General features: G+C 42.6%; 3 protein-coding genes and 1 pseudogene across 5 annotated transcripts; all 4 read right to left on the reverse strand.

Moving 5' to 3' along the window:
* Positions 1–2,478: 2,478 nt before the first annotated feature.
* SLC25A38 (solute carrier family 25 member 38) lies at positions 2,479–16,429 on the reverse strand. Of its 3 annotated transcripts, none has more exons than XM_024244323.3 (7): positions 15,955–16,429; positions 10,089–10,210; positions 9,183–9,267; positions 8,072–8,251; positions 7,671–7,839; positions 5,112–5,278; positions 2,479–3,278 (listed from the first exon to the last, which is right to left on the reverse strand). In XM_024244323.3, exons 1-7 carry the CDS (start codon positions 16,021–16,023, stop codon positions 3,156–3,158), a joined length of 915 nt encoding a protein of 304 aa, XP_024100091.1. In that variant the 5' UTR covers positions 16,024–16,429; the 3' UTR covers positions 2,479–3,155. The 3 variants fall into 3 exon arrangements, with proteins under 3 accessions (XP_024100091.1, XP_009237466.2, XP_024100092.1); XM_009239191.4 differs by having other exon boundaries at positions 2,479–3,304; positions 15,955–16,406; XM_024244324.3 differs by lacking the exon at positions 5,112–5,278 and having other exon boundaries at positions 3,190–3,278; positions 15,955–16,397.
* Positions 16,430–33,289: 16,860 nt separating this feature from the next.
* On the reverse strand, positions 33,290–34,221 carry LOC100451923 (elongation factor 1-alpha 1-like). The gene has a single exon (XM_054552265.2). The coding sequence runs from the start codon at positions 34,184–34,186 to the stop codon at positions 33,578–33,580; it is 609 nt and encodes a 202-aa protein (XP_054408240.1). The 5' UTR covers positions 34,187–34,221; the 3' UTR covers positions 33,290–33,577.
* A 22,391-nt stretch (positions 34,222–56,612) lies between these two features.
* Positions 56,613–57,740, reverse strand: LOC100452296 (heterogeneous nuclear ribonucleoprotein A1-like; annotated as a pseudogene).
* A 1,402-nt stretch (positions 57,741–59,142) lies between these two features.
* Positions 59,143–63,108, reverse strand: CCR8 (C-C motif chemokine receptor 8). Its single transcript, XM_002813912.3, has 2 exons — positions 62,986–63,108; positions 59,143–60,502 (listed from the first exon to the last, which is right to left on the reverse strand). The coding sequence occupies exon 2, from the start codon at positions 60,486–60,488 to the stop codon at positions 59,421–59,423; it is 1,068 nt and encodes a 355-aa protein (XP_002813958.3). The 5' UTR covers positions 60,489–60,502; positions 62,986–63,108; the 3' UTR covers positions 59,143–59,420.
* Between the last annotated feature and the right edge of the window lie 8,377 nt (positions 63,109–71,485).

The raw sequence follows: 71,485 nt of genomic DNA on the forward strand, positions 1-71,485 counted from the left end.
CTGCCAGTGTAAGGCCAGGAAATTCGCATTGGGAAGAAGCCCGACTCTCTCGGCCTTATCTCTGCCCCTCCTCCCTAAGAGGCCTCACTGGCATTAGGTTCCCTGCACTCAGGATGAGGGTCAAAGGAGGCTGAGGAGGCAAGGGACATGGAACACCTGCTCCAGAGTCTAAGTTCTTAAGAAGCAGCCACTCCATCCAACTGTCCCTCCCTTCCCTCCTTTCCCATCCTGACCTCTCCCCTGCTTCCTACAGCACGAGGCCTCACAACGCACAGGTCACAGCATTGGAGGCTTGGGTGCCACTGTAAGCTTAGGACCCTACTTCATCCTCTCCCACACCCCTACACAAATTACTGTTTTAAATATGGTGTTTTAACCTAAAACCTAAAGTATAAACTGATTTTAACTTATACATCAACTTAATCTGTGTTATGGGTTGAATTGTGTCCCCCCAAAAGATATATTGGCATTCTAACTCCTAATACCTGCGAATGTGACCCTATTTGGAAATAGGGTCTAACAGATGTAATCAAATTAAAATGAGGTCATACTGGATTAGGATGAGCCCTAAGCCAATACCTGGTGTCCTTAAGAGAGAAATTTGGACATAGAAACAGATACACAAGGGAAAAGGCATGTGAAGACAGGCAGAGATTAGAGTGATGTATTTACAAGCCAAGGAATGCCAGCCACCACTAGAAGGTGCAACAGACAAAGCATGACTCCCCTAGAGCCTTCAGAGGTGCAATGCTGCTGACACATTGATTTCAGACTTCTGGCCTCCAGATTGAGTTATAAACCATTCGGACTGTGGTAATTTGTTGTGGCTGTCCTATGAAGCTAATACCACATTTCAGAAACATTTATTCATTAACCCTCACCACCACCTGAAGAGGCAGGAAATATTACTAACCCTATTTACGGCTGGGGGCGCTGGCTTACACCCATAATCCCAGCACTCTGGGAGGCTGAGGCAGGTGGATCACTTGAGGTCAGGAGTTCAAGACCAGCCTGGCCAGCATGGTGAAACCCTGTCTCTACTAAAAATACAAAAAACTAGCCCAGCATGGTGGCGCACGCCTATAGTCCCAGCTACTTGGAAGGCTGAGGTGGGAGAATTGCTCGAACCCAGGAGTGGAGGTTGCAGTCAGCTGAGATTGCACGATTGCACTCCAGCCTGGGCAACAAGGCGACACTTTGTTCTCCGCCCCCTAAAAAACCCCCAAAACAAACTAACCCCATTTCCTAGGCATAATTTCAGTGCCATGCCTATGTAGTGGAGAGCAAGCAGCTTTTAACCTGGGCTGCCTGGATTAGAGGCCATGTTCTTAACCACAAGACTAAATATCCCCTCAACTTCTGCTTCTTGTATAAAGTAATGGCTGTTTCCTGATTTTTTTTTTTTCTGATATGGAGTCTCATTCTGTCATCCAGACTGGAGGGCAGTGGCATGATCTGCAACCTGCATCTCCTGGGTTCAGGTGATTCTCCTGCCTCAGCCTCCTGAGTAGGTAGGATTACAGGTGTGCCCCACAATGCCCAGCTAATTTTTGTATTTTTAGTAGAGATGGGGTTTCGCTGTTTTGGCCAGGCTGATCTTGAACTCCTGGCCTCAAGTAATCCGCCTGCCTCAGCCTCCCCAAATGCTGGAATTACAGGCAGGAGCCACCGTGCCTGGCCATCTTTCCTGAATTTTAAAGAAAAGATTTGAGTGCACAATAAGAATAGCCATAAAAGAGATAATAACAAGTGTTGACAAGGATGTGGAGAAATTGGAACTCTCATATACTGTGGCTGAGAATGGAAAATGGTATAGTCACTTTGTTTTTTTGTTTTTTGAGGCAGGGTCTCACTCTGTCACCCAGGCTGGAGTGCAGTGGCATGATTTCAGCTCACTTTAACCTCTGCCTTCTCAGTTCAAGTGATTCTCGTGCCTCAGCCTCCCAAGTAGCTGGGATTACAGGCACATGCCACCATGCCCAGCTAATTTTTGTATTTTTAGTAGAGACGGGGTTTCACCATGTTGGCCAGGCTGCTCTCGAAATCCTGACCTCATGTGATCCACCCGCTTCGGTCTCCCAAAGTGCTGGGGTTACAGGCTTGAGCCACCGCACCTGGCCTACAGACTGCATTTATATGAAGTATCCAGAAAAGGCAAATTTATGAGGACAGAAAGCCTATCAGTGGTGGCCTGGGGCTGAAAATGAGGATTAATTACAAAAGGCATGAGAGATCTGTTTGGGAAATAAAAATGTTCTTAAACTGATTTACAGTGATGGTTGCATCATTCAGTAAAGTTGCTTTTTTGAACAGAAATTAGGTTTTAGGGACCTACATAGGTCAATAACCAGCCACCCTAGAACTACTTTATTTTAGAAAAGGGTTCGGTCCATCTTTTTTTTTTTATAAGGCACAGGTAAAGAAAACAGAAGCGTGACAACACCTTTTAGGTTTTCCAAACAGCTTTCAATGATAAAGTTCAGTAAATAAAGTAAAGCACTTTAATTGCAGGAGAAAAAAATGCCAGAATTTAGAGGTAAAACAGTACAGGAGCCAAGACCAAAAAATTTTATTTGGAACATTCAGAGGCTAGAAAGCCACTGTCCTGTTCTCCAGAGCCTCTGAGAAGTTAAACTGAGAACCAATTAAAGAAGGGCATCTGTTCCTCCTCATCCTACCATCACCTCAGTCAGTCTGTGACCTGGTGACAGTGACTCCTCTCCTCACATCCAATCTTCCCTGGTTGGAGCTCCTCAGGCCTGGCAGGCAGCTTACAGCTTCTCTGGCTTTGCGATTCCTTGTCCAAGAACGTAACCAAGGAGACCCTGTGGTGTAGGTGTGGGGCTGAAGCGCAGCCACCTGACAGAGCTCTCCTGGGAAAATGCCTTTCCAAGTAGCCTCTCAGAGTATGCAGAGCTCTCTCCTAACACCCCAGTGTGCTCTATGTATTGGGGACTCCTCTTTTGGAGATTCTGAAGGCTCAAATCAGGTCCATATATTTTCTCCTTAAAGGGATTACCGAAGGCAAAGGCAATACAATTTCTGCCTGGTTTTCCAGGTAGGACTTCATCTCACTGCAGAATAGTAAGCAGCAGCAGCCCTTGGCAGAAACCAAGCAGGGCAATAGATTTCACCCTTTCCCAGTCCTCTCTTGGTCAGGACTTCAGGCCCATCTTGGCCATCATCTCTTCATACACCGTCCACGCCATTGCTGCCATTAGAGTTCTGCGGAGGGCTCGGGGGATGCCACCTTGGAAGAAGCCACGTAGTCCATAGTCCTATGGTGAAAATAAATGTCAGAACTCTGGAAGCAAAGTAACAATACAATTAATTATCCACTTGGTACCACAGTGAGGGTCTCTGTTACCCCATGTTTAAGACTTAGTTTCTAAACTTTATGCCCAAAGTAAGAATAATGGGTCCAAGGAGACAACCAAAGAACTTAAAAGTGTTTTCTTTTTTTTTTTTTGAGACGGAGTCTGGCTCTGTCGCCCAGGCTGTAGTGCAGTGGTGCAATCTCGGCTCACTGCAACCTCTGCCTCCTGGGTTCAAGCGATTCTCCTGCCTCAGCCTTCCGAGTAGCTGGGACTACAGTGGGACTACAGGCGCCCGCCACCACGCCCGGCTAATTTTCGTATTTTTAGTTGAGATGGGGTTTTCACCATATTAGCCAGGCTGGTCTCAAACTCCTGACCTTGTGATCTGCCCACCTCAACCTCCCAAAGTGCTGGGATTAGAGGCGTGAGCTACTGCGCCTGCCAAAAGCCTTTTTTTTTTTTTTTTGTAGTTGCTGGGCTTACCTTTTTAGGCCTGCTCTATCTAGGGGAATTTCTTAGCTGAAAGTCTTTATGCAGGGTTGCTGTGTACTTGTGCAGTTTGTATACTGTACAGAAGCACTAAGCCCCAAGTAGCAGATGAAATCCAGGCAGAAACCTGCTTGCCAAGCCCTGGATCCTGGATCCAGGCTGAAGCAAAAGGTGCCTTCTTGTCATTTGTCTCATCTTTTTGTAATTCACTGTATGCTCTTGGTGGCCCTCTCTTCACATGAATTAAAGACAAAATGCCCCTTCCTCCTCCCTCATAATCTGGGTTGATTTGCAATTTCACATAAAATATTATTTTAAAACTTTATGATTTTAGATATAGAGATAAGAACACAAATTCACATTTACCTTTAGCAAGAATATCTGCTTTGTGATAACAATACATGTTCTAAAAGAGCCAACCCAGTGGCTTATGGATAGTATACATCTGTTGAAATTTTTTTTTTTTTTTTTTAATTTAAATAGAGTCTCCTTACATTGCCCATGCTGGTCTTCAACTCCTGGGCTCGAGGGATCCTCCTGCTTCAGCCTCCCAAAATGCTGGGATTACCAGCATGAGCCACTGCACCCAGCTTCTACTATACTTTTTATCTTCAATAATACCATTTGTCCATTTATATTAGAGCAAGCATGTTCAACCCACAGCCTGCAGGCTGCATGTGGCCCAGGACAGCTTTGAATGCAGCCCAAAACAAATTTGTAAACTTTCTTAAAACATTATGAGATTTTTTTGGTGACATTTTTTCTTTAGCTCATCAGCTATCATTAGGGTTAGTGTATTTTATGTGTGGCCCAAGACAATTCTTCTTCCAGTGTGGCCCAGGGAAGCCAAAAGACTAGACACCTGTATATTAGAGCAAACTGCTAGAATAAAACAATGTGTTTGTGTGGGTTTTTTTTCCCTCTGACTAAACAGTACTTTACCCTAGTTCCTCAATTAGAGTACTAATTTCACCCCGATTTCCTGATTCAGTAAGTCTGGGGTAGAGTTCAGCAATCTGCAATGTTTAACAAATATCACAGGTTTTCCTAATGTAAGTGTCTCTGCCCCTCAAAGAAATATCAATTTTGTGGTTTTCAACCTTAAAACATATTAAAATCACTGGGGAACATTAAAAAAAAAATTCTGACTAGACATTCTGATATAGTTGGCCTAGATTTTAACCTGGGCATGGGCATTTTTAAAACCTCTCTAGGCAATTTTAATGTGAGTGAAGGGTAAGAACTACTGCTCTAGAAAGAGATCCTTAAACACCACAAGAACCAGTACTTATTTTGTAGTCTTACTTTGAAAATAAGTGTCACTGCTTGGCCAATCCATTGAAACTTCAGTGGGTAAAGCTGCATATGAGTTTTGATAACATCCGCAGGTTGAGTTACCAGTGAGGCCAGAATACCAGCAAATATGCCACAGCTGAAATTTGTAATAGGAATAAGGGTTGCATCCACCTGGTCTGAAATAGAACACAGGTAACATGTGGTTATAGATCTTACATTAATCAGATAAAGGTCAGTGCAAGTTGCCCACTAATTCTTCCCCAAACCAAGAAAGGTCTGGATTCAAATGAGGCTACGAATTCAAAACTTAAAGGTGCAACTAGTAAATTTATGTAGATGGAATGATAGAGTTAGAAAAGCACCTTTTTCAAACCACCATCATAATAACTGACTCAGGCAAGAATCATTGACTGATTTTAAAACGTGGGAAAAAGAAACAGGATGTTTATACAGATTCAAAGTTATCTTCCCACAAAGACACTTAGACATTACAATGGGAAAAATAGGTGAGTTTTCAGGGAAGATACCTGTCAGTATCTTATCCAAGTGATAAAGTGTTACTATCACTCATAATGGGTCAAATTGATGTCATGACCCTCCCGATATAAAGCAGTGAGGATACAACATCACTTATGTGGTCCTCTTGCTAAAAATCTAATCATTGAAGAAACTGCATATAAACCCACAATGAGGTATATAACTGGCCTATACTCTTGAAAATAAAACACAGGACTACTACGAAGTACATTATTGGGACAATTACAGAAACCAGAATATAGACTGTAGGTTAAAGAATTGGGCCACATGCCTGTAATCCCAACACTTTGGGAGGCCGAGGCGGGAGGATCACTTGAGCCTGGGAGTTCAAGACCAGCCTGGGCAACATGGTGCAACCCTGTCTCTACTAAAAATACAAAATTAGCCAGGCATGGTGGCATGCACCTGTAATCCCAGCTACTCCGGAGGCTGAGGCACAACAATCACTTGAACCAGGGAGGAGGAGATTGCAGTGAACCAAGATCACGTTGCTGCACTCCAGCCTGAGTGACAGGGCAAGACTGTCTCAAAAAAAAGAAAAAATTTTCTAGGTTAAACTTCCTGAATTTCATAAGACGGTTATATGACACGATGTCCTTATTCGTAGGAAATAGACACTGAGGTAAAGTTAAAAGGGCATCATGTTTCCAACTTACCCTCAAAGGGCAGGAAAAAAATATGTACATTGTACTATTCTTGTGGCTTTTTTGCAAGTTTATTTCCAAATACCAGATCGATTTTTTTTTTTTTTTTTTTTTTTGAGACAGAGTCTCGCTTTGTCACCCAGGCTGGAGTGCTGGAGTGCAGTGGCGTGATCTCAGCTCACCGCAACCTCCACCTCCCAGGCTCAAGTGATTCTCGTGCCTCAGCCTCCCAAGCAGCTGGGATTATAGGCATGTGCCACCCATGCCCAGCTAATTTTTGTATTTTTAGTAAAGACCAGGTTTCACCACGTTGGCCAGGCTGGTCTCAAACTCCTGGCCTCAACAGATCTGCCCACCTCGGCCTCCCAAAGTGCTGAGATTACAGGCATAAGCCATTGCACCAGGCCTCAGAAATTTCTACACTTGATCTTAGCCAAAAGGCCGAGAAGTGATGGGCCTCAGAAATTTTTAAAGATGGATTGAGAAGTTAAAAATTGCCCATCTATGCTTCCTTATCGCCTTAATTTTCTGTCACAAAATAAGGCTGTGACCTGCAGGGTTACACCTTCTGGTGCCTGGGTAGAAGCAGCGAATCTTCCAAGGCACTCCAGCTGTAGCTGGTCACCATGGTCATGACGGCGGGCATGCTGGCATTCCTAATTAAAGGACCTTGGTTGCAATTCCTTGCTCAAATTATCCATAGACACTTTATTACATGCAGGTTCATTCTATGGATGTGTTTCTAGCAATACCTTGTTCTGCTTGGGTCGTTGTTTACTGCCTACCAATTTTGTCCATGTCTAGCCCAACCTGAGCTAACTGGTGGGGTGGGGTGGGCCTCCCCAACTGACTGAAGTTTGACACCTTCATCTCCACCTAAATGGAGGGCTCAAAACCATGTTAACTGGGAACACAGCAAGGGAGATGAAAATATTATTTTTCTTCAAACTCCTAACTTACTACTGTTTCCCTGACTTTAACAAGAATCACATCAAGTGCGTCTTGAAAAATACAGACTCCTAGGTTGTACCCCAAGGTTTCTCATCTAAGAGGCCTTGGATGGGACCCAGCAATCTTAAGATCAAATTTGGGAAGTATTGTTGCAGAAACTCTGCAAAGCATGCTTTATTTCCCTCCCACCCACCCTATCCTCACCCCCCAAATTATAGTGGTGTAAATACTGTTTGCCTTAATAGGATGTAAACTCCAAAGGGCAGGTATCAAGTTTCCCATATCCACCTTTACATCCCAGTTCCTGACACAATCATGATATGGCTCAGTTCCTAACACTCTGCTAAGAGAAACACATAGTCTCGTATCCCAGAGAAAATGGTGAGGATCTGATATCTCAAGGATAGCTCTTCCCCACATCTTGCTTTATCCCTACCATGAGGCACTATGTTTTTGGTCTGGTTGTAAAACATCAGGTAGATTCCTGAAAAGGGCGCATCTCGAAGGAGAGTTGCTGTCAGGCCACTGAAGAGGCCCCGGTGCCCCTCACTGCGATAGATGCTCCTCAGGGCAGCGTAGATACTCTCATAGCCATATTTCCCACTCTGCAAAGAGAGCACAGAACCAGTGACTTGCATGGAGGTGCTGCATTTCAGCACTGAACAAGCAGACTGCAGGTTATGGGGCATTACCATGGGCTCTAGTTCACATATGGCTTGGCTGACCACATCAGACTCTATGTTAGATTACAAATCAGGAGTTGACGTCGGTGGTCACTCCCCAGGAGCCCAGTGGCTAAGCTGAACTATCCTGAGGCCCTAAAGCAGTTGAACTCACCTCATAGCGCGTCTTGATTACAGTGATAGGTGACATACAGACCCCTGCAACAGAGCGAGAGCCCACCCCCAGCATGATTGACTCCAGGGCGGTTGGGGGATGGCCTCGCAAGAAATACTGCTTCAAAGAGTAGAGAGTGCCAAAGTAGATTCCAACGCCAGGGACACATCTCACAATGGACTGCAGAGAAGGTCAGGGAGAAAAGAAAATCAAAGACCAAACACTTTTAAGTATTATTTTAGCTGGGTTTTCCCAAAAGACCCCAAGATGATTTGCATGCAAGTACTTTGTTTAAGGTGTGGAAGGAACACCAATAGGGAAGTGGGGGACATGAGATAGGAGAGAAGGCAGTCAATAAAGGATGTTATAAAACCAGTTTCTGCTGTGGGCAACTTAATCCCACTGGGGAACTCTGGGAATCAGTGTAGAACACACCTCAGAGTTATCCCTCCAACTGAGTGGGGAGGGACATGGGATTTTAAACACCAACTCTCATCTTTCAGTGGTTGAGGACTCTGTGGGTTTGGAAATACACACTGCTGTGGGTTAGGAAATCAACATCACTTCTGTGGTCTTGCTAGAAATGTAGAACTAAATCTAATCACAAAGAAACTGCAAATAGACCCACAGTGAGTTATATAACTGGCCTATACTCTTGAAAACAAAACACAAAATTACTCTGAAGTACATTACTGGGATAATAGAGAAATCAGTGTATGGATTTCTGATTTGGGTTTGGGCTGGGCACTAATTCCTTGGCATGAGTCCCTAAGGCCAGAAAAAGCCTTTGAGCAAAGAAATGCTGGTGTGGAGGTATCATCCCACTTTTACTGAAGTGATAAGGGCAAGGGCATTCTGACAGGTGGAACATTAGGTACCTCTGCTGTAGAGACTATGCTGCACTAATAAATCACATCTAAGCATAATGTGCAGATGCAACATATCCCTGAGCCTTCAAACAGAAGTTAGTGATAGTATGAGAGATAAGACCACATAGGTACTCCCACCACTTCTGACTCTCACATATCCTTAAGAGCTGGTAAGGTGGATGAGAAATGGCTGGTTACCAAGAAGTGGATGCTAGGAAACCTAGACCCAGATGGCAGCTTACAGGGGACATCCCTTTCCAAAGGCCCAAAAGACTCTCCGTGCGAACCACCTTCAAGAGTACAGCCAACATCCCAACACGTCTAGACCTGAAAGCAGACAAAATGGAGACAGGAAGGAAAAAAATCACTTAGATCACTTCCTCATAAAACAATTCCCCACTCAAACACTTCCTTTTATAGACTCATTTTTAGGACACTTAACAATCTCTACAATGTACCTTGGAGATACTCTATGTGTTCATAGGTTGGCACACACAAAACAGACAATACAGGCTGGGTGCAGTGGCTCATGCCTGTAATCTCAGCACTTTGGAAGGCTGAGGTGGGCAGATCACTCGAGGCCAGAAGTCTGAGACCAGCCTGGCCAACATGGCGAAACCCCATCTCTACCAAAAATACAAAAATTAGCTGGGTATGGTGGCAAGCACCTGCAATCCCAGCTACTTGGGAGGCTGAGGCAGGAGAATCCCTTGAACCTGGGAGGCAGAGGTTGCAGTGAGCCAAGATCGCACCACTGCACTCCAACCTGGGCAACAGAGCGAGCATCTGCCTCAAAAAACAAATAAAAACAAAAACAGATAATACTGATGTTATTTCCAGAAAATCCCCTGGTACTCTCATGCCAGGCAATACAGTTATAACATCACAAGCTAACACAATAAAGTGTAAATGTCACTGAGGCAGATTCCAGGAAGCTGCTCAGGAATGGACCCCATTTAATTAAAAAGAAATGTCAAATATAAAAACAATTCAAAAATAAAAACAATTCAGAAAACATATGAAAGTTGGGTACGGGCTGTGTTTCTCTCTGAACATCCAACAGAATGGAAGTTGACTTAACACAGTAAAGATGTTCCTGTGTCTGAGAAGTTGCTGAAATCAGTTCACCAATGAAAGACAGGGCCTACCCATGATCTGAGGGCTGGAGGGTTTGCAGGCGTGTTTTAAGGAGATCCAGAGGTTGGAAAAGGAGGGTAGAGCAGGTCCCACTGATGGAGCCACACAGGAAAGCCTTGATCACTGGATGTAACTGCAGAATAAGACAATATTGTGTCAGTAGCTCTGCCTGTGTGAGCCTCACCTTTCTCTACACCTGACCAGCGAATTCCTTTAGAATTTATAAGAGACCAGCGAAGTCTCTTAGACACTTACCTGGTGGTGCCTCATGTTTTCTTCATACCTCGGAGAAGGGAAAAGTATAGCCGGAAATTAAAAATACTGCAATGTTATTGAGGACATTGGATGCTGCAAGAGGTATCTCTGGTCTTCGTATTGCTGATAGACATATTGCTCAGTGGGAGCAAAACTATTTCCATGCCACTGACCACTCTTCCCTATGTTCTGACTCAAAAAGTTACTGGTCATCTCCCTATCTTTGCGAAAGCAAAGTCAATTGAATGTAGTGCTTTCACTTTGAACTGATGATGTGCAGGCTCCCTTCGCTCTAAGACCTATAGGTATTTATAGGACAAAGCCAAAGCAAATGAAACCTTAAACTCAACCACTGTGTAAAATGTAAGTGCCACTTCCTGTAGAACGTAGTATTTCCTTCATTTAAAACTTTCCCCTTCCCATCTCACTGGGCCCTAAGCAGATCACACAGTCCTACAGACCAGTAGCCTCTCCTGGCTTTGCTGCTTCTCCTTCAACGCATGAACCGTCATACACACTGGCTAATCTACAGACACCACCTGGAAGGGTGGAACTCCTTCAAAGACTAAATATACCTCCCTTAGTTCCAGGAGCTGCATGTTCCAGGAGCTGCAGCTTCCAGCACTGGTGCTACCATTACAGGACAGCATCCTCTCTCCAGACCCCTAGAACCCAGGAGTATCACAAATGACTGTGAAAAGGTACTTAAAATCCAAACAATGACCTTCTTCCCCTTCCTTCCCCTTCCCTAAAATAAATAAATAAATAAATAAATAGCTATCTTCTCCAAAAATGCTTGGCAAATTCATCCCCAAAGACCTCTTCCCTTATTAAGTGGCATTGGCACTATTATTTTTTAAATAGATGACACATTGTGGCCCTAAAACATTAAGATGAATATATATAAAGTTTCCATTACACATCACATAACTACTTACCTGGAACTGAAATATTTGTAATCTGCAGTATTTGCTTAACAGAGAGGAGAGTGTATCTCAAATTCCACCAAAGGAGCCAGTTATAACTGGAATTCCTCATAAGACTGTTGGAGGCAGCGGGTGGGGGGAACTAAGGTCATTAAAAACTGGAGTTTACAACCACAATCCAATAACTTCTGAAGTACCAAAGGGTGGTCTGATAAGACAACAGGTAAAACCAAGTAAGGTGTGCATATTTCAACAAGTCTGTATCTACATCAACTCCCTCTCCCCAAGAGGTGTCCTGCTCTTCTGCCAACCAATATTCTCATGAGCTCTGTGTTTCTAGTCTCTCCCCAAGACTTTGTGGCATTAATGAGCCCCCTTCTTCACACACTGGGTCTCTCGCTCCCACTGGCATCTCCTCTTCTGCCAGGCAACAGGCTCCAAAGCATCCATCTTTCCAGCCTGACGCTACACCATCTCCACCTGCTCTGTGCCAGTCCCTCCACAGGCCCCCCCAGTTTGCTATCCAGCTAAATCTCCTCCACTAACACAGCCTCTGAGGGCTCACCAAGCACCTGCTGCACCCCAGGACCCCGTTCCTGTCCCTGCCCTTATCTTACTTGGCCTCTCTGGTACATGCCATATGGCTGAGTGCCTCTCCTCACAGTTTCTGGTTTCTCTCTCCTTCTCTTCCTTGGCCTGCCCTTCACATAGGACTGCTCCTCTTATCTCCTTTCAGAGTAACCTCACCCATATCCAGGCTTCACACACATGCTGGTAATGCCCACATCTCCAGCCCAGGCTGGCCTCTCCCCGGACTCTGCTAATGTCTCCTTGTCTTCCCTCAAATGGCCCACAGGCATCTCAAATTCAACATGTCCAAAATGGAAACTTGGTCAACAGTTCTCCACGCACTTGCCTCTTCTCCAATCCACACTGGGATACTCCAGGAATCCAGGTTGGAAACCTCGGAGACACATAAAACTCACCATGCCTGCTGCTACATGACCAAGTCCCACTGACCAAGCCCTCAATCTTCCCAGTCTGGCCTCCACTGATCCATCCTAATGACCTCTGTGGCAGTCTCCAGCCTCAACTATGCCAACCCACCCTCCACTCTGCTCCGAGAGTAGCACTGGGCGAGGCATCTATAGACACCACCTCAAAATCTCATAGCATCTTATGAGCTAGGTATTTTAAACCCGTTTTACAGATTAAACTGGAGCTCACAGAGGTTACAAATGTGTCCTACATCACAGGGGTTGAAGCCACTGGCCAGGACTTAAAGTTCATACTCTATTCACCATACCACCCAGTCTAAAGTGAAAATCCAGGATACTTAGGCCACTCAGTGCATCCACTATTCACCATCACTCCCTCCTTGAAATGCTCTCTTCCTTTGGCTTCAGAGATTAATACTGTCCTGGGTTTCCTCCCACGTCTCTGGCCTCTCCTTAAATGAACCATAGTCCCATGGCTCTTCAACCACTTCCAGGGGTTCCATTTCCACCCTCCCCTCCACACTCTCAGCCTCCCGCTGGAGCTCAGTCTCACACAGCCACTTACTCAGATGGCCACCTCAGATGATGTTTCCACACCTGAACTTACCTTTCTCCCACACTTCCAACCAGCTCCTCCTCCAAGGTGCCCTGTCCCAGTGAATACCATGCCATTTCTCTAGCCACCCAGCCAGAAACCTGAGCACCATCCTTGGACTTGGCCTCTCCACACTTGTTCACTCTACCTCCAAAACAGCTCTCAAATCCACCAATCCATTCCAGCTGAGAACCGTGTTATCTCTTGCCTTGGTGACGGCCACCACTCTTTTACCCATTTGTCATCTATATGACCCCTCTAATCCACTCTTTACCCTGCAGCCAGAGTCATCTTCTGTTTTATTATTTATTTATTTATTTTGAGACAAGGTCTTGCTATGATGCCTAGGCTGGAGTATAGTGGCACAATCACGGCTCACTGCCAACCATGACCTCTCAGGCTCAGGTGATCCTCCCACCTCAGCCTCATGAGTAGCTGGGACCACAGGTGTGTGTCACCATGCCCAGCTAATTTTTTTGTAGAGATGGGGTTTCGCTATGTTGCACAGGCTGGTCTCAAACTCCTGGACTCAAGCAATCTGCCCACCTCTGCCTCCCAAAGTGTTAGCATTACAGGTGTGAGCCACCATGCCCCGCCTGAGTCATCTTTTAAAACTGCAAATTTGATCACGCTGCTTTCAGGAATAAAACCCTTCAATGAAAGATAATGTTTTGTGAAATTTGAAGTTACTAGCTTAAAAACAAGACCAACAAAAAAAGATGGAATAAAAATACAAGTAATGACAAATGTATTAGGAGCTACAGAGTATCCCACAAATTTGTCATTAATACTCATTGAATTATAATTTTTAAAAACCCAACCAAACCAATACCCTTTAATTGGTTCATATTCCTCTCAGGATAAAGTCCAAACTGCTGGTTGCAGGGCCTTTCATGTATCACAGGGCTCCTGCTTACCATTTTGGCCTATGTTCTCACCCTCCCACTAACACACTCTGCAGCCATACTGGAGGACTCCACCTTACTTTTGCCTCTGAAAACTCTGACATGTTGTTATGCCCTAGCACCTGTCTTGCTCCCTAACTCCCCCACGTCCAAGTTCAGTGCCTCTCCTTCAGGCTTCTGCAGCAGCACCTGTCCCCATCTCCCTTAAGACTGCGTGTCAAAGACAGAATGGTCACAACTCCTGCCTGTCTTGTTCATGGTGATATCTCAAGAAATGACCTCGGAGCCTGGTGCACACAGTGTTCAGCAGTGACAGTGGAATGAATGTTACCACCTAACAGGAAACCTTATGCTCTCCCTTTGAGCACAGTCCCATAGGATAGGGCTCGGTGGGCCCTGCATGACTCATCCCAGGATGGGTTAATCTCCCCCACCTCTCTCCAGGCCCCTTGCTCCAGCAAGGCTATAGGAATGACCTGCAGTTAGTTTCTGGGCAGTTATCTTAGGCGCTGCTTCCCCAGTGCTCACACAGGTGCTGTGTGGAATTTGTTTTAAAACAAATTTGCTGCTGTCCTTCACCTTCCCACCCTTGATTGCAGGAAATATCTTCTTAACGTCTTTTATTTCACAGCACAGTGATTAGACATGTTATTGGCTCAAGTTATTGAGCCAATAACTTTTTTAGCTTCGTACTTTTCCAAGTCCATTAGCACAGAGCAGATGTTATTTATACTAGCGGTATAGATCAACTTCTAATAGGCAAAAACAAGACAACAACAACAACAAAAACCATCCCAACAGGTAATATTAAATGGTCTTAAGATTTTTGTCAATGGTGAATGGCACACATCCTTTGCGAGTGAACTTAACTTTTAAAACGTAGCTCAAGGCCAAGCGCGGTGGCTCACACTTGTAATCCTAGCACTTTAGGAAGCCGAGGCAGGCGGATCACTTGAGGTCAGGAGTTCAAGACCAGCCTGGCCAACATGGTGAAACCCCCTCTCTACTAAAAATACAAAAATTAGCCGGGCGTGGTGGCGCACGCCTGTAATCCCAGCAACTTGGGAGACTGAGACAGGAAAAATACTTGAACCCGGGAGTCAGAGGTTGCAGTTGAACCGAGATCGTGCCACTGCACTCCAGCGTGGGCGACAGGGCGAGACTCTGTCTCAAAAAAAAAAAAAAAAAGAAAAGAAAGCTCAAAAATATATTCAAGGTAAATAAAAAAGTAGTTTCTTTTTAAGGGGAGAAAGAAGAGGGCATAAACAATAATACGCATACGAAATAAGTAGCACATAAGAGTGCAAACTGGATCCACAAGCAATTCCTACCCTGAAAAAACTATCCTAAGTCCAATTCACATCCGGAGGCGAGGGCTGGAGAGCCCTGAAAAAGGTAAGCAGGTTTTCAAAGACGTCAACGCAAAGTCGCCACCGCCGCCGTCTCCGCCTTTAAGGATTAAAAAAAAAAAAAAAAGCCGCCCCTACCTCGGGCGCAAGACCTCAGAGGGAGAGCTGAGGCTGCTGCCGTGGCCTCACGCCTTTAGCATCTAAGGACGGGCTGCACCCCGACTCCACCCACCAGGCAACCACGCCGCCAGCCCCGCCTCCGCCTCCACCAATAGCGGCCCGGCGGCCCGGCCACGGCAACCAATCGAACGCCGGAGGAGGCATGGTGTCGCCGGGGGACCACGCGCAGTCCCAACAGGCTGGAAAGGTGCCGCAACGCCTGGCCCGCAGGTATTAGACCGCCGCCCGCGGGCGCACAGCGCTACTGGGCCAGCTCGCTGCGGCATCAACGGCTTCTCAGCCTCAGCACTATTATCAGGCCTTGTGACCGTCCCAAATCTGCCCGGGTGCCCTCCCACCTCTGCCACTCCTGGCAGCCTACTCGCACCTTGTGGAGGCCGCGCGGGCACACTCCCCGGCACGCGCCCAGTCCAGGCCCCGGCAATTCCGCCCTTTACCGGGACATCGGCCCTACAGCGCCTGCCCCCAGGGCTGGCCTGCAGCTCCTGGCCTCTCCTCACTCCCCCCTCTTCTCAATTCCCTTAGTCAAACTCCTCTCTCGCCGCATCCCAAACCCTGAGCGCACCTTGGGGCGCGGAGAAGGGTCGCCGAGCCTTACCAACGCCCCGAATTCTCCGGCCCAAGCCCGCGGTTCGGACCCCCGCCCTTCCTTCCCCTCAGTGCCCTCACCATAAGCGTTTCCACCGTGTCTCCGACATCTTGGGGTTGCAGCAGCGACGGACGTGAGTTCTGAATCATTGGAGATGAGGCCCGCGAGTGCTCTGGGCCCAGGGTGCTGTCGACGGGCGCTTGGGCCCAGCCCTGGAGGCCTTGAAGAAGGCTAGGGGATGGCGCTAGCCAGGCGACGCGCTTTAAGCCGCGGGCTCTCTGACGTCTGCGCCTATAAGCACGCAGCCGCCGGGGTTCGGATCCTGCTAGTCCAGGGGCTGCGGGCGCGGAACAATCCCGCCGCGGGAATTACGCGCCGCTCTTCACCCGCGCCGCAGACTCCGCGGCTCTGCTCTCCTGCCCATCCTGCCCTGCTGCAGGCTTCAGCACCGTAGATGAGGTTCTGTGTATCCGGGGGTAGAAGAAGCGCCGGAGGAACTCTGTGGAAGGGGAGATTTCGCTTCCGGGTGGGACGCTCGTCACGTGAGGGTGTTCTGAGTGCCACCTGGTGAAAACGCCCAGAACTGCAGGATCCGCGCTTCCTTGCACCCAGAACTTAATGTGGCGTCTGCAGGGAACTTTGCTTTTGCGTGGAACGTCTGAACGTATTTACAATCCACACCTGGTCTGCCCAGTAAGGCAGCCACTAGCCAACGGGGGCTATTGATTTATTAATTGATACATTAATTTTAATTATATTAAAACAAGCAGTGTGCAATGCTTTCTCCTTAAACAGGCGTTTTTTTTTTTGTTTTGTTGTTTTTTTTTCAGGACCATATTTCCCTTTAAATGCTGAAAATTTAGTGTAGGAATTGATATGTACTGTATGCATAAACCACACGCTGGGTATCTAAGACTGTTAAGGTAAAATCTCAATAATTTTTATATGTTGAAATGATATTTTGGATATATTGAGTTAGGTGAAATATTAAAATTAACTTCAGGCCGGGGGCAGTGGCGCAGGCCTGTAATCTCAGCACTTTGTGAGGCCTAGTCTGGAGGATTGCTTGAGGGAGCCAAGGAGTTGGAGACCAGCGTGGACGACAAAGCAAGACCCCGTCTCTAAAACAAATAATAATAACTTCATGTGTTTCTTTTTAAATGTGGCTAGTAAAACATTTAAACTTTAACATGTGGCTCCCATTACATTTCTGTAGGACAGTACTGGTCTAGTTGGTTAAAATTCTGGTTTATTGCTCACATGGAATCTGTCAATGGCTTTTTTGGTCTCCCCACTTCCCCTTATGCCTGTCTGGCTGATCCATGGAAAAGCATTACTGCTGGGATCCTGACACTCCTGTTGAAAATGCAGTGGCCCTGGTAATCTGCAGAATAAAGTCCAAGCTTTTCATAGCAACCTTCACTACTTTCCACATTCATTCATCACCCAAGAACTAGATCAGAAAGGAAACTGACTTAGGGAGCAAGATAATATTTTTTGAGGCTTCATTCCTGTGCTTCTGAGGTACATAGAACAGGCAAGAAAGTGGTCCCAGAGGAGGTTATTCCCAGAAAGGATTAAGGAAAGTATAAACATTAAAAAAATATATATATTACAGGCCGGGTGCGGTGGCTCATGCCTGTAATCCCAGCACTTTGGGAGGCCGAGGGAAGCAGATCACGAGGTCAGGAGATCGAGACCATCCTGGCTAACACGGTGAAACCCCGTCTCTACTAAAAATATAGCCAGGTGTGGTGGCAGGTGCCTGTAGTCCCAGCTACTTGGGAGGCTGAAGCAGGAGAATGGCGTGAACCCAGGAGGTGGAGGTTGCAGTGGGCCGAGATCATGCCACTGCACTAACGCCTGGGCGACAGAGGGAGACTCCATCTCAAAAAACAAAACGAAACAAAATTACAAATCTGCCTGGTGATTGAATACTTTGCTACCCTTTGTTCTAAGCTGCAAGGTTCATTTTCTTTGTGCAGTATTGATGTTGATAACTATGCACTGAAACTTCTTTTTAAAGGAAGACCTAACTCCACCCTTGGATGGAATCAGTGCACCCGCGCTACACTGATTCCATAAGACAAGAATTCCTACTTTTGAGAAATCATGGGTTGGCGTATTTTAGAGACTGCTCTTGGCCACTCTGGGTGTGGGAACCCAGGTGGGATCTAGAATGAAAGCCGGCCCTCCACTCCCTCACCCTTCCAGGTATGCCTGCTTGGCTATGGGCTCAGAAAATATGGGCTGGCTTTCAAGGGTAGCAGCTGGCAGATTTCCCTCCTCTGTATCTGCTCCTGCCATGCTTACTCATAACTCTAAAGCCCACAGGCCCTTCTTTTCCCACATCTCCTCCCCTGAATGTTTGTGGGGATGCAGAGATATATAATGATCATGGGGAAAGAGCATCACCCATTGGCAGATGAGTGGGGTGGTTTGGAGCAGTACTTAATGGCAAGGTTGGAGGAGTGAATTTTTTTTTTTAAAAAAAGAAAACATTGTGACTAATTCAAAACAAGGTGATTAGCATAAGGCAAGCCTTAATGGATTTATCTGCAGTCAAGGGAAGGTGATTTGGCTCTTATGACCTAAGTTCCCCCAATTACACACTGGTCCCTCAAAGATCCAAAGTGGCCCTTGTTTTCTGGATTGTATGATCAAGTTACATGTTTTCCCATCCCAGGGATTGTAGACACCCCCTACCCAGGAAGAAATACACATGTATCAGTTTGGATACATGACCTCCTCTTAAAACTTTATTCACAGCAAGTCTTGACATCTGGAGGAGTTTCCACCATCCAAGAAGGAAAAGGCAAAGGTCCACATGGGAAGCTGGAGGTGAATGGGAGAGACAGAGGCTGCTCAGATAGGGCCTTTGGTTTCCTGTCTGCCTGTCAGAGCAGGAGGAGGTGGGCCTTGCAGCGCCTTGCATCTGCGTCGCTTCATTTGTGAGAAGATGGCGGGAATGGTGAAAAGCACACAGGTAAGTCACTGCCCCCACCTCCATGTTTCCAGCAGACCAGCTCAGCAAGATCTTTCTACCTGCCTGGAGCCAGAGCTGCTTCTGGAAATATCTAAATTTTCTCTTCTACTGATGTCAAAACAATGAGGCCAGCCTTTGCCTTTTGGAAACCAATAGGGGATTGAGAGGGGAGATACCATGCATTCTCTCTGCTACAACCTCCCTTACCGCCCGTCTTCATCAGTCTCTCTATGCCTACTGGCCTCTCAGGTCTAATGGGCATCTTATGATAGTCTTCGTCCTATAACTAATGGAGGCTCCTCTGCGTCTGAACATCTGCTCCCATCCTAAACACACAACCTGAAAGAGAAGCCTTAAGAGTCTCCAAGGGCACTGCCTTCACCAGTGGGGGAAGCCACTCTTTGCCTGATCACAAGAATGGGTGAATACTGCAGAAAAAAAGGGAATTCTAATGACTTTACCCAGAAGCTTCCACAAAGAGGATGGTCCTGTCACTGCTTTGGGCTTCACAAGAAGGAAACACCTTTCTTCCTTCTGTGCCAGTGACTATTGCCTGTAACCTCACCCCTGAGCCAAGGGTGACCAGGCTACAAGAGAACAATGAGTTAGAGTGGCTTACAAGCTGGTATCCGAGGGAGGGGCAGTTGGCTCTGTGGGGTGGACTGCATTCCTGCAGGAGTGGGATCTTCACATTCTACTCCAAGGACCAAATTGTTAGGGGCAGTGGAAGGGAGAGGAGCCATGGTACGTGCCCAGGCAGTGTGGTGTTTTGTGTTTTGTCATATGGAAGCCACAAGTCACTCCGTCAACATTTTGACAAAGCAGTTCCCCATCTTCTGGAAAAAATCAAACTCTTCTTGTTTTCCTGCTTTCTTCACAATGAGGAAACAGGCAACATTTTGGCTAAAAGTTTATAAACATAAGCACATATTTTCTGGTCACAAATCTTCTAGGTCCTGATTGATCTCAATTTCCCACAGGGGTGAGCAGGACCCACTTGTGGTTTGCTTATAGCTCTATTCACACGTGGAAGGTTTTTTTTTTTTTTTTTTTTTGGAGACGTAGTTTCACTCTCGTTGTCCAGGCTGGAGTGCAATGCTGCAATCCCGGCTCACCACAACCTCCGCCTCCCGGGTTCATGCAATTCTCCTGCCTCAGCCTCCTGAGTAGCTGGGATTATAGGCATGCGCCACCACGCCTGGCTAATTTTGCGTTTAGCAAAATTAGGAAAATGTTGGTCAGGCTGGTCTCAAACTCCCGACCTCAGGTGATCTGCCCACTTTGGCCTCCCAAAGTGCTGGGATTCCAGGCATGAGCCACCACGCCTGGCCAGGTTTTCTTTATCTTTGACAGAATGACTTCACTTATAAGCAAGCATCTTGTGTAACAGTCAGTTTTATGTGTCAACTTGGCTAGGCTATAATACCCAGTTTTCAATTAAACACTAATCCAGGTGTTGCTGTGAAGGTATTTTGTAGATGTGGTTAACTTCTATAATCAGTTGACTTTAAGTAAAGGAGATTATCTTTCATAATCTGGATGAAAGAAAATCAGGACACATATTTCCCTGACAGATACACCTTGTTTCCCCTCCTTAAAGGGTAGAGGCTATCTCCTGCTGTTTTCTGTATGTCCTTGAGAGACCACTGAGGCAGAGTAATGCTGTAAAAAGAAAGTGGACTTTGGAATCGGGCATTGATTCTGTATTTGATCCTGGCTTTGTCACCTGCTAGCTGTGTATTCACCTCAACTTTCTTGTTTGTTCATTTTGAGATAAGTCTTGTGCTACTGCCCAGGCTGGAGTGCAATGGTGTAATCTCAGTTTACTGCAACTGCCGCCTCCCGGGCTCAAGCGATTCTCCTGCCTCAGACTCCTGAGTAGCTGGGATTACAGGCACACACCACCACGCCCAGCTAATTTTTGTATTTTTAGTAGAGATGGGGTTTCACCATGTTGGCCAGGCTGGTCTCAAACTCCTGACCTAAGGTGATTGCCTGCCTCGGCCTCCCAAATTGCTGGGATTACAGATGTGAGCCACTGCGCCTGGCCAGTTTATGGGCCTTAATTAGAGGTCAAGAGTGAAGCCTCCCATATATAAAATTAAATACTTAGGGTAGATTCAGTGGCTCTGGCTTGTAATCCCAGCATTTGGGGAGGACGAGGCAGGAAGATCTCTTGAGCCCAAGAGTTCAAGACCAGCCTGGGCAACATAACAAGACCTTGTCTGTACAAAAATAAAAACAGTAGCCAGGTGTGGTGGAATGAGCCTGTAGTCCCAGCTACTCAGAAGGTGGAGGCAGGACAGTCTCTTGAGCCCAGGAGTTCAAGGCTGCAGCAAACTATGACTGCACCACTGCACTCCAGCCTGGGTGACAGAACAAGACCCTGTGTCTATTTTTTTTTTTATTCCAAATACTTACCAAACATGTGCATTTTTACCAAAAATCTCAAAGCAGGATTTCTAATGACAGATTAGGCACATAAATTAGAAGTCTTCCCACTGGCCCCTTTGTCTTTTAACGCGTGGCACTCCATCATCTGCCATTCTTTCCCATCCGTTCTCTTTCACCCAGTCAGAAGCTCAGCTCAAACTGGCCACTAGAGGGAACACGTGTCCTGTTCCCAACAGGTTCTGGGTCCTGGCTTCAGGTGTCTGTAAATTACGTGATAGTCCCACTGGCATTGTCACTGAGCTACTGGCCTTGGGTGTACCAGGGTGAAGGCACTGGCCCTTAGTCCCAGACGCTGCCCCTTTCCAATTCCTCATGTATGCTTCATCTGTCTGGTCTACACAGCAGACCAGCTATGGTAGGAAAGTATAAGGAGATGCCAGGAGTGGCTTCGGATAGAAGTGGAGAGAACACTGAACTAAAAGTCAGGAGTTTCTGATGCTAGTCCAATATCTGACAAAAACTCATTGTCACCTCTCTAGGCCTCAGCTTTGTCACATGTAAGATGAGGGCCTTGAACTAAGTGGCTCCAAGTTCCTTTTTTGGGCTAATATCGTATGAATCAGGGATCATGATCTCCAGACTCCCTTGGTCCTGACTTTCAGGCTAATGCAAGCCACAGAGGAGATATAGGAGATAGGCTGGGGCACAGATTGAATTGAGGAAAATGCATATGCATAAACAAAGTTTTGCCAACAGTTCTGTATTATTTAGAGCACCCCTGCAAGCCCAGTTAAACACTACTGGTGTAGGGGGTTTCAACATACCAGGGACAGCTTTAGCAATCTTAGCAAGGTCTGCTTCTTTAAGGAATTGCACAGAGCACCAACAACCTGGAAGTCTTGTCCATGACCCATCCACAGTCTTCTCCATGAACTCATTATATAGCCTCACCATGACAGGGCTCCAGCTGGCATTGGGGAGGGAGTAATCCTTTGTATCAAATTGGAGGTGGCTACTGCTTGAGACCTGAAAAGTCCAAAAGGGGTGGTGGACTGTCCCCAGTACCTTCCAATTTGACTCATTCATTCAAGCATTTACCTAATAGATGAGTCTGTTTTCATCTCGCAGAGCACGTACAAATGCCCAGAGGTAAGAGAGAGCATGTCAGATTCCTAGAACTGTAAATGTGGAAACGTCTAGTAGGGGGGAAGGAATGGAAGGGAGGAGGCCAGAGGGAGAGCCTGGGGCCCTCCATCAACCATGTAGGAGAATGTAGGCTTTATGCTGAAGAGGTTTAAGCAGGAGAATTAAAGGGTCAGATTTGCATGTTAGAAGGATTTCTGTACACGGGAAGTTACAAACTGGTCAGGTCTCACTGACACTGGGAAGCCTTGCTGATATACAATTCAAAGACACATTCTTTCCCCTGCCTGTTTCCTTTCAGCTTCCAGCTCCTCTGTGCCTCCCTCTCCTGCTCCCCAGTTCCTTCAGGTTCTGCTTCTAAGATGGTTCACCTTGTTTGACTATGTAGTTTATTTTATCTCCTTACTGTCCTATTACAATCAGAAGGCTCAACCACCATCCTGGCTAACACAGTGAAACCCCATCCCTACTAAAAATACAAAAAATTAGCTGGGTGTGGTGGTGGTTGCCTGTAGTCCCAGCTACTCAGGAGGCTGAGGCAGTAGAATGGCGTGAACCCGGGAGGCGGAGGTTGCAGTGAGCCGAGATCGCGCCACTGCACTCCAGCCTGGGTGACAGAGTGAGACTCCATCTCAAAAAAAAAAAAAAAAAAAAGGCAGCTCAACCAGAGACTCCCTTTTCTGGGAGACAGGGTAGATGATTGAGTCCAGATAGCTAGTCCTCCCCACTGGGAATTTTGGATAATCCAACATATGACAACACCTTCTTCTATCTTCTACCTGGTTATTGTTTGAATTCACTGGTGCCAATCAGTCCTTCCTGTTCTTGGTACAGTTTCTACTTTTTCTGGTGCAGTTTCTACTTTTTCTGGTGCATTAATCTGGCTTACTCACAATTCCCTCTATATGCTCTTCTCTACCTAAACAGATGGAGAGAAACATAGCTTCTTAAATTACTTATAAACAGACAAGCTCTTAAAGGCGAGGGGTCAGGTGTGAAGGAATGATCAACAATTGTTACTGCCATTCTGCAGGAAGCTCTTCTTTTGTGAGCTAGTGGATGGTAGTGGCATTTGAATTCAATCTTGGAAACTTTTTCCCATTAATATGCCACACTTACTGCTGCTTGTCACTTAACTGCTCTGAGCATTCAATGTTCAAATGTGTAAAAATGAGAATAACACCACCCTCCCTGCAAATTGCTGTGCAAACTGCGTGAGGTAGTGATAATGTGAATGGACCTGGCTCAGTACCTGCCAGAGCAAGCATTCCAAGATGCTAGTTTCATCTGAATTCAACAGAAAAAAAAATCTCTCCTTCTCCAGTTTGAGCCCAAAGAATTTTTTTTAGCAATGATTATATTAACGAAGCCTGGACTGAAATCTTTTTTGGGATGAGGTTACTCATGAAAATATGAAAGGGATGACATCCAGTTGATGCTACTTCTTAGCACTTAAATTGCACACAATTCACTTTTAATTCTGCCTACTTTTATTTATTTTTTTTTTTTTGAGATGGAGTCTCGCTCTTCTTCTCCAGGCTGGAGTGCAGTGGCATGATCTCTGCTCACTGCAACCTCCGCCTCCCGGGTTCAAGCAATTCTCCAGCCTCAGCCTCCCAAGTAGCTGGGATTACAGGCGCCCGCCATCATGCCTGGCTAACTTTTGTATTTTTGTAGAGATGGGGTTTCACCGTGTTAGCCAGGCTGGTCTTGAACTCCTGACCTCAGGTCATCTGCCTGCCTCAGCCTCCCAAAGTGCTGGGATTACAGGCGTGAGCCACTGTGCCCGGCCTAGAAAGTATCTTTTTAAAATGTAACTGCTGCTTTCCCTCCAGGTGCTACTGCTCAGATTTTCTTTCCCCAATTCTACCCACACTAGGGTTTGGCAATTCAACTTTCCCACATCAGAAATGTTCAAGAGAAACTAGAGGATGACTACAGAGTCAGTAAGAGTGAAGGGACCTCTAGGTACTGTCTCTTAGCCCTTGGTGGCCTCACTTTGAGATCCTCACCCCTCAAAATAGGCTAACAGAGCCAAGTGTAATGAGCACCTTCTAAGAATCAGGAGCCCTGGCCCTAAGTCTTCATGAATTTGCCAATATCTGCTGTGGCCTTGGGCAGGCCAACTTGTATTCCCAGGCCTTAGTTTCCTCATCTGTCAAAGGAGAGCAGCAGATCGAATACTATCTAGGGTGTTAGCTGTCTCATTCTGGGGCTCTATGACCAGCCTCGGATGCCCAGCATCTGGCGATGAGGACAAACACAGTGATGAGCTGGACCAGCTGATCTGGGTGGCAGGTGCTGGCCAGCCAGAGCTTGGAGAAGGGGTGCTGCATGTCGACACCCCACCAGACATCTGAGACCTCTCTGCAGCACGACGTTCAGCCGAGATCTGCCAACTGAACCTCCTCACAAAGGCTAGCTTCGCTCCTATCAGATGAGCATTGGCCTGAGGTTCTTCCTCAGCCAAGCAGAGCCTGTCTTTGTCTCCTGAGAGGCAGAGGACAGCAGCAAAATCCACCCCCCTTCCCTTGCCGGGCAAAACACTAAGCAATCGTAAGTTAGTAAATTACAAATGCATTTGATGTGTAGAGCTGCCAGGAATTTTTGTTGTGTTAACCAGGTACCTGGAATAATTGGATCAATCTTAGAATGTTTTGCATGCCAAGGGTCACTAAGGTAACCAACAATGACTAGGAACCAACAATGACAATCAGTCCCTGCATGTAAGGACAGTTGGCCCTGGGCACCTCACCCTAGTTCTTAGCTCTGTCTTGTTGTAGGAGCCCAGTTTCTTCATTCATTCAAAAAATATTAATCAGGCACATATTATGTGCTCTAGGTTCTGGGGATATGGTAGTGAACAAAACATGGCTTACATCCTATAGGTAATGACTAATTACTGTGCTTTCTACACCCCAGGTACTGTTATAAATGTTTCTGCTTTATTTCTTTTAATACTTATAAGATCTCATATACAGTCCAAATTTGAATTTCACCAATTGTCCTCAAACTGTTCTCCATAGCATTTTCTCCCCTATCCAGAATCCAATTTAGAATTATATATTAATATTTCAGTGAGATGTCATGTCTTTTTAGTTTCTTTTAATCTGGACCAGTGCTTTAGCCTTTCTTTGACAGACATATTCATATCATACCACGTATATATACACACAGGAATGAGCTCCAATTCTTTCTATTCTACTGTAGGCAAGTAGTGGTACTGCTAGCCAGTGAATAGTAGGTGATGTTAGAACACCATTTCAAAACCCTGAACACATAGACCAGAGGAATACATTATTACTATCCCAATTTTACATATAAGGAAACTGAAGCCCAGAAAAGTTTCAATAAGTTGCCCAAAGTTATACTACCAGTAGAAGGCTACATGCTGTTTATTTTATTAATAACCTTTGTATGTGTACAAAGGTTTTGCAGGTTACAGATTGGATATCAGGCCATTCTATAGAATAGGGAGGAGAGATGGCACATCATCACCATCTTCATCATCCCTATCTTACCTCTTTGAGGTTAGTTCAGCCTGGCTTGTAAGTAAAGGAGCAGGGTCCAGGACAGGTCTTCCAATATATCCCTTGCAGTGTCCCCTAAGGAAAGCTTGGAATGATTCAAGATCCAGCAATATGTTCCACTTCACAAGTGTTGGCTATTCCAAATAGTCTTTGCTAGGGTCAGAGAGAGAACAGTCTTGACAGGCAGCAGTCTGGCAGAAGGTGGAGGAGACCTCTCTTCAAATCTCACCCCAACCACAGAGCTGATCCAATCCTGCTGTGCCCAGTGTGGCGGCTCCTCTCATAGGGCTGGCTGCAGTCAGAATTGAGTCTTCCAGGGCATGGCCTGCTGTACACCAGGCAGTGGGACAGCAAAGCCGAGAGAGCACAGGGCATGTGTAAGCATGGACTAGCTGGCCGATGCAGGAGGCAGGGTAGAGACGATTTTAAAGACATTCTACTCTGAGACTGTTATCAAGTTAAAGGGAGCTTGCTGCCCAATGCACTAGAAGCCAATACTATGATACCAGATTTTGAGAGAAGAAAGACTTCTTATTGGAAGTTAACTCACAAGGTGACAGGAGTGTGAAGCTCAAATCTGTCTCTCTGTGCTAGCTTCAAAGCAGTATCTTTATTAGAAAATGTTCAGGGGGTGGATTTTGAGATTAGGTGATTGGTGGGAGAAAAGTGGAGGTCTGGAAAGTCTCTGGGCATGTGCAATTGTCTCTTCATGATACCTCGTGGATCACATGTGCAAATTCGAGGGGAGTTAGTATGAATTATTTCATGTAAATTCAGGCAGGTGGTGTCAGCAAGCTGGTTCTGCACAGACATGCACTGGCCATATTGATTCCAACTGGTGTTAGTCAGTTACTTTATCTCATAAGCAGAGAGAGTTTCAGTGTTAACAACAAATTATTTCTTTCTTAGCTGCCGTCTTACAAACTCAATTATTTCTATTAGTTACTGATTTCTTTAACTTTTGAGGCACAGATTCACTTCTAATTTGACAGCCTCCTGGGTTAACAATAATAATCTGGAAAGATTCTTTCAAGAATAAGTGAGAAAATGCTGAGTAGGTGCCTAGCTCACAGTAGATGTCTAAAAATGTGAGTATTCCTTTCTTCCTTTCCATATATTCCTCCTACTCTTATCATTTCAACTCAGTATTTCTTTTATTGATACATAATAGATGTACATGTTTTTGTAGTATGTGTGATAATTTGATACATTCACAGAATCGAATCAAGGTTGATGGGATATCTATCATCTTTTTTTTTTCCTTCAACTTTATTTTAAGTTCAGGGGTACCTGTGCAGGATGTGCAGGTTTGTTACATAGGTAAACGTGTGCCATGGTGGTTTGCTGCACAGATCATCTCATCACCTAGGTATTAAGCCCAGCATCCATTAACTATTCTTCCTGATCTTCTCCCTCCCCGACCTCCCACCCCCAACAGGCCCCAGTAGGTTTTGTTCCCCCCATGTGTCCTTGTCTTCTCATCATTCAGCTCCCACTTATAAGTGAGGACATGTGGTGTTTGCTTTTCTGTTCCTGTGTTAGTTTGCTGAGGATAACAGCTTCCAGCTCCATCCATATTCCTGCAAAAGACATGATCTTGTTCCTTTTTATGGCTGCATACTATTCCATGGTGTGTATGTACTAAATTTTCCTTAGTCTATCATTGATGGGCATTTGGGTTGATTCCATGTCTTTGCCATTGGGAATAGTGCTGGAGTGAACATATGCATGCATGTATCTTTATAATAGAATGATTTACCTTCCTTTGGGTATGTACCCAGTAATGGGATTGCTGGATCAAATGGTACTTCTGCCTCTAGATCTTTGAGGAGTTGCCACACTGTCTTCTACAATGGTTGAACTAATTTACACTCCCACTGACAGTGCAAAAGCGTATCTATTTCTCCACAACCTCACCAGCAGCTGTTGTTTTTGACTTTTTAATAATTGCTATTCTGACTGTTGTAAGATGGTATCTCAATGTGGTTTTGATTTGCATTTCTCTAATGATCAGTGATGTTGAGCTTTTTTTTTTTTCCATATGTTTGTTGATTGTATAAATGTCTGGATTTGGTTTGCCAGTATTTTATTGAGGATTTTTGCATCAATGTTCATCAGAGATATTGGCCTGAAGGTTTCTTTTTTTGTGGTATCTCTGCCAGGTTTTGATATCAGGATGACACTAGCCTCATAAAATGAGTTAGGAAGGAGTCCCTCCTTTTCAATTGTTTAAAATAGTTTCAGCAGAAATGGTACCAGCTCTTCTTTGTACCTCTGGTAGAATTAAGCTGTGAATCCATCTGGTCCTGGGCTTTTTTTGGTTGGTAGACTATTTATTATTGCCTCAATTTCAGAACTCATTATTGGTCTATTCAGGGATTCAATTTCTTCCTGGTTCAGTCTTGGGAGGGTGTTTATCAGTTTCTTCTAGATTTTCTAGTTTATGTGCATAGAGGTGTTTATAGTATTCTCCAGTGTTTGTTCATATTTTTGTGGGGTCAGTGGTAATATCCCCCTTATCGTTTCTGATTGTGTTTATTTGATTATTTTCTCTTTTCTTCTTTATTAGTCTAGGTAACAGTCTATCTATTTGATTAATTTTTTCAAAAAACCACCTCCTGGATTCATTGATTTTTTTTGAAGGGTTTTTTGTGTCTCTATCTCCTTCAGTTCAACTCTGATCTTGATTACTTCTTGTCTTCTGCTAGCTTTAGGGTTTGTTTGCTCTTGGTTCTCTAGTTCTTTTAGTTGTAATGTTAGGTTGTTAATTAGAGATCTTTCTAGTTTTTTGATGTGGGCATTTAGTGCTATAAACTGCTTTAGCTGCATCCTTGAGATTCTGGTACATTGTCTCTTGGTTCTCATTAGTTTCAAAGAACTTCTTGATTTCTGCCTTAATTTTATTATTTACTCAGGAGTCATTCAGGAGCAGGTTGTTCAATGTAGTTGTGTGGTTTTGAGTGAATTTCTTAATCTTGAATTCTAATTTGATTTCGCTGTGGTCTGAGAGACTTATGATTTCAGTTATTTTGCATTTGCTGAATGTTTTACTTCTGATTATGTGATAAATTTTAGAGTAAGTGCCATGTGGCAATGAGAAGAATGTATATTCTGTTGTTTTGGGGTGGAGAGTTCTGTTTTATCAGGTCCACTTGATCCAGAGCTGACTTCAGGTCCTGAATATCTTTGTTAATATTCTGTCTCGATGATCTGCCTAATATTGACAGTGAGGTGTTAAAATTTCCCATTATTATTGTGTGGGAGTCCAGATCTCTTTGTAGGACTCTACGAACTTGGCTTTGTGAATTGAATCTGGATGTTCTGTATTGGGTGCATATATATTTAGGATAGTTATCTCTTCTTGTTGAATCAAACCCTTTACCATTGTGTGATGCCCTTCTTTGTCTTTTTTGATCTTTGGTTTAATGTGTGTTTTGTCAGAAACTAAGATTGCAACCCCTTCTTTTTTCTGTTTTCCATTGGCTTGATAAATTTTCCTCCATTCCTTTCTTTTGAGCCTATGTGTGTCTTTGCATGTGAGATGGGTCCCTTGAAGACAGCATACCAATGGGTCTCCTCTTCAGCCAGCTTGCCACTTGGTGTCTTTTAATTGGGGCATTTATTTAGCCCATTTACATTTAAGGTTAATATTGTTATGTGTGAATTTGATCCTGTCATCATGATGTCAGCTGGTTATTTTACAGACTTGTTTATGTAGTTGCTTCATAGTGTCACTAGTCTGTGTACTTCAGTGTGTTTTTGTAGTGGCTGGTAACAGTTTTTCCTTTTCATATTTAGTGCTTCCTTCAGGAGCTCTTGCAAGGCAGGCCTGGTGGTGACAAATTCCCTCAGCATTTGCTTTTCTGAAAAGGATCTCATTTCTCCTTCACTTTTGAAGCTTAGTATGGCCAAATATTAAATTCTGGGCTGGTAATTCTTTTCTTTAAGAATGTTAAATATTGGCCTCCAATCTCTTCTGGCTTATAGGGTTTCCACAGAGAGGCCCACTGTTACTCTGATGGGCTTCCGTTTTTAGGTGACATGACCTTTCTCTCTAGCTGCCGTTAACAGTTTTTTCCTTCATTTTGACCTTGAAGAGTTTGATGATTATGTGTCTTGGGGTTGATCTCATGGAGTATCTTACTGGGGTTCTCTGGGTTTCCTGTATTTGAATGTTGGCCTGTCTTGCTAGGTTGGGGAAGTTTTCCTGGATGATATCCTGAAGTATGTTTTCCAACTTGGTTCTGTTCTCCCTGTCTCTTTCAGGTACCCCAATCAGTGCTAAGTTCAGTCTTTTTACATAATCCCATATTTCTCAGAGAGTTTGTTAATCCTTTGTTATTATTTTTTCTTCTTTTTATCTGTCTGTCTTATTTCAGAAAGATAGTGTTCAACCTCTGAGATTCTTTTCTCTGCTTGGTCTATTCTGCTATTGATACTTGTGATTGCATTGTGAAGTTCTCATGTTGTGTTTTTTAGCTCCATGAGGTCAGTTATGTTCCTCGCTAAACTGGCTATTCCAATTAGTAGCTCCTGTATTGTTTTATCATGATTCTTAACTTCTTTGCATTGGGTTACAACATGCGCCTTTAGCTCAGCAAAGTTCATTAATATTCATCTTCTGAAGCCTCCTTCTGTCAATTCAGCCATGTCAGCCTCTGTCCAGTTCTGTCCCCTTGCTGGAGAGTTATTGCAGTCATTTGGAGAAGAGGCACTCCACCTTTTTGAGTTTTCAGAATTGTTTTGTTGATTCACTGTCAGCTTTGTGGGCTTATCTGCCTGCAGTCTTTGAGGTTGCTGACCTTTGAATGGGCTTTTTGTGGGGTCTTTTTGGTTGATGTTGTTGTCATAGTTTTCCATTTGTTTGCTTTTCTCTTAACAGGGCACTGACTTAGCAACCATAGGGCTGCTGTGGTTTTTCTGGGCATCCACTCCAGACCCTAGTTGCCTCAGTTTTTCCTGTACCTGGAAGTATCATCAGTGAAGTCTGTGAAATAGCAAAGATGCCAGCCTGCTCTTTCCTCTGGAAGCTCTGTCCCAGGGGGTTACTGAACTTTTCCTGGCCTGAACACTCTTGTAGGAGGTGTCTGGAGACCCCTTCTGGGAGGTCTCACCCAGTAGGAGGAATAGAATTCAGGACACACTTACAGAAGCTGTCCAGCTGCTTTTTGGTAGAGCAGGTTTGCTGTGTTGACAAGGGTACTCTTTGTCCAGATGCCTAGACTCTCCAGAGCTGGCAGGCTTGAACAGCTGAGTCGACTGAAGTGCAGATATGGAAGCCATCCCTGCCCCCACCAAGTTCGCTCCCAGGGAGAGATCAGGTCTTTATAAGACTGGCTGAAGTAGCTGAAGGCTTCCCACAGGAAGGCCCCACCCAGTGAGGAGGACTTGATCGGGGTCTGCTTAAAGAGGCAGTCTGGGCACAATCTGGCAAGGCAAATGTGCTGCATTAGGGGGTCCCCTCCTTGTCCTGACCACCTGCACTGTCCAGAGCAGGCATGCTGGAATACTAGTTGTCCGCACTATGAAAATAGTGCCCACCCCTCCCCCGGGAACTCCTTCCTATCTCAGGTGGGCTCAGCCTGTTGCCACTGGCTGGCTGGAATTCCAAGCCCGTGTGTCTTAACTTATGCTGTGGAAGTGGGCCCTGCAGAATGACACTTCTTGGCTCCCTGGATTCAGCTCCCTTCCTAGGGGAATGTATAAACAGATCTGCTGCCTCACCAAGGATTTCGGGGCTAGAGTATGTAAAAGTCTTGGGTCTCTGTGAGTGCCTGAATGGCTGTTCTGCCAAGACTCCACACAACTCTGTGTATAGGACCCAAGGCCCTAGAAGTGTGGGCTCACGAGGGGATCTCCTGGTCTGTGGGCTGCAAAGATCTGTGGGAGAAGCATGGTTTCCTGGGCAGGGTTGCACTATCACTCACCACTTCCTTTGGCTGGGGGTGGGGGTTCCTTTGGCTTTGTGCTACTCCCGGGTGGGTCATTGCCCCAACCTGCTTTTCTTCATTCTCCTTGAGTCAAGTTAATTTTCTAGTCAGTCCCATTGTGAGAACCTGGATATTTCAGTTGAAGGTGCTAAATCCACTTTCAATTTTCCTTACTCTCTGTGAGTGCTGCGGACCACAGCTGCTTCTATTCGGCCATCACCACTTCAGGACAAGCCACTGAATAAGGGACAGGGCTGCTCACAGTGGAAACCACAAAGTAGCTCATTCTGCTCAGCACCTCACTTACTACTTTGCCAGAGAGACAGGGTGAGGAGCAGATACTGAGTGAGCTTCCTTCAATGTCTGTGGTCTCTTTCTAACTACCTGCAGGAATCCTTAGATATCTATCATCTTAAATATTCATCTTTTCTTTACACTAGGAACATTCAAATTATTGTTTTCCAGATATTTTGAAATGTTCAATTGATTAATGTTAACTATAGTCACCCTACTGATCTATTGACTACCATGCCTTACTTCTATCTAACTGTATATTTGTATCCATTAATTAACCTGTCTTCATTCCCCCTGTACCCATAGCTTTCCTACCTCTGGTAACCACCAGTCAACTTTCTATCTCCATAAAATCCACTTTTATAACTCCCACATATGAGTAAGAACATGTGATATTTGTCTTTCTGTGCTTGGCTTATTTTACTTAACATGTTGATGCAAATGACAAGATTTCATTATCTAGATAGCTGAATAATGATTCATTGCATATATATGTACCTGTTTTCTTTATTGAGTCATCCACTGAGAAGCACTTAGATCAATTCCATATTTTGGCTATTGTGAAGGGTGCTGCAATAAACATGGGAATCCAGATCCCTCTTTGATGTATTGATTTCCTTTCTTTTGGCTATATACCCAATAGTGAAATTGCTGGATCATATGTAGTTCTACTTTTTAGTTTTAGTTTTTTTGTTTTTGTTTTTGAGACAGAGTCTTGCTCTGTCACCCAGGCTGGAGTGCAATGGTGCCATCTCGGCTCACTTCAACCTCCACCTCCTGGGTTCAAGTGATTCTTATGCCTCAGCCTCCCGAGTAGCTGGGATTACAGGCACCTGCCACCATGCCCAGCTAATTTTTTGTATTTTTAGTAGAGATGGGGTTTCACCATGTTGGCCAGGCTGGTCTCAAACTCCTGACCTCAGGTGATCCACCCGCCTCGGCCTCCCAAAGTGCTGAGATTACAGGCATGAGCCACCATGCCTGGCCTATATTTTAGTTTTTTGAGGAAACTCCACACTGTTTTCCATAATGGCTGTACTAATTTATCTTCCCATCAACAGTGTATGAGGTTTCCTCTTTCTCCACATCCATGCCAATATCTGTTATTCCCTTTCTTTCTTTTTTTTTTTTCTCATTAAACCTTTTTAATGGGTCTCAAAATTCTATAACAGATTTTTGGTCAAGTTGTTTCCATTAAAAAGTACTGATTTTAAAAACTAATAATTTGAGTCTCCACTCAGCCAACAGAAACAGTACCAATGCCACCAATTTTGTGGTCATCCTGGAGAGGCAGGCACAAACGCTTGTCAGTTGGATGAGTTGGTGGTAGGATGCAGTCCAGAGCCTCAAGCAGCATGGTTCCACTGGCATTGCCATCCTTATGGGTGACTTTCCATCTCTTGAACTAAGGCATGTTATCACTTGGCTACAGCATGTTGTCACTATTCCAACCAGAAATTGGCAAAAATGCTACTGTGTCAGGGTTGTAGCCAATTTTCTTAATGTAAGTGCTGACTTCCTTAATGATCTCCTCATATCTCTTCTGGCTGTAGGGTGGCTCAGTGGAATCCATTTTGTTAACACCAACAATTAGTTGTTTCACACCCAGTGTGCAAGACAGGAGGGCATGCTCTTGGGTCTGCCTATTCTTGGAGATACCAGCTTCAAATTCACCAACACCAGCAGCAACAATCAGGACAGCACAATCAGCCAGAGACATCCCTGTAATCATGTTTTTGATGAAGTCTCTGTGTCCTGGGGCATCAATGATAGTCATGTAGTATTTGCTGGTATCAAATTTCCACAAGGAGATATCAATGGTGATACCACGTTCACGCTCAGCTTTCAGCTTATTCAAGACCCAGGCATACTTGAAGGAGCCCTTTTCCATCTCAGCAGCCCCCTTCTCAAATTTTTCAATGGTTCTTTTGTCGATGCCACCGCATTTGTAGATCAGATGACCAATAGTGGTGGACTTGCCCAAATCTACGTGTCCAATGACAACAATGTTGATATGAGTCTTTTCCTTTCCCATTTTTGCTTTTAGGGGTAGTTTTCACGACACCTGTGTTCTGGTGGCAAACCCAGTGTGAAAAAGCTCCTTTCTTTTTGATAAAAACCATTTCAACTGTGGTGAGATGGTATCTCACTGTAGGTTTTTTTTTTTTTTTTGAGACAGAGTCTTACTCTGCTGCTGAGGCTGGAGAACAGTGGTATGATCTCAACTCACTGCAACTTCTGCCTCCTGGATTCAAGCGATTCTCCAGCCTCAGTCTCCCTAGTAGCTGGGGTTACAGGTGCATGCCACCATGCCTGGGTAATTTTTGTATTTTTAGTAGAGACCGGCTTTCGCCATGTTGGCCAGGCTGGTCTTGAACTCATAACCTCAAGCGATCTGCCTACCTCAGCCTCCTAAACTGCTGGGATTACAGGCATGAGCCACCGGGCCCAGCCTCATTGTAGTTTTGATTTGCATATCTCTCATGATTAGTGATGCTCAGCATTTTAAAAATATACCTCTTGGCCATTTGTATGTCTTCTTTTAAGAAATGTCCATTCAGATCTTTCGCCTTCCTCCCCTTTTTTTGAGAGATAGGGTCTCATTCTGTTGCCCAGGCTTGAGAGCAGTGGCATGATAATAGTTCACCATAACCTTGAAATCCTGGGCACACATGATCCCTCTGCTTCAGAATCCCAAAGTGCTAGGATTATTGCCCATTTTAAAATGTAATTATTTGCTTTTTTCCTATTAAGTTGTTTGAGCTCGTTATATATTCTGGTTATTAATTCCTTGTCTGAGGGATAGTTCACATATATTTTCTCCCATTCTGTGGGTTGTCCCTTCAATTTGTTGATTGTTTCCTTTGCTGTGCAGAAACTTTTTAGTTTAATATAGTTCCATTTATCTGTTTTTGTTTTTGTTGGCAGTGCTTTTGAGGTCTTAGCTATAAAATCTCTGCCTACACAAATGTCCTCAAGTGTTTCTCTTATGTTTCTCTCTAGTGGGTTTATAATTTCAGGCCTTACATTTAAGCCTTTAATCCATCTGGAGTTGATTTCAGTATATGGTGAGAGACAGGTATCTAGTTTCATTCTTCTGCACATTCAGTTTGCCCAGCACCATTTATTGAAGAGACTGTCCTTTTCCCATTGCATGTTCTTGGTGCCTTTGTCAAAAATGAGTTGGCTGTAAGTGTGTGGATTTATATCTGGGTTCTCCATTCTTTTCCATTGGCCTATGTGTCTGTTTTTATGCCAGTACCTTGCTGATATAATGTTGTAGTGTATTTTAAAGTCAGATAGTGTGATGCCTCCAGCTTTCTTCTTTTTGCTCAGGATTGCCTTGGCTATTTGGCATCTTTTGTAGTTCCATACAAATTTTAGCATTGTTTTTTCTATTTCTGTGAAGAAAATCACCAGTATTTTGATATGGGTAGCATTGAATCTGTAAATCATTTGGGGTAGTGTTGTCATTTTAACAATAATAATTCTTCCTCCAGTTCATGAGCATGGAATATCCTTTCATTTTTTTCTGTCTTCTTCAATTTCTTTCATCTGCATTTTATAATTATTTTATATAGAAGAAAATTCACACATTCAATGCTATCCCTATCAAATTACCAGTGATAGTCTTCACAGAAATAGAAAAAACAATGCTAAAATTTATATGGAACCACAAAAGATGCCAAATCACCAAAGCAATCCTGAGCAAAAAATTTTCTTTCACTTTTTTGGTTAAATTTATTTATAAGTATATTTTATGCTTTATAGCTGTTATAAATGGGATTGCTTTCTTGATTTTTTTTTTCAGACTGTTTGTTGTTGCCATATATAAATGCTATAATGACAGTGAGGTAAATTCAGCAAGAGAATATAACAATTATAAATATCTATGCACCCAAAACTGGAGCACCTATGTATATAAAGCAAATATTAATAGATCTAAAGGGAGAGATAGGCTGCAATACAGTAATTGTAGGGGACTTCAGCACCCCACCTCATATGCATATTATGATTTTGTATCTTGCAACTTTACTGAATTCATGTATTAGTTCTAACAAGTTTTGGAGTCTTTATGTTTTTCTAAATATAAGATCATGCCCTCTGAGTACAAGGCTAATTTGACGTCTTCCTTTCCAATTTGGATGCCTTTTATTTCTCTCTCTTTCTTGATTGCTCTGGCCAGGACTTCAAGTATTATGTTGAATAAAAGTGGTGAAAGTGGTCATCCTTGTCCTTTTACAGATTTTAAAGGAAAGGCTTTCAATTTTTTCACCTTCAGTTCAGTGTTGGCTGTGAGCTTGTCATATATGGTCTTCTTTAGTTTCAGGTATGTTCCTTCTATACCCAGTGTGTTGAGGGTTTTTATCATAAAGGGATGTTGAATTCTAGCAAATGCTTTTTCAGCATCTATTGAAATGATCATATGGTTTTTGTTCTTGGTTCTGTAAATTTGGTGTATCACATTTATTTATTTGCATACATTGAAACATTCTTGCATCCCTGGAATAAATACCACTTGATCCTGGTGAATGATCTTTTTAGTGTATTGTTGAATTTAGTTTGCTTTTTTTTAAATTTATTTTACTTTTTTGAGACAGAGTCTCACTCTGTCACCCAGGCTGGAGTGCAGTGGTGCAATCTTTGCTCACTGCACTAGACCAGTCCAAACCAAGACAGGTCCATTCCAGGATCAAGGGGCAATCAAAACCTAACTACAGGATGATTGATCAATGATGGTTTCGAAGAAAGATGTTGATCAAAAGAGGGAAATGTGAAAGTTGTCAGAATCAAAATGCAGTCACTTGTGTTAGAAAAAAAAAAAAAAACCTGACAAATAGAGCCAGGGAAGTCTATGAAGGGAGGGCTCTCATGCATAAATGTCTGATAGAAAGAGCTATCACAAAAGATTCTGCAGAAACCACAAGCTTGCACCAAAGCCATCACGTCTTTACACAAAAAAATACGTCTTTGAGTATATCTGCCCAGCAATTGCCTGTTTAACCTCAAACTAGCATCACCTTGTATTGATTATTGTAGCCAAGGATAATTATCTCAAAACAATTATATAATCCTCCTCATGTTTCCTTTAAGAACCTTTGTCTTTCTTTACCTCCCTGAATATGCACATGCACATAGTTTACTATGGCACATGTATTTCTATTGCAGTGTTCTATTCCTGAATAAATATCTTCTTTTAGAGAGCCTCTCTGTTTATTATTTAGGTTGAGAGAGTAAAAGTGCTAACACCTAGATAACTAAAGTTCAAGGGAAGAGAGAGAGAGAGAGAGAGAGAGAAATGGAAAGGAAAAACTATTTGAATAAATAATGGAGATCTCTCAGGTTTAAAGAAAAGCCAGAGTGGCTGAAATGTCACAAGTAATGCAAGTAATGAGAGGAGTGGGATAATGTGAGGAGGAATGGTGTACAGGACTGGCTCTGTAGGGTTTTATTTCTGTGTTGAAGAGTTTTTATGTTTGTTTCTAGAGGAGGATTGCTTTTATTATTTTTTTGTTTCTATTTACTTTTTTTTTTTTTTTTTTTTTGAGACAGGGTCTCACTCCATCACCCAGGCTGGAGTGCAGTGGTGCGATCTTGGCTCACTGCAACCTCTGACTTCTGGGTTCAAGCAATTGTCCTGCCTCAGCCTCCCCAGTAGCTGAGACTACAGGCATGTGCCACCACACCTGGCTAATTTTTGTATTTTTGGTAAAGACAGGGTTTCACCATGTTGGCCAGGCTGGCCTTGAACTCCTGACCTCAAGTGATCTGTAAGAAGGGTTGCATTTTAAAACTAAGTTATAATTTACACACAGTGAAATTCACCCTTTATCTTTCTATGCTGTACCATTAGAATGTTGCAGAGCAGAAAAATAGAAAGACCCTACAGATCTTTCTGAGTTTTGTTTTATACAACTCCAAACTTACACGGGAAGAATCTTAAAGAAATGGACAGTAGGAATGATTTTTCCTATCTACAATGAGAATGCCCTCTGTGGAGGGGGAGAAGGAACTAGTGAAGACAAGAGGTCTGCATATTCTGGAGCCAGTGAGACAACAACTCCCACACACCAGCATCTGATGTGATCTTGAGGGAATATAAGAGAGGATCCAGGACTGAATTAAGATTTTTTGGGGTTCTAAATTCTGTCAGCTCCCTTTTCTCCCCACACTTATGACACCTTACTCTAATTTTGTTGGTATCAGATGGAGATCCTACAGTAGCCGGATTGATAAGGAATCAGAGAGACTGATGGGGTTTAGGAGGATATTTATTTATTTACTTATTTTATTTTATTTTATTTTATTTTATTTTATTTTATTTTATTTTATTTTATTTTATTTTGAGACGGAGTCTCTGTTGCCCAGGCTGGAGTGTAGTGGCGCGATCTCAGCTCACTGCAAGCTCCACCTCCCAGGTTCACGCCATTCTCCTGCCTCAGCCTCCCAAGTAGCTGGGACTACAGGGGCCTGCAACCATGCCCAGCTAATTTTTGTATTTTTAGTAGAGAAGGGGTTTCACCATGTTAGCCAGGTTGGTCTCAATCTCCTGACCTTGTGACTCGCCCTCCTCGGCCTCACGAGGGATTACAGGCGTGAGCCACTGCGCCCGGCAAGGAGGTTATTTATTATTTAGGTGCACCAGCCCAGTCAGATTAACATCCAAAGGACTGAGCCCTTTGGATGTTTGGATGTAACAAAGAGTTGTTACCTTTTAAGCATTTCATGAGGTGGGGGGAGATCTGTGCAGGGGGAAGCATATTACAGAAGCGAGAAACAGAGACAGTTATTCAATTAATTGAGACATGCATTCTATCATTTCTTACTTTTCAAGGAAAAACATGTTTTGCGACTTGAGTTTATCTGTGTAGTGACCTTGCAGCTGCACAGCTAGGGAAACAGGGTCTTCACAATGCCTGGGAAAGGAGGAGAGATAAGGCTCACTAGCCACAGAAAAACAGGCAGTTACTTTTTTTTTTTTTTTTTTTAATACTTTAAGTTTTAGGGTACATGTGCACAACGTGCAGGTTAGTTACATATGCATACATGTGCCATGTTGGTGTGCTGCACCCAGTAACTCATCATTTAACATTAGGTATATCTCCTAATGCTATCCTTCCGCCCTTCCCCCACACCACAACAGGCCCCAGTGTGTGATGTTCCGCTTCCTGTGTCCATGTGTTCTCATTGTTCAATTCCCACCTATGAGTGAGAACATGTGGTGTTTGGTTTTTTGTCCTTGTGATAGTTTGCTGAGAATGATGGTTTCCAGCTTCATCCATGTCCCTACAAAGGACGTGAACTCATCATTTTTTATGGCTGCATAGTATTCCATGGTGTATATGTCCCACATTTTCTTAATCCAGTCTATCATTGTTGGACATTTGGGTTGGTTCCAAGTCTTTGCTATTGTGAATAGTGCTGCAAGAAACATACATGTGCATGTGTCTTTATAGCAGCATGATTTATAATCCTTTGGGTATATACCCAGTAATGGGATGGCTGGGTCAAATGGTATTTCTAGTTCTAGATCCCTGAGGAATCGCCACACTGACTTCCACAATGGTTGAACTAGTTTACAGTCCCACCAACAGTGTAAAAGTGTTCCTATTTCTCCACATCCTCTCCAGCACCTGTTGTTTCCTGACTTTTTAATGATCACCATTCTAACTGGTGTGAGATGGTATCTCATTGTGGTTTTGATTTGCATTTCTCTGATGACCAGTGATGATGAGCATTTTTTCATGTGTCTTTTGGCTGCATAAATGTCTTCTTTTGAGAAGTGTCTGTTCATATCCTTCGCCCACTTTTTGATGGGGTTGTTTGTTTTTTTCTTGTAAATTTGTTGGAGGACTCTAGTTCTTTCTTTTTCTCTGGGGGAATTGGGTTTTCTTACATACAACTGAGTTTCTGCTTACAATTTCTTAATTTCTTTTAGTTCCTGTTCCATTCCCCTCTTTGGTGCTTTTTATAACAAAAGTGTTAATAGAAAGCACTACATTTTGCCGCCTCTCTGTGGAGCTGAGCTTTTTCTTTTGCTGGCAGCGGCTGATATTTGGTTAATGCCATCAACTACGCTGTAGTGTGTTGGGTTACTATTGCCTTTATAGTTGACTGAATACTCTTAATAAACAGAGGTAAAAGGCAAGAGAGGATGAGGCAGATGCCAAGAATAAGCAAGAACCTACCAATGAGGGTTTTGAATCTTTTAAAGGTTGAGAACCATTTTCCTAACAAGGAATCTGGGGACCACCCAAACTAAGTCTGAACTGGAACATGGGCCAACTCACGCATTCTAGCTGTGATTTCCATGATAGCTTGGCCATTATCATTGATCTCTAGGCAACAATAGGTTAAATTAAATTTTCCACATACTCTTCTTTTTGTGGCTAAAAGGTCATCTAAAACTAATCTATTTTGATATATAGCATTTCTTATTTGTGTTGCTTGTATTGCCAATAAATCTAGTGCCCTTGATGTTTCATTGGTTATAATTCCAAGGACTACCTGCAACTTTATGATGCAGTTAAGCATATAGATTGGGGTGCGATATCTCCATGACCCATCTTGCGACCAGGTAGCTGGCCTATAATATTTAATGATTCTTTCAGAAGGCCATTCATTATCTTTTCAGTCTCCTATGTCCACATCTTTTTGACATTTGTGTCTATTTTAGTAATTATGCTTCTTCTAGTTTTTTAAAATTTTTATCATAAACTGGATATCTTAAGATTTCCCCTTGCTTTGGAGGAATTAGAAAGAAGGATGGCTTGATTGTTCCTAACACACATGCCACTGTCCATTTGGCCAGCAGTTGCTGATACGCCCATGCTCTACAGATTCAATATAGGCCAGAGGGTGCTTTCCAAGCATTTGGAGCCTCTAGCTGATGCCAAGAGTGGCTCAGAGTAAAGAATTGAGAGAAAGGGTTTGGATCTGGTAAGTAGGAGTCATTCTGGGCATTTCTCTATAAAGTTTTGTTTTTAGTCTTATCGTAATACTGTTGCCCTAGGCAGGTTGTTTCTCTTACTGCCTCTGTGAAAGGCTTTCCCCATCGGGCGATACAGTACTTTTTAATTATGGAGGTTTTTAACAACCAAACACTGGCTGAGGCTGTTGGTTCACTGGCAGGGTTAGGCGAAGTGAAGTTATCTCAAGGCATTAATTCCTTTGCCTCCCATGGCCACTGATTCCCCATATTAGTTTTTTTACATACATAGCATGAGGAAATTCTTAAGCTGCCAGCTATGTTTTCAGCTAGTTGAGCAAATAAGTTTTTGGTTAATGGGGGAAGCTCAGGCACTGGCTGATCAAAATGCTTATAGAATGACTTATGGACCTGGAATTGCGGGGTTGGATGCATTTGAGTCCTTCTAGTCTTTTTGACAATCAGTAGTGGAACTTCAAGGCCTGCTTCTTATCTATCAACTCGTAATAGTGCTGTCTGTCCTGTAGATCAAAAAAGTAGATCTGGCTTTAAGGTAGTAAAATTTAAAGGATTGCATGTCCTTATCTTACAATTTGGTTTGGTTGACGTACTACTTAGTAGAGCAATCCTTCCTGAATATAAATGTTGGAGCTGTGTTAGCATAGACCACTGAATGTCACAGTGTGGGCATCCGATTTGTGGTTTTCTGTACAGATGTTTAGGACTGTTGCTGCTAAGCCTCTCTTGTGTTAAACCATTGCAGACTGCTTCTGGTTTTTTATGATTATGAACATACGTGGCATGGCAGGCATCAAAGTACAAGGAAATAGGCCTTTTATAGGAGGGAGGGGCTTCTTTGGTTCAAGCTATAACCTCTCCTTTTTTTTTTTTTCTCTGATTTAATGGGTACCTCAAACCAGAATTCATAGGGTAAAAGGGTTATAACATACATATAGCTGCTTATTTCCTGGGTCACAGACTGAATAGGTCGCCTGGTTGTATGTGCGGGTTCCTAACTTGGTTTCTGTATATTTATAGTAGGTATGGTACAGTAGAGTTTTAACTGAGGTATTTCTTACCCAGGTAGTGTGTACACAGTGTGGGCATCTTTCTAGAGATTTCTCCTTTTTCAGTATAGGCAGAAATGGGAAGAACATTAGTGTATGTAATAGAAACATGCTTATACTACACATGGGCATGGCAAACCTTCTTCTGGGCCTAGATATTTGCAGCATTTGCAGTAATAACATAACAACAGAACAATCAGTATTGACAGAATTATAACTAGGCTTATAAATTGTATTTACATTTACTTATCCAGAGATGGTCCTCTCAACTTTGGCTGTGCATAGACTAGTCAGCTTCTGGGATGTGACTAGAGCAGATCTTGCAGGATCCTCAAGCTTTAGCCATGTGTAGACTGACCAGCTTCCGGTGTGGTCAGAGCAGGGCAGTTGTCCTTCTTACCGGTGGTTGGGTTTTGCCATAGGACTATTCGGGTGGGGTGATCTGGGTCTTGTTGGTTAATCCACTGGTCATCATCATGAGTTACTGCTGCCGCTGGTTTCAGACGGCTATGGTGAATCCAAGGTGTGAGACCTGCAACTTTAACAGCAGTGGGAGTAGACATGATTACAATATGGGGCCTATCCTATATGGGTTCTAGAGTGGTTGGATTCCATTTTTTAACTTAAACAAAGTCCTTAGGTTTGAAAGGGTGTACTGGGTCTGTTAGACTTATAGGCATTCTTTTTCATACCCAGCCATGCATCTTTTACATGGCTGTACTTAAAGCCTGCATTTGCCTTTTTAAAGTTAGTTCTCTTAGTTTACAGAGATTACCTTTAATCTGACTTATGATGGGGGGTGGCAGGCTGAACAAAATGTCATAGGGCGAATACCCAGTTTGTTTGGTGGGGGTGCACCTGACTTGGATGAGGACCATGGGCAAGACCTGATCCTACTTTAGATGAGTTTCTTGACAAAATTTCTTCAGCAGCTGTTTGAGTGTTCATGCACTCCACTTTACCTGAGCTCTGCGGCCTGTAGGTTGTATGTAATTTCCATTTTATTTTTAATAGTCGAGTTAAGTCTTGAACTATTTCAGCCACAAATGTTGGTTCATTGTCTGATCTTAGAGTTAGAGGCAGTCCAAATCTGGGAATAATGTCTCTTAACACCTTGGTCACCTCTAGTGCCTTCTCTGTCCAGGTGGGGAAGGCCATGACCTACCCTGAAAAGGTGCAAATGAACACCAACATGTACTGTTAGCCTCCCTCTCAGGGCAATTCGGTGAAGTCCATAAGCAGTTTTTCACAGGGCATAGCTTTTGTTTTCTGATCTCCTGGGGGCCAAGTAGGCCTTTGTCGTGGATTGTTCTGAGTGCGAGTTAAACACTGTTTGTTTACAAATGGCTCGAGTTAATAGCAGTGAGCCATGGCATATAGAAATGATGCCTTAATAATGTCTTTAGTGCTGTTTTTCTCCACATGAGTTCCTTGGTGGAACTCTTTTACAAATCTGGGGGCCACCATTTCAGGTATGGCTAGCCTCCCATTGGAGAATTTTTACTATCCTTTTTCAATGTAGTTTTTATTTTTCTGGGCAAACTAAGCCCTTTCATTTGGAGTGTAGCTTGGGATCTCCAGGAGGGGAATCTCCGGGAGGAAAGGCATAGCTAAGGCTTTTTCTTTAGAAGGTGGAGTTGTCATTGCAGCCTGCTTTGCCTCTTTGTCTGCCTTTCTACTTTCTTTAGCCTTTAGTGTTCTTGCTTTTTGGTGCCCCTTGCAGTGCATCACTGCCACCTCTTTTGGGGCCCATACAGCATTTAAGAGCCATAGAATTTCTTCCTTGTACTTTATTTCTTCACTTTCAGCAGTTAAAAGTCTTTTCTCTTTGTAAATAGCCTCATGAACATGCAAAGTGGCAGAAACATATTTGGAATCTGTGTAAATATTTGTCTTTTGGTCTTTTGCTAGCCAGAGACGTCTTGTCAGAGCTATTAGCTCCGCTTTTTTTTTTTTTTTTTTTTTTTTTGAGATGGAGTCACGCTCTGTCACCCAGGCTAGAGTGCAGTGGTGCCATCTCGGCTCACTGCAAGCTCCACCTCCCGGGCTCACGCCATTCTCCTGCCTCAGCCTCCCGAGTAGCTGGGACTACAGGCGCCCACCACCATGCCTGGCTAATTTTTTGTATTTTTAGTAGAGATGGGGTTTCACCATGTTAACCAGGATGGTCTTCATCTTCTGACCTCATGATCCACCTGCCTTGGCCTCCCAAAGTGCTAGGATTACAGGCGTGAGCCACCATGCCCAGCTGCCTGTTTTTGTTTTTTTTTTAATCTGGTATATGATCATACCTTACTGTTTCTTTGTATACCTTGTTATTTTTTGTTGGAAATTTGACCTTTCAGATTATGTGTTATATCAATTCTGGGTACCAGTTTCTCCACCCCCAGAGCTTGCTGTTGCTATTTGTTTATTTATCAGTTTATTGGCTGGCTGGATTATTCTAGTAAAGTTTAAACACTCTCCCCCAACCCCCACAGTGCTAATGAAGCCTCTGACGTTGCTCCTCAGAAAGACAGTTTTGGGTATGCCTACAGTTATTCTGGGATGACAGTGATATTGGTAAAGACCACTTCTCTTTCTCTGACCACACCTAGATGTTAAATCTTCACTAATTGCCTGCTGATTGCTCCACTGTTTTTAACAGTGCCCTGGGGCATAAATAGCTTTATAATCTAAACCGATGAAATTGTATTTCCTTTGAAAGAATAGTTTCTGAAGTCAGTGTTTGATATTTATTCTGCTCCTGGACAAGCTCCTGTCAGCTGCCTTTTTCCCTGGCTCTTTCTGAAGCAGCGTCGTTGTCTGGGATAACACCCGAGGTTCTTTGTCTCATGGCCATGGAGATCAAGAACACGGACACACGCAGGGTGAGGTTAGAGCAGAAATTTAACAGATGAAAGGAAAAGAACAGCTCTCTGCTACAGAGAGGAGTCATATATGGGTTGCTATACTGCAGTAAAATGTAAGGTGTTTCATAAATGAGCTAGTGGGTAGGGGGTATCTTATCTACGTAGGGCACGAAAAACTGGTTGGGATCAGGTGTGCCATCTGCATAGAGCAGAATCTCTGGCAGCCGCCACCCCACTCTTTTATCATGCAGGTGGGTTCTTAGCTTGGGCTGCTCCTATGCTGCATATCTCCTTCCCACTCTGCGTGAGTTAAAAAGAGGAGGGGAATTTCTATGCCTGGTTCTAGGTACCTCTTTGCAGCTGCAGGCATCCCCCCACCCCCATGCAAGCTTCTAGCTTTCTTATCTTAGTTTGACCCCAAAAAAGGGAAAGGAAAGTGCTCATTAAGGCCCACTATTTTTACTGGGACTCATCAGATGTATGTGAAGTTTGGTGATTACCCAGAAAGCACTCCCTCTGTGCAGGAGTTGATTATCTAGGTTTTACAGCCTCATCTTCCAGACTCCAGTGGCATGACTCCTAAACCATAATTTCTAATCTTGTGGCTAATTTGTTAGTCCTACAAAGGCAGTCTAGTCCCCAGGCAAGGAGATTTGTTTTGGGAAAGGACTGTTATCATCTTTGTTTTAAACTATAAACTATAAACTAACTTCCTCCCAAAGTTAGTTCAGCCCATGTCCAGGAAGGAACAAGGACAGCTTAAACGTTAAAAGCAAGATGAAGTCAGTTAGGTTAGATCTCTTTCACTATCTCAGTCATAATTTTGCAAAGGCAGTTTCAGAAACTGTGGTGAGAAGGAGACCTGTGCTTTTTTAGCTGTAGCAGTCTGGAGTGGAGTCTCCACCATACTGAGCTGGGGTGGTGGGGTCTTAACTACCATAGACTTTTGCTTTCTTTTATCAAATTTTTACACGTTTTCTTGAATAGATGTTTCTTCATTTGTTCTTTGTTGTTGGAACCATTTCCAGAGACTTTAAATGACTACTTTTTTTTGGTCATTTTCACCAGTTTCATTGGGAAGCAGGTCAGCAAAGCTCCTTATGGTGTCATGAAAGAAGTCAACTCTTTCTTATAATGGTTTGCAAATTACACTTCTCTAGCCAAAGAAATCACTTCTTTATGCCATATCTAATGGCATCAAGTTCAAGAGTGAAACATCTAAAAACATGCTTGGGTATTAGTATTCATGGAATGACTTTAAGCCATTGACTCAGTAAGGATGCTGTTGAATGAAAATTACAAAATAACCTTCTTTTTTATGAGCTCTTCTTATAAGTGACTTAAACAATAGTTGTATAAAACTTTTAAAATTGTGAAATATGCACACATTCAGAAAAGCACACAAAATAATATTATATTGCTCAGTTAACACCTGTGTAACCACTACTCAGATCAATCAACAAAATATTGCCAGTATCCCAGAAGCTTCCAGTTCCCTGATTCAGCTGCTACCTCATTCTTTCCCTGCCCCCACCTACTCCCACCCAAATACCCAGTATCCTGACTTCTGCAGTGATCCTGTCCTTGCTTTTGTTTACAGTTCATCACCACCTAAGCATGCATTTTTAAACATTATAGTTTAGTTGCCCACCTTTTAAACTTCATATAAATGAAATCATATAATATGTTTCTTTTTGTGTCTGGCTTCTTATGGTAAACATCTTATTTGTCAGATGCATTCATGATTTTTTGTGTAGGTGCAATTTTTATTTTTTATTTTATTATTTATTTATTCATTCAGCTCACTGCAGCCTCCGCCTCCTAGGTTCAAGCAATCCTCCTACATCAGCCTCCTGAGTAGCTGGGATTGCAGGTGCATGCTCCACCATACCTGGCTAATTTTTGTATTTTTAGTAGAGACAGGGTTTTGCCATGTTGGCCAGGCTGGTCTCAAACTCCTGACCTCAAGTGATCTGACTGCCTTGGCCTCCCAAAGTGCTGGGATTACAGGTGTGAGCCACTGCAACCAGCCTATTTTTTATTTTCTAGAGACAGGGTGTCATTATATTGCCCAAGCTGGTCTCAAATTCCCGGCCTCAAGTTATCCTCCTGCTTTGGCCTCCCAAAGTGCTAGGATTATGGGCATAAGCCGTCATTCCCAGGTCATAACTGTGATTTTTAAATAGCTATTTCTATCTATTGTTATTTCAGAAATTGTTATTTCTGATTGAAGTTAGCCTTCTTACTATTGATGTGATATTGATAGATATTATTTCCAGTTTGGGGCTTATATTAGTTTTCTATGGATGCTGCAACAAAGTACCACATATCAGGTGACTTAGAACAATAGAAATGTATTGTTTCAAAGTTCTAGAGGCTAGAAGTCTGAAGTCAAGGTGTTAGCAGGACCACATTCTCTCTGAAGCCTGTAGGGGAATCTTTCTTTGACCTTCCTAGCTTCTGGTGGTTTGCTGGCAATGCTTGGTGTTCCTTGGCTGCCAGCTGCATAACTCAAATCTCTGCCATCCTTGTTACATGTATTCTGCCTGTGTGGCTTTACATCATCTTCCCTCTGTGTGTGCCTGTGTACGCATTTTCACTTTTTATAAGGACACTAGTCATATTGGACTGGGGTCTACCCTAATGGCCTCATCTTAACTTGGTTAGATTTGCAAACATCCCATTTCCAAATAAGATCACATTCTGAAATACCAGGGAATAAGATTTCATCATATTTTCTTTTTTGGGGGGGTGCAATTCAACCCATAAAAGAGCTGTTATGAATCATGTCCCTATAAACATTCTTGGTGCACACATGCATGCATTTTTATTGGATTTATACCTAAGATTGGAATTGGTAGGTCATAGGATATTTGTATCTTCAACTGTTGTAAATAATGCCAAACAGTTTTCTAAAGTGATTGGATCACTTAGTCTCACCAGCAGTGTATAAGTGTTCCCTTCTTCCATATCCTTTCCAACACTTAATATTGTTAGTCTTTTAAGTTTTAGCCATTCTGGTGGGTTTATAGTGATATTTTATCATGGCTTTAATGTGTATTTCCCTGGTTATTAGTGAAGTTGAGCATGTATTCATTCACTTTTTGACCATTTAGACTTCCTCTTTCAAAAGTTGTCTGCTGATATTCTCTGCCCGTCCTTCTACTGATTATCTTTTTCATATTGGTATGTAGAAGGTCTTTATTTAGTTTAGACATGTATACCTCCTGAGAATCAAGTCTCAATGAATCTCTAATGTTTCTACCCATCTTCTGAGTGAAGGCATTGACTGCTTTTGTTCTGGACTAACTTTTCTTGCCTTTTTGTATAGCAAAATATCTTGTAAGATACTGTCCCTTTTTGGAGTGAGGATAGATTTCTCTGCTGTCAGGAAAATAATGTCTCCCTCCAGGGCAGGTTTACTAGCAGTTCCTTTAAAAGATTGGGTTTCCAAAGCATGAGGTTCCTCTATTGTAATGCATGCCCACTGCATGCACAGCATCCACCCAGGCCACCCTGCATCACCACTTAAAGACATGGGGTCAAGGAGAACTATGTCTTAAAGCTCCTGCTTACTTCAGATCTAAACACCCTATATTTTACTTTTAATTTTTTGTTAGAATTTTATAACTTTCCTTACAAAAGTAATACATTTTTATTACTGACAATTCAGAAACTATGGATGAGCAAAAAGAATCTTCCTGTTTTATTCATTTTGAGACTACAGAATGGCATAGAGAAAAATGTATCAAAACCTGCTGATTCAAATAAATTATTTTCAGAATGAACACCCAGGGTTAGGACAGACTTAACAAACCTATAAATTTTAATACTATCTAGAGAAAATCAGTAACCCTGAGACACTGCCAGATAATGTTCTCAAATGCCTTTGGGATCATCACAGACAAGTTAAATAATGTGAGATATTGATCTGGATTTCAGAATATATAAAATCCATTGAAAAGTCAGAGGTTCTCTATTGTATATGGCTATGCAACTGAACTAAAGAAATCATTCTCCAGTTATTCTTGATAAGAAAGAGTTTACATATTACCATGGGAAAGGAAAGGGGCAATTGCTGGCAGATATATAGATAAGGATTACCCAGGAATAATTCCATCTGAGTGAAATGGGTCAGGGAAGAGGCAAGTTGCCCCTTTGTTACCAAGAGGTGAATGTAATTTGCAGGTTGAGTGCTACAATCAAGAACAAATGACTCAACTACGAATCAATCCCTCCTGTTTTTCTACACATACACACACACACACACACACACACACACACAGACACACACACTCTTCTCCCATTCCAAGGCCTGCTTATCTACTGTGACAGGTTGGATATCCGAAGAAGCAGATTCTGAGATGGAGACTAGTGTGCAGGAAGTTTTTTTGAAAGTACTTTTGCAATCAACACCTGGGAAAGGAAGGAAAGGGAAGAAAGCAGGGAGAGCTGCACTGTAGTCTCAATGGGAACTTCAGCTGACTCTATCCTTCAAAGCAATTCCAAGTTGCAATGAGGAGCTGGGACTTTATACCTTCATGTTTGTTGATCATGGGATGGAGGCCACCCTTTGAAGGAGGCAAGAGAGGCAGTCCCCAAAGGGACTGAGAGCTAAGCAATGCCTTCTGGTGGCTCTCCCAGAAGCTGGAATAATAAATTCTTTATTTCTGAACATCATAGCATCTACCACTCTGTCTTTTAGTTAATAGAAGTCATTAACTTATTGGGTTAACTTCTATTAATGAAAAGACAGAGTGCAGTCAAATTTCATGTACGATATGTGTTTTTGAATCTCATTTAAGGCATCTTATTTCCTTGTACTAAAGTCATGAAGATTTTCTTTTATATGATTGTTTGGAAGCTTTCTTTTCATTATTATGTCTTGTCTATATTTGATACTTCGCATTTAAAAAATAAATTATAAAATATTTTATGTCACCATTATTCCTTTTTTTTTTTCTGTTGAGATGGAGTCTCACTCTGTCACCCGGGCTGGAGTGCAGTGGGGTGATCTTAGCTCACTGCAACCTCTGCCTCCCAGGTTCAAGGAATTCTCCTGCCTCAGCCTCCTGAGTAGCTGGGATTACAGGGATGTGCCACCACGCCCAGCTAATTTTTGTATTTTTAGTAGAGACAGTGTTTCACCATGTTGGCCAGGCTGGTCTCGAACTCCTGATATCGTGATCTGCCCGCCTCAGCCTCCCAAAGTGCTGGGATTACAGGCATGAGCCACCGTGCCCAGCGTCACCATTATTCTTAAAGAATATCTTCACTGGATGTGAAATTCTACTTTGGCATTATTTTCTCTTAGTTCTTTAAAGCTATCATTCCTTTTTTACTGGCTTTTACTATTCCTATTGGGAAGTCTGATTTCACTTTAATTGCTGCTTGTTTGAAGATAATGTCTTTTCTAAAATCTGGCTTTAAAATTTCACTTTCTTAATCTGAAGAACATTTGGTTTCCACCAGTTTTTGGTATGCATAGGTGTCAGGCTTTTAAAATTCTACTTGGGATTGTAGGACTGCTTCAATTTGTCTTTTTATGTCTTTCCTCAGTGCAGGAACATTCTCAGTCATTATATTTCCTAATATTGATTCTGCCTCATTCTTTCTCTATTCTCCTTTTAAGGCTCATAAAAACATACTTTAGACTCTATCATCTTATGCTGTGTGACTCTTACTCTCTCTATTATATTTTTATTTTTCTTCTTTTTCCCTCCACGCTTTATTCATGATATTTTCTTCTTGCCTATCATCCAGTTCACTAATTCTTTAGCTTTGTCGACTTTATTGAAAATCTCATCCACAGAGTTGTTAATTTTAATTATTTTACTTTTTAGTTTCAAATTTTCTATTTAGTGTCTTTTAAATATGCTCTTTAAAAAAATCATGATTTCCAGTTCTCTGCCAAAATTATCAAGATCTTTCTTTCTTTCTTTCTCTCTCTCTCTCTTTCTTTCTTTCAGAGACGGAATCTTGCTCTATCGCCCAGGCTGGAGTGCAGTAGTACGATCTTGACTCACTGCAACCTCTGCCTCCTTGGTTCAAGTAATTCTCCTGTCTCAGCCTCCAGAGTAGCTGGGATTACAGGCGCATGCTACCACTCCTGGTTAATTTTTGTATTTTTAGTAGAGATGGGGTTTCACCATATTGGCCAAGCTGGTCTCGAACTCCTGACCTCAGGTGATCTACCCGCCTTGGCCTCCCAAAGTGCTGGGATTACAACTGTGAGCCACTGCGCCTGGCCAAGTTTTTTCTTTATCTAGGTGAACATATAAAGCATAATTATTTATTTTAATTTGTTTTTTAGGATTTTTGTTTGTTTCAGACAGAGTCTTGCTCTGACACCAGGCTGGAGTGAAGTGGCATGATCTCGGCTCACTGTAACCTCTGCCTCCCGGATTCAAGCGATTCCCCTGCCTCAGCCTCCTGAGTAGCTGGGACTACAGGTGCGTGCCACCACACCTGGCTAATTTTTTGTATTTTTAGTAAAGACGGGGTTTCACATGTTGGCCAGGATGGTCTCAATCTCCTGACCTTGTGATCCACCTGCCTCAGCCTCCCAAAGGTTTGTTTGTTTTGAGATAGGAGCTTGCTATGTTGCCTAGGCTAGAGTGTAATGAGTGGCTATTCACAGGTGTGATCCAACTACTGAGCATGAAAATTTTGACAGCCTTCATTTCCAACTTGGCCAGTTCATTTCTCCTTAGCATAGTTGTTTTTAAAGCCTAATCTGCCCCATCTGTATCTGTTGCTCCTGTAGTTCTGCCCCTTCTGTTTTTTGCCTCTGGTCTTTCTTGTGTATGGTGTCATGTCTCTTCATGTGCCTGGCTATTTTTATCGTGTGCCAAAAACACAATATAAGTTTTCAAAAATAATCAGAAAACTGTAGTAATGATTGACGAATAGAATGGTATTATCTTCCTCTAGAGAGGATTAATGTTTGATTCTATCTGGTTCCTGGGGGAATGATAGCAACCTGAGATTGCCTCAAACCAATTTCTAAGGATTGAGAAAACTGGAAGTTAGGTGCCAGTTCCCTCAAGGGCTGCCCTATGTCTGATTTACACTAAGGGACCCATCCTAAGACAGAAGAGATTTGCCAGCATCCATTTTTGGAAAGTACTGAGGTCCAATTTTAATCTCCTACCCCTGTGAGTCAGTCAAAAATGCTACTGAGATTCTCAGGCTTGCAGAAGCTTTGTCTGAAATTGGCAATATCTCCAGGGGAAAAACAGACCCAAATGCTGGATTTGTGTCTTTTCCAAGATTTTATAATTATCCATTAACTTTCAAGTAATTGGATACATATATATTTTTAATTTTTGTCCAGCTTTTTCTCTCTCCACAATAGAATGGTTAGTCCAACATACCTCATTTGGTACTACCAAAGTTAAAAGTCAGGGTTCATTTTGCTCACAAAAAAAGTGTCATTTGACTAAATAAAAAGAGCCAGACACTAGAGGTCCCATATTGTATGATTCCATTTATATGAAATATCCAGAATAGTCAAATCCATAGAGACAGAAAGCAGATTAGTGCTTGGAGTGGGATGGAGGGAGAAGGAATAGAGTGTGACCACTTAATGGATTTCCATTTGGGGTGATGAAAAAGTTCTGGAACTAGATAGTGGTGATATCTGCACAACATTGTGAATGTACTAAAAGCTCCTGAACTATACACTTTAAAATGATTAACTGGTAAGTTTTATGTAAGTTTTACCTTCATTTAAAACAAAGGATTCTAACAGTAGGAGGTTTCAGGATTGGCCTAGCAACTCAATGATATGAGAGCTTTGGGTTGATATCTGTTACTGATATGGTTGAGTTTAATTCTACCATCTTGCTATTTGTTTTCTATTTGCTATACCCATTTCCTGGTTTTTTGTTTTGTTTTGTTTTTTGTTTTTTGGCTTGTTTTTTGGCTTGTTTTGTATTAGTCAACTATCATTCTAATTTCTTTTTCTTCCATTAGTTTGTATTTATATGTACTTGTACTTTTTTTTACTGGTTATCCTAGAAATTTCAATACTCGTCTCTAACCTATTGTGATTAATCTTAAGTTAGGACTTAAATATTTGTCAAGTAATGTAAGAACCATAAAAATGTTTAACTCTGTTTACACCTCCATTTATCCCCTCTTGTCTTTGTGCTGTTGCTTTATATACTTTTATTAAATGTAAATGCACTAAACAGTACAATTAAGAGGCAAAGATTATTATACTGGATTTTAAAAATACAAGACACCTAGGCATGGTGGCTCACACCTGTAATCCCAGCACTTTGGGAGGCCAAGGTGTGCAGATCACTTGAGCCCAGGAGTTTGAGACCAGCCTGGGCAACATGAGGAGACTCCGTCTCTACAAAAATACAATAATTAGCTGGGTGTTGTGGAACTTGGCTGTAGTCCCAGCCACTCTGGAGGCTGAGATGGGAGGATCATTTGAGCCTAGGAGGTTGAGGCTGGGGTGAGCTGAGATGATGCCACTGCTCTCCAGGGTAGGTGACAGAATGAGACCCTGTCTCAAAAAAAATAAAATAAAATAAAACAATTAAAAATAAATAAATAAAAATACAAAAGGTGGTACTCTTTGGCTTCTGCTTAAAATGAACAAACTCTCTCCAAGTGTAGGCACTGCTTAGAGACAGTTATGGCAATGTGTGCAGGGACATAATACCCCTGGAATATTATGTTAATGTGAAATTCTATATGCTGGGTCATGGAGTCCCTTCTTGCTCTCCCACCTCCCCCACCAAGCTCAAGAGCTGGTTCGATAGGAGTGCACCCTGGCTCGATGTGCTTGGGAAGATGCCCATAGCAGAGCTACTTACACCCTGAGTAGAGACCTCCAGAGTCCAAAAATTTCAAGAAATATACCAATTTCTGAAGGATAGCAGCCTTCAAAAGATCTAAGAAGTAACCTTAGACATTTAGAATCACAACTTCCATTTCTAAGTATGGTTACTGACATCAGTGTAAGAAATTACAGTCTCCTTGGTATCCATGGGGAATTGGTTCTAGAACCCCTGGAAGTATAGGAGGATGCTCAAGTCTCTAATATAAAATGGCTTAGTATATTCACATACTCCTGTATACTTTAAATTATCTCTAGATTACCTACATTACCTAATACAAGGTATTTGCTATGTAAATAGTTATTATACTATATTTTTGACTTTGTATTTTTTAAAAAAATAAAAAATACAAAAAATATTTTCAGTGGTTGGTTGAATCCATGAATGTGGAATTGCTGATACAGACTGTATTCCAAGAAAACAGAGGCCTTAACCACTGAGATGACAGAAAAGAGTACAAAAGTTATACAAAAACACAGATTATCAGGAAATTGCCACGTGGTTAGATTTCAATTTGTATTTCAGATTCTGGAAATTAAGAATGAGGAATTTGTCTTTTGTTATTGCTGATCTCAACATAATAATGGAGCTCCCAGAATATTCAGAATTAAGTGAATTTATGTCTAGAGCAGAAGAAAAAAGAGACCTTTTTATGTTTTTCAGAAGCCTACACTTTTTTGAGGGATGGTATAAATATCATAAGCACATATTAAAACATTTTAAGAGAAAGCTATTTGGATGTTTTCTCAAGATGATTGGATTCAAGTCCATTAGCCTTGAAGAGTGTGTCCTCTGTAATTGAAGTTACATTGTTAAACCAGAAAATAAAAGATAAAAATTATTTTGAAATCTGAAATCAACCTTTTGCATGCTCTGTAATGGAATCCCACAGAATATTTTACCTAAATATGATTTTGTCTCTGTGGCAATAAAATCCTCTGTCTCTCTGTGAGAAAAGAAGAGCCCAAACTAAATAAATTCTGCTTACAAAAGAATATTTAAATAACATTAAAATATAATAATAATATAATATTAATATATAATATATTATAATATTTAAATATAGGAGAGTTGTTTGGTTTAAAGTGAAAGAACATGGAAATACACAACATATACACTAATCAAAAGAAAAACCAGTGTGGCTATATTAATGCTAAGCATAGTAGATACTAAGACAAGAAGTATTACTGGAGAGAAAGAGGCATTTTATAATGCTAAAGAGTCAATTCAATAAAAAGTCATAACAATACTATTTATGCATTCACCTAATAACATAGCTTCAAGATGTGTACTGCAAAAATTTACATAATTAAAATGAAAAATAGACAAACCTCCAATCATAGTTAAATATTTCAACGTACAGGTTGAATATCCCTTATCCTAAATGCTTGGGATCAGAAGTGTTTCAGATTTTGGTTTTTTGTTTTGTTTTGTTTTGTTTTTTAGATTTTGGAATATTTGTGTATACATAATGAGATATTTTGGGGATGGGACCCAGGTCTAAACACAGAATTCATTTATGTTTTATATATACCTTATACACATAGCCTGAAGGTAGTTGTATTAGTCAGGGTTTTCTAGAGGGACAGAACTAATGGTATATATATATATATATATATATATATATGAGTTTATTAAGTATTAACTCACATGATCCCAAGGTCCCACAGTAGGCCATCTGCAGGCTGAGGAGCAAGGAGAGCCAGTCTGAGTTCCAAAACTGAAGAACTTGAGTCTGATGTTCAAGGGCAGGAGGCATCCAGCACAGAAGAAAGATGTAGTTTGGGAGGCTAGGCCAGTCTCTCTTTTCACATTTTTCTGCCTGCTTATATTCTAGCCATGCTGGCAGCTGTTAGATGGTGCCCACCCAGGTTAAGGGTGGGTCTGCCTTTCCCAGCCCACTGACTCAAATATTAATATCTTTTGGCAACACCCTTACAGGCACACCCAGGATCAATACTTTGTATTCTTCAATTCAATCAAGTTGACACTCAGTATTAACCACCACAGTAGTTTTATAAATTTAATTTAACATATTTATTGAGACAAAGTCTCATTCTGTTGCCCAAGCTGAAGAGCAGGGGCGTGACCTCTGCTCACGGCAACCTCTGCCTCCCGGGTTCAAGTGATTCTCCTGCCTCAGCCTCCCAAGTAGCCAGGACTATAGGCACAAGCCACCACACCTGGCTAATTTTTGTATTTTTATTTTTTCAAGACCATTAAACCATTTATTAATTACACATGATAATGGATGATACACAAGCTTCATTCTCATCTATAATTTTACCTGGTACCATTATTCAATTTAGATATATTGCATAGGATGTGCCAACAATCATTTTTATAACCAATAATTACATGATTTTGCTTGGGTAATCTCTTTCAGTGGTGAACTTCAGGTCACAACAATAACTATCAGTTTAACTACACCAAGGTTTCTGAAGACAATGTCTTCTCCACCCAAGCAGGTTGTATATAAATTCCAAATAGAACCTTGCATCACCCTGCAAGAATTCTAACTTCACACTGCTGGGGGTAATTTACCAAGATGGCTTCAGAGTAGACTAACCTTACACAGCACATTAGAAAAAAAAAGACATTTATTCAGCATCATGATCAGACTATTACAGTTAGCAATCAAAAGCATGGGTGCAAAAAAAAAAATCTACATTAAGACCCTTTGTTGGAATGCTTTACACTTTCCACAGAACAGAAACTAAAATAACCATTATACAATTAGTCACAAATACAGTCCTCAAGATTTTTGCTCATACACATGAGTATTTGTCTAAAACATGTCTTCTTTGTAGCAGCTAAGCCCTGCCACCACTGTGCTTGGTTGAGTTCACAAATCTGTTGTAACCTATAGCTTCCCTGTCACTTCTCTGGCTCTCCTCTCCTGCTAAGCTTTGTTTCCTAATTAAAATCTTCTGCCACTGCCATAGCTACTGCTGCTACTGAAACTGCCATAGCCACCTTGGTTTCGTAGTTTGGTAAAGTATAGGCTTCCGCCACCATAGGGGCCAGAGCTTCTGCCTCCAAAGTTTCCTCCCTTCATGGGTCCAAAATGTGAAGACTGATTGTTGTAATTGACAAAATCACTGTAGCTTCCACCACCTCCAAAATTGCTTCCATCATTACCAAATCCATTATAGCCACCTCCCCTGCCACCATATCCACCACCACCATGGCTGCCACCAAATCCACCATGACCACTGAAGTTTCCTCCACGACCAAAGTTGTCATTCCCACTGAAACCACCTCCATGACCTCCACCAAAGTTTCCAGAACCACTTCGACCTCTTTGGCTGGATGAAGCACTAGCCATCTCTTGCTTTGACAGAGCTTTCCTAGCTTCACAGTTGTGGCCATTCACAGTACGGTATTTCTGAATGACAGTCTTATCCACGGAGTCACGGTTGTCAAAGGTTACAAAGGCAAAGCCCCTTTTTTTGCCACTGCCTCAGTCAGTCATGATTTCAGTCACTTCAATTATCCCATACTGTTCAAAATAATCTCTTAGGTGATGTTCTTCAGTGTCTTCTTTAAGGCCACCAACAAATATTTTTTTCACAGTTAAGTGGGCACCTGGTCTTTGAGAATCTTCTCTTGAGACGGCTCTCTTTGGTTCCACAGTTCTTCCATCCACCTTGCATGGCCTTGCATTCATGGCTGCATCCACCTGCTCCACAGTGGTGTATGTGACAAACCCAAAGCCCCTGGAGCGCTTGGTGTTTGGATCTCTCATTACCATGCAGTTCGTGAGCATTCCCCATTGCTCAAAATGGCTCCTCAGGCTCTCATCAGTTGTTTCAAAGCTCAACACTCCAATGAAGAGCTTCCTCAGCTGTTCTGGCTTTTTAGGAGACTCTGACTTAGACATGATGGCAGTGAGAAGAGAGACTCTAACGGTGCTTCTTTGGTGGAATTTACAAGCAGAAAGGCTAATTTTTGTATTTTTAGTAGAGATGGAATTTCACCATATTGGCCAGGCTGGTCTTGAACTCCTGACCTCAAGTGATCTGCCCACCTCAGTCTCCCAAAGTGCTGGATTACAGGGATGAGCTACCGTGCCCAGCCAAAATTTTTAATAATTTTGTGCATGCAACAAAGTTTGTGTATGTTGAATCATCAGAAAGCAAAGATGTCACTGTTTCAGCCACCTATGTAGAATATTTGTGGTTGTTTGGCACCATCATCTTTCCTGACTCTGAACTTATCTGAAGTGTGCCATATATGTTGTTGCCAACACTTGGAACGCAACGACTAAAGACATAGTAGTGCATGCCTGGCACAACCTCTGCCCTGTGATTTTGTCTACTGATGATGTTGAACTAGGGGTAACTTTGAAGGATTCTGTATGTCAAGTGAAAAAAAAAAAGTCTGACCTCCTTACATATGCAAAAAATATATTTCCAGAGTCTACAGGAGGCTAAAAGAAGTGGATATTGAAGTTTTTGACATCGATAATGAGGCTGTTATTCATTGACTGATGGTGAAACAGCTGAAATGGTTCTGAATCAAGGTGATTCAGATATTGAGTAAATCATTGATACTACTGATAAGCAATCATTTTCTTACACTTACTCACACGTAAGTACTTAAAAGTAAAAAATATGATGCACCATTAATAGTGAAAAAACAACATGTTCATGGTAACTAAGCAGCAGTAGCATCAGCAGAATACCTGTATCAGCTGTTAAACAATAACAACAACCAATAACGGTAAGCTTTCAGTCTCTACTTACGATATTGAGTTTTGATTGAAAGGTTACTGTCCACTATATATTTTTTATTTTTTTCCTGTAGTTACATACCAATATATTTTATTTTATTTTTATTTTTTACTTCTTACATGAGAAGAAACATCAGACACAGTTGAGGGATCAGGAAGTGGGTCCTCCAGGGAAGATGAGGCATTGTGTTTGATGGCTTTTAAACGTCTCTTCTAGAGGCATCTGCCTCATCAACAATGGTTTTTGTCTAGAAGTCTCTGTTTGATTTTATAAGCTGACATAATTTCTTGTTCTGTTATGAATGCATGCTGCTCTAGTCCTTCCATAAGCCTGTCAAATATTTTCACCATGTCATCTACAGGCACTTTTTATGCAGTATTAATAGCATCATCGTCATTGTCACTATAATCACAATCACCTTGATTCAGAATCACTCCAGCTATTTCATCATCAGTCAATGAATAGACAACTGGAGCCTCATCATTGATGTCAAAACTTCAATATCCATTTCTTCCAGCCTACTGACAGTCTCTGAAGGTACATTTTTGCATATGTAAGGAGGTCAGACATCTTTTTTTTCACTTGGCATACAGAATCCTTTAAAGTTACCACTTATTCAACATCATCAATAAACACAATCAGAGTCTCGATGTTGTGCCAGGCATGCACAACTATGTCTTTAGTCATTGTGTTCCAAGTGTTGGCAACAACATATATGGCATCCTTCATGCTGAACATTTTTGGAAACCTTTCACACCCACACCTTTGCTCACAGCTACTAGCATGCCATTCAAGAAAATGTTTTTATATTTAGTCTTCATTGATCCTCACAAAATGTAGTCTATGCTGGAGGAACGGGAGGAGTGCTGCTGGCAGGATGATGACTTTTCACAGCTCTCGCTAGGCATTTGTCTTCCTAGGTAGATGAAGATATGGCTGCAACTTTTCTGAAATATTTCTGAGAGGTGTTTCTTGAACTTCTCCCCAACAAAAGCATAGATAACAGGGTTCACCCAGCAGTGAGTAAAGGAAATGATTTCTGTGACATGGGTGGCATAAGCCAGCTGCTGGCTTATGCTACATCCATCCAAGATGTGCATACCGTGCAAGGAAGTGAGGAAAAGAACCACGTTGAATGGGACCCAGAAAAGTAAAGATGCAATGACCACAATGAGCACCAACCTGATGGCCTTGGTCTTGTTGTGGTTTTGACACCTCTTCAGCTGGTGCAGGATTTTGATGTAGCAGAACATAAAGATGGTGAATGGGATCAACAAGCCTAAAATGTTCATTTCGAAGTTGGTGAAGATCTTCCACTTCAAAGTCTGTTGATTGTAAAATGAATAACACTGTAGAACACCATCTTCCGAGGCCACTTGGTAAAACACTAGCAATGGGATGGTAGCCATAATGGCGGTTAGCCATACTGCCAGGCACAGCGTTGTGCCCATCCTGATCGTCCTCACCTTTAGGGCATACACAGCATGGACAACAGCCAGGTACCTGTCCACACTCATGAGGGTGATGAAAAACATGCTGCTGTAGAAGCCAATGTAATAAAAGCCAGACACCACTTTGCACATTACAGTCCCAAACACCCACTGATCCAGCAGATAGTAGGTCTGAAAGGGGAAGGAGAAGACAAAAAGCAGGTCAGACAGGGCCAGGTTCAAGAGGTATACATCTGTGATGCTCCTCAGCTTCTTGCAGACCACAAGGACCAGGATGACCAGGCTGTTTCCCAGAAGACTAAATACAAACAGGAGGCAATAAAAGACAGCAAGGAGCAACTTGCCATTTGTCTGAATAAGTTCCACATCACAGGGGCTTGAGAAGATATCAGGGTAGTAGTAGTCGGTCATTGTTGTCACACTGGGGTCAAGTGTATAATCCATCAAGGCAGCAGGACCTGGTCACAGAGACACATAAAAGACATTCACTCCTTAAAAACATTTTTATTTTTTAAAAATTAGGGGGATGTTATGGACTGAACTGTGTCCTCCCCAAATTCACATGTTGAAGTGCTCAACCTCTGGTGTGGGTGTGACTATTTGGAGTGGGTGAGACTATTTGGGCCTTTAAAGATGTAATTAAGGTTAAATGATAGGCCAGGAGCTGTGGCTCATGCCTGTAATCCAAGCACTTTGGGAGGCCAAGGTGGGCGGATCACTTGAGGTCAGGGGTTCAAGACCAGCCTTGCCAACATGGCGAAACCCCGTCTCTACTAAAAATACAAAAATTAGTCAGGCGTGGTGGGTGCATGCCTGTAATCCTAGCTACTCAGGAGGCTGAGGCAGGAGAATCACTTGAACCCAAGAGGTGGAGGTTGCTGTGAGCCGAGATCGCACCACTGCACTCCAGCCTGGGTGACAGAGTGAGACTCTGTCTCAAAAAAAAAAAAAAAAAAATTTAAATTTAAAAAAAAGGTTAAATGAGGTTATAAAGGCAGGGCCCTGGCTCTCACAGTGACTCACACCTGTAATCTGAGCACTTTGGGAGGCCAAGGTAGGCGGATCGCTTGAGGCCAGGAGTTCGAGACAAGCCTGGCCAACAGTGCAAAACCCAGTCTCTACTAAAATTACAAAAATTAGCCAGGCATGGTGCCACATGCCTGTAATCCAAGCTACCTCAGGAGGCTGAGGCACGACAATTGCTTGAACCCAGGAAGTGGGGATTGCAATGAGTCGAGATCACGCCACTGTACTCCAGCCTGGGTGACAGAGTGAGACTCTGTCTCAAAAAAAAGAAAACAGAAACAAAACCAAAAAAGGCAGGGCCCTAATCTGATAGAACTAGTGTCCTTAATAGAAGAGAAAGAGACACAAGAAATTTTGCTCCCCTTGTGCATGGAGTAAAGACCATGTGAGGACACAGCAAGAAGGCTGAAATCAGCAAGTCAGGTAGAGAAGCCTCACCAGAAATCAACCGCATTGGCAGCTTGGTCTTGGACTTCCAGCCTTTAAAAGTATGTTAAACAACATTTTCTGTTGTTTAAGCCACTCAGTCTATTGTATTTTGTTATGTAAACCCAAGGGAGTCAGCTGAGATGAGAAAAGCCAAAGCTTACAAAGAAAATGTAAATACCTATAGTTCCATGACCTAGAATTAGCAGCTGCTAACATATTCTCACAACGCTTTGGGTTATTTTTTTTTCCTTCCTTCCTTCTTTTTTTCTCCCTTCTTTTCTCCCTCCCTCATTCCCTCTCTTCCTTCCATCCCTCTTTCTTTTTTTATTTCTGATGCAATAGAGATGAAGCTAATGTTCCCTTTAACTACACAACTTATCCCCATAACAGAAACAACAACTAAAACCAATTTGGTATGTATCGTTCCAAACAATTTCCCCCGTACTTTTACATATTTATATATATCCATAAACAATATATATTTTTGTGTGTTTTAACTTACATAAATGATATATTGTTTTAACTTACATAAATGATATATTGTTTTTCCTTTTGTATTTTGCTTATTGTTTTAGAGATATATCTGCATGATATTCATCAGTTTATTCTTTTAATTGCTTTCCTAAGCACCAGAAAAAAAAACTTTATAAATGCAATAGAAAAATGATCCCAATTATACTAGCAATGAAAATTACTAGCATTACTAGGAATAAATCTAATAAAAATGCAATTCAGTTAGATAAAAATTATAAAACTTGACAATTCTTCTCAAATTGATATATACATTCAATGCAATTTCAATCCAGACATATTTTTCCAAGGTATTTGTTTGCTTTACATTCAGACATCCCTATCCACTCTGCTACTTTTCTATGATTTGAAAGCACAAGCAAGCAAGCAATTTATTAATTTATTTTTTTAGAGACAGGGTCTCACTATGTTGCCCAAGCTGGAGTGCAGTTGTTATACGCAGGTGTGATCTAAGACAAAGCCCTAACTCCTGGGCGCAAGCAATCCTTCTGCCCCAGGCTCTTGAGTAGCTGGGACTACAGGCACCCACCAGCAACTTCTTTAATCATATGAAAGTTTGCTTGCTGGCTTCTTTCCTTAAGAACAGTACCCAGGTGTCCTTCAGTTACCTGATAGAAGCCCTGTACCCAGCACAAGGACAGATCTTCCCAGATGCCTGGTATTATAAAGGATCTTTTCTTATCATCTACCTTCCTACTCTTGTAGGAGTTTTCACTCTCTCCTAAAGGCCTGCAGAGAAAATGGCATGGTTTGTTCCCCTCAGCCAGAGCATGGGCAGCCACTAAGACACATGCATGTTTGTGGGCTCTGAGGAAATGCAAAGATTTAAAAAAAAATTTTACCTCTTGTGCTAGACCTCTGAAATTTTGGTCTTCCCTTTGCCTATCCTCTAAAGATATAAAAATGCCCCTGCCTACTCATGCCCTTCTTCCCCAAGGATGCTTATAGCACATACCTTAGTGACAGCCTTTGTTCTGGAGGTTTCAGTGTTGCCAATTCCTTCTTCACAAAGTCTGTATCCTCATGTGTGAGTGCAGCTCAATGAGCAGCAGCCCCTCTGGAGGTGTCCTCCCACTACAAACAGCAGATGGAGAGAAGGCAGTCTCTTGAGGGCTCCACCCTCACACCTAGTCACCTTAAAGGCTTTAGGGAGGGTTAAATAAGATCATAAGGCTCAGGCCCTAATTCAATAGGACTGGTGTCTCCTAGGTAGAGGAATACACACCAGAGCTCACTCTCTTGCCTCCATGTGCTCAGAGGAAAGGCCATGCGAGGACACAGGGAGAAGGTGGCCATCTGCAAGTAAGGTAAATAGGCATCACCAGAAACCAGACTTGTGGGCACCTTGGTCTTCTAGCCTCCAGAACTGTGGGAAAACAAATTTCTGTTATTTAAGCTGCTCAGCCTGTAGTATTTTGTTATGGAAGTCCTAGCAGACTAATACAGGGGTTAATGGGAATTTTCTGTGTTGTCTACCTAGATTTTCTGTAAACTTAAAACCTCTAAAAAACAGTCTATTAAAAATTTTAATTGAAATCAGTATTAAAATGAAACCATAATTCCATTATTATTTTGAAGTTGTACAATTTATACCAGGACTGGTTTTCCTCCATGGTATGTAGCGTACACAAATGTGTGTGTATGTTGTATGCATGTACATATATTAACTCTTTCAACAGGAATGCCATTTGAAAATCACTTTAAGTCAGTTTCCCCTATCCCAGGAGAGTGAACATGAGTCCCAGAATTGTCAGGAGGAAATGACAGAAGTTCCAGAATCTCCTCATCTCCAACCCACTCATTCCTGGAGAAATGCAGTAGAAATATCTGCTGGATGCCAGGTACAGTGGCTCACATCTGTAATTCCAGCATTTTGGGAGGCTGAGGCAGGAGGATTGCTTGAGCCTAGGAGTTCAAGACCAGACTGGTCAACATAGCAAGACCCCATCTCATATGGTTTGGCTCTGTGTCCCTACCCAAATCTCATCTTGAATTATAATCCTCATAATCCCCATGTGTCAAGGGTGGGACCAGGTGGAGTCAATTGGATCATGGGGGCAGTTTACCCCATGCTGTTCTCGTGATAGTGAGTCTCAAGAGATCTGATCAGATGGTTTTATAAACACCTGGCATTTTCCCTGCTTGCACTCACTCCATCCTGCCGACCTGTGAAAAAGGTGCCTGCTTCTCCTTTGCCTTCCACCGTGATTGTAAGTTTCTTGAGGCCTCCCCAGCAATGCAGAACTGAGTCAATTGAACTTCTTTCCTTTATAAATTATCCAATCTCAGTCTTCCGTTATAGCAGTGTGACAATGGACTAATACATCATCTCTACAAATTTTTAAAATAAAATTAGCCAGGCATGGTGGCATGTGCTTGTAGTCCCAGCTACTTGGGAAGCTAAAGTGGAAGGATCACTTGAGTCCAGCAGTTTGAGGTGAGCTATGATTGAGCCACTGACCTGTCTCTAAAGAAAAAATAAAAGGTAATATCTGCTGGTACCTGAATTTATACCTCGGCAATTCCCCTCACCATCATTCATGTTTTGACGCAGTTTGGGGAAAACCCAGTTCCTTTATGAAAGTTTTGTATGTGATAAGCAAAGATCAATGGTGAGCCGATGGAGAACTCAGGGCCCTCAGGTATTACTAGTCCATGTCATGATGGTGGGAACTATGGGACCGCCTCATCAGTGTGGGCAGGTGTGGGGGAAGCCACCCTCCCCTCCAAAGCCCAGTTAAGCAAGGCCTGAGGGACTAAGGTGGAATTCCCCCAAGCCCAGTTTCTAGTGCAAGCTGATCTAAACCCCAGTCTCTATTTTCAGTTCCTGAGGATTCTTTTATCAGCCGCTCCTCCATACTTGGCACAGTGCTTAGTGCACAGCAACTTCTTAATAAATAGTTGAACAGAGAGAATGAGGCAAGGTAGAGATGTGGGAGTCTGGTGAAGAGTTTGAGGAAAGGACTGAACAGCCAGAATGGAAGGATGCTCCTCTTTTTGTGTTTCTGGGGCCAGATCTGAGGGCTGGTGTGGGCCCCTGCAGGACTGGACACTTGCCTGCTGTCACCTGTGTATTTGTTTCCTGTAGCTGCTGTAACAAATTACCACCAACTTAGTGACTTAGAGCAGCAGATGTATATTCTCCCCCAGTTCTGGAGGCCAGATGGCTATAATCCAGCAGGGCTGCCTCCTTCTGGGTGCTTGAAGGGCGAATTGCTCCTTGCCACTTCTGGCTCTTGGTGGCTGCCCCAGCAAACCTGGGGCTTGTGGCCACATCACTTTAATCTCCACCATCTTCACATCTCCTTCTCCACTGTGTGTCTGCATCAGATCTTACCCCCTTCTAATTTATGAGGACACTCATGATTGGATTTAGGATTCATCCAGGTAATCCATGATAATCTCCCCATCTCAAAATCCTTGACTTAATCACATCTGCAGAAGCTCTTCTCCCAAGTAAAGTAACACTTACAAGTTCTAGGAATTAAGACTTCGTCTCTTTGGTTGACCATTATTCAACCCACAACATCCTGACTCAGAAGACAGACAAACTGTGACATAGTTAACTGACAAGCCTTGGTTCCTCACCTTTGGGCCTACAGCAGGGATTCAGGCATTCTACGGGAAGGCTGCAGAAACCAAACTACAAAGCCAAAGTAGTGTGACGCCTCCAGAGCCAATGGCCTCTCCAAGTCTACCTTCTGCTGCACATTCAATGGGCTCTGAAAATGCTGATCAGATCCATTGCGGACATCCCATCTAAATTCAATTCCACTGGGTCCCTCCAAAGGTTCAAAAGACTGTATTTCACTTCAGAAAATGAGTGAAATACTCATTTCACTCATGCCCGGCTCTTCAGGAAAAAGAGACTAGCAGCATATTTGACCTCCTTTCCTCTAAAATAAAGACAAAGAAAAAACTGTATTTAAATAAACCCTAAGTGTAAATGTAGAAATTACTACTATCACAGATATTTGTCATAGAGTATTAGGGCAGAAAATGGCCTCGGGTCATCCAGCTGATGTCTCTCTCCCTCTCTTTTTTTCAAAGTGGTAATATTTAAGTCCAGAGAGGCAAAGTCACTCACCCAAAATCACACAGTAATTTGGTGGTAGAGCCAGAACCAGAACTCAGGTCTTCTGAGGCACAGCTGAGGGTGCTTTTCTTACTGCACCACATTCAAAATTCTCATGCAATAACATTATGAAGAGTTGTGGATAAGATAGAGGAAGTCTTTCTATAGTTTTCAACTACAAGTCAGTCCCTCAGTGATTTGTAGGGTAAAAACGCATTTGCTTAACAAAAAGTGTCAGACAAAGCCAGAGTTTAAGAAAAGCTTGTGTGTTATTAATAATAAAGCCAGTTTTGCTGTCTATATAATTTAATTTCCCATATGGATTACAAAAAAGAGTAACAAGAAACAGATTTTCTTTTTTACTACTATTTCCTTCATAAGAGTAATCATGACAATTGTCAGAATACAAAAAAAGGTATCATCATAATTTTGGTTTGAAGGGTAGGATATGGAGAAATGTAGTTAATAACATATTTTTAGTTGCATTTTCAGGAAATTCATATTACCTTGTGTGCCAGAATGATTGATTAGATCTCTTAGCGGTTTGTTTTGTTTTGTTTGAGATGGAGTTTTGTTCTTGTTGCCCAGGCTGAAGTACAATGGCACAATCTCGGCTCACTGCAACCTCCGCCTCCCGGGTTCAAGTGATTCTCCTGTCTCAGCCTCCCTAGTAGCTGGGATTATAGGCGCCCACCACTACACCTGGCTAATTTTTAGTATTTTTAGTAGAAACGGGGTTTTACCGTGTTGGCCAGGCTGGTCTCTAACTCCTGACCTCAGGTGATCCACCCGCCTCAGCCTCCCAAAGTGCTGGGATTACAGGCATGAGCCACTGTGCCCGGCCTTTTTTTTTTTTTTTTTTTTTGAGACAGAGTCTTCCTCTGTCACCCAGGCTGGACTGCAGTGGCATGATCTCGACTCACTGCAGCCTCCACCTCCCAGGTTCAAGCGACTCTCCTGCCTCAGCCTCCAGAGTGGCTGGGACTACAGGCACATGCCACCATGCCCGGCTAAATCTCTTAGCCTTTTGATGGTGCTTTATTCCCAGAATTTATCTTCTACAAACATGCTTACCACCTTTTTCCAAGGCTACAAGCACTGAAATGCCTAGCATATTCTCAAAACTGCTTTTGCCATTAGAAGGGATAAAAAAATGAAATTATATGATTTCCTCACTTAAGGAGCTTAGCAATCATGGCACTTTCATCACAGCAGTCCCAGGAGGTGATGGTTCTCTGAAGAATGATGAATAATGAAAGGAAAAAGTATCACTGTGAAAACCATGTAGAAACCCAGAGAAATCTTTATGATTAAGGTGGCATGTATACTATGACTGTCTCTTTGCGAAGCGTGGATGAGTGTGGGTACATCCAGAATGAAATAGGCAGAAATTAAAACAATCTTATATTAGGTTATTTCTTTTTATTCTTAGAGTTCTCTTTAATAAAGACATGCTGTCATTTCAATTACAAGTTTTTAGGAAATAGAAAATTGCTATCAAGCACTAATTCAAAGCAAACACATTTTCATGTTGTGAATGATTTATTGATTAAATTGTAGATCAATTTAATAAGCCACACTTGTAATTCTCTCCCATTGACTTGCAAAAAGCACCTGCATTGCCAAAAGTGGTACACAAAGGAAGCCTGAGTTTATCATTATGAAGTTGGGGAGAAAAAAAAAATATGAGGCCAAAGTAGTGTGAAGCCTCCAGAACCAATGGCCTCTCCAAGTCTATCTTATGTTCAGTACCTGGGCCACATGAAAAACTCTTAAGGGGAAACTAGGAAGAGTTTGCCCCTGCCCGGGAAAAATGCTCCCAAGTTAAGGGTAAACGTAGAATGTCAAGATATACTTCTCTTCTTCACTCCTGATAATATTCACCCTGTTCTCCTGCATAGAAGAGGGGTTTGTGAAATACTGTTTTATTCCCTCTTTTCTTCTCCATCTTGTTACAAGGCCAAATGCATTCATTACTGTGACAGAGGAATACATGAAGGGCTTCAGGAGCAAAAGGGACTCTTGATTCTTCCTAGGTCTTCAGGGTAACAATGTGGAGGAGATCAGGGAGATGGCCCTAAAAAATGGGTGTGCCTTCCAGCCGGGAGTGAAGCATTAAGAAAAGCATTTCTCAGAGTCTCCAGAGCCTTGTCCCAACTGGGCTACCACATTGCTCTGGAAACCTGGGAAAGCCACTAAACCTTTCTGAGTTTTAGTCCAGTGCTTCTCAAACTTTAATGTGTACCCAAATCACCTGGGACTCCTGTTAAGCAGCAGATTATGACTCAGCAGGTCTGAGCCTGAGATTCTGCACGTCTAACAAGCTCCCAGGTGATGCCAATGTGGCTGGTCACATTTTGACAAGGCATTAGGATCTTCGTGTGTAAGATGGGAATAAAGCCTTCATGAGGGTTGGGTGCAGTGGCTCACACCTGTAATTCCAGCACTTTGGGAAGCCAAGGTGGGGGGATTGCTTAAGCCCAGGAGTTTGAGACCAACCTGGCCAATATGGTGAAACTCTGTCTCAACAAAAAATACAAAAAATTAGCTGGGCATGGTGGCACTTACCTGTAGTCCCAGGTGCTCAGGAGGCTGAGGTGGAAGAGTCACCTAAGCCCAGGGAGATCAAGGCTGCAGTGAGCCATGATTACACTACTGCACTCCAGCCTGGGCAACAGAGTGAGACCCTGTCTCAAAAAAAAAAAAAAAAAAAGCCTTCATGAGGACATTGTGATTTAATGAGATAATATGTGTAAACGTGCTTCGGAAAATGTGTTGCTCCTAAAAATATAATTAATTGTTACTGTGGAGATGGTATATTTGAAGGCTTGTCCAATAAAATGAAAGTGGGATCCCCTATATCTCCACTGCTTGATACCTGAAGACAATGGCCACACCCAGAAAATTTGGCAGCTGAGCCTATGAGAAGTGTCAACTGTGCCAGGAGGACACAGCAGTCTCAATGGCAGGCTCTCTGGAGAAGAGAGCAAACCAAGAATGCTCTGTGATAGCTAACAGATCTGCATGAGTGTCCAGCGGGTTGCAAAGCTCATGGGCTGGAAGAAGAATCTGCAGAAACAGGAAGCCCTGCAAGAGAACAAAGACACACACACTTTCCAAACACAGAGATGGGCTCTTCTGATAATTTTCTTTACATTTTCTTTATTTTTTAATTAAAAAAAATTTTTTTGAGATGGAGTTGTACTCTGTTGCCCAGGCTGGAGTGCAGTGGTACAATCTTGGCCCAAGGAGGTGGTCTCAAGGGAGTGATGACGGTCAGGACATGGCGCCCCAAAATATGACTGAAGGAGACCAGAACATGCCACTCCAAATATACCTTTTTTGGCATAAAGATTAATTTTGAGATGATTATTTTGGCAAACAGGAGAAGCTCTGAAAACAAGAGTAGAAATTGCTCTTTTTGCAAGAGAGGTTTCAATAGATAAAGGAAATCTCTATTTGCAAGGGTGTCTCCTCTGTGTACCAGGAAGAGAAGATGACTCTAAATTACTACAGTCTTATCAATGGAGAAGGCTCCAACATAAATTTCCATAGCAAACCTTACCCTTGTTTACTATATTTTTCCTGGCCAACTCCCTATTACTGACCTCCCCAACACCCTTCTTTCTTTGTTTCACTTGAAGATCACAGTTAAGCATGAACTCAAAGCCGCTTCTTTGAGATTTACTCATTTTCTCTAGGTGTCTCCAGGTATTAATGAGGTATACACATTATTAAAACTTCCATTTGCTTTCCTCTTATTAATTTATCTTTTGCTATAGGAGTTTGTTTCCACTAAGAACTATGAAGAATAGAAAGAAAATTATTTTTCCTCCTTACAGGAAATTTAACACACACACACACACACACACACACACACACACACAGAATTGAACTGAGCTGAGGATGAAAGTACAAACTGTCAAAATTTGTGGGATGCAACTAAAGCAGTGCCAAAAGGAAATTACTTTTTATTTCTATTATTTTTTTGTGACAGGGTCTTACTCTGTCACCCAGGCTGAAGTGCAGTGGTGTGATCTCAGTTCACTGGAGCCTTGACCTCTTAGGCTGAGGCTCAGGTGATCCTCCCACTTTAGCCTCCCTAGTAGCTGGGACTACAGGTGTACACCACAATACCTGGCTAATTTTTTGTATTCTTTTTGTGGAGACAAGGTTGTCCATGTTGCCCAGGTTGGCCTTGAAACCATCTTTGCAAAATTATGACTGAAACAGTAAAAGAGATCTAACCTAACCGACTCCATTTTTTTTTTTTTTTTGAGACAGAATCTCACTCTGTCACCCAGGCTGGAGTGCAGTGGCATGATCTGGGCTCACTGCAACCTCTGCCTCCCAGATTCAAGTGATCCTCCTGCCTCAGCCTCCCAAGTAGCTGGGATTACAGGCTCCTGCCACCACGCCCAGCTAATTTTTGTATTTTTAGTAGAGATGAGGTTTTGCCATGTTGGCCAGGCTAGTATCGAACTCCTGACCTCAGATGATCTGCCCATCTCGGCCTCCCAAAGTGCTGGGATTACAGGCATGAGCCACCCACCAGGCCCACCGACTCCATGTTGGTTCTAACCTTTAAGCTGTCCTTGCTCCTTCCTGGGTGTAAGCTGAAGTAACTTTGGGAGGAACTTAGTTTATAGTTTAAAACAAAGACTGTAGCAAAGACTTTCCCAAAGCAAACCTCCTTCTTGCCTGGGGACTAGACTGCTTTTGTAGGACTAACAAATTAGCCACAAGATTAGAAATTATAGTTTAGGAGTCATGCAGCTGGAGGCTACAAGATTCTTACCCTCCCTAAACTGTTCCTAAGATCAGTGCTTGAGATATTTTGCATACCCTGCACTTGATGATTAGCTGGCACCATCTGGGTGGATAAACTGGCTCTTGTGATCTTGTGGCCCCTACCCAGAAACTGACTCAGTGCAGCAGGACAGTTTCAACTTCCTGTTGATTTTATCTCCTACCTAACCAATCAGCACTCCTGGCTCACTGGCCACCAAGTTGTCCTTAAAAACTCTGAACCTCCTTTGGGAGGCCGAGGTGGGTGGATCATGAGGTCAGGAGTTTGAGACCAGCCTGGCCAACATGGTGAAACCCTGTGTCTACTAAAAATACAAAAATTAGCCAGGTGTGGTGGTGGGTGCCTGTAATCCCAGCTACTCAGGAGGCTGAGGCAGGAGAATCACTTGAAAACAGGAAAGCAGAAATTGCAGTGAGCCAAGATCATACCACTGCACTCCAGCCTGGGCTAAAGAGCAAAACTCTTGTCTAAAAAAAAAAAAAAAAAAAATCTCTGATTCTCGAATCCTTCAGTAGATTGATTTGAGTAAGAATAAAACTCCAGTGTTCTGCACAGCCAGCACTGTGTGAA

The sequence above is a fragment of the Pongo abelii genome, chromosome 2 (genome assembly GCF_028885655.2).
Source record: "Pongo abelii isolate AG06213 chromosome 2, NHGRI_mPonAbe1-v2.0_pri, whole genome shotgun sequence".
NCBI classification, from domain to species: domain Eukaryota; kingdom Metazoa; phylum Chordata; class Mammalia; order Primates; family Hominidae; genus Pongo; species Pongo abelii.

Coding starts and splice junctions, on each gene's coding strand:
- LOC100451923 (XM_054552265.2), bottom strand. CDS start 34,186: ATGGGAAAGGAAAAGACTCATATCAACATTGTTGTCATTGGACACGTA.
- CCR8 (XM_002813912.3), bottom strand. CDS start 60,488: ATGGATTATACACTTGACCCCAGTGTGACAACAATGACCGACTACTAC.
- SLC25A38 (XM_024244323.3), bottom strand. CDS start 16,023: ATGATTCAGAACTCACGTCCGTCGCTGCTGCAACCCCAAGATGTCGGA. Junction 8,252..9,182: donor TTTGGAAAGGGATGTCCCCT/GTAAGCTGCCAT, acceptor CCTTCTCTGCAG/TCCATTGTGAGATGTGTCCC. Junction 5,279..7,670: donor CAAAAACATAGTGCCTCATG/GTAGGGATAAAG, acceptor GTTCTATTTCAG/ACCAGGTGGATGCAACCCTT.